Source organism: Ursus arctos, unplaced genomic scaffold, assembly GCF_023065955.2.
Source record: "Ursus arctos isolate Adak ecotype North America unplaced genomic scaffold, UrsArc2.0 scaffold_12, whole genome shotgun sequence".
Lineage (NCBI taxonomy): Eukaryota > Metazoa > Chordata > Mammalia > Carnivora > Ursidae > Ursus > Ursus arctos.
In genome coordinates this window covers 1944661-2016749 of record NW_026622786.1, presented here as the reverse complement: position 1 = coordinate 2016749, position 72089 = coordinate 1944661, and the positions used below count along the sequence as shown (strand labels likewise).

The window sequence follows — 72089 nt, the reverse complement described above, 5'->3', positions numbered from 1 at the left end:
GCCGGGATCACGCCCTGAGCCGAAGGCAAACGCTTTAACGACTGCGCTACCCAGGCGCCCCCAAACGAACATTCTTAAACCTGTTTTCTTGAGCATACGTGTGGGTGTCTCTCGCTCATAGATGCATTGGGTCCTTCAGCATGTATATTTCTCAATTTTATCAGATGCTGTCAAATCATTTTCAAAGTGCCTGTTTCAGTGTATACTCCCATCAGCAGTCTTTATTTTATTTTATTTTTTAAAGATTTTATTTATTTATTCGACAGAGATAGAGACAGCCAGCGAGAGAGGGAACACAAGCAGGGGGAGTGGGAGAGGAAGAAGCAGGCTCATAGCGGAGGAGCCTGATGTGGGGCTCGATCCCATAACGCCGGGATCACACCCTGAGCTGAAGGCAGACGCCCAACCGCTGTGCCACCCAGGCGCCCCTCCCATCAGCAGTCTTTAAAAGTTTCTTTCCCCAAATCTCCAATAATTGATTTTGCCAAATAACTAATTTTTGATCATATTATTGGTGAAAAATGTATCTCAGTGTTTGACTTGCATTTTGTGTTCATTAGCGAAGCATCTTTTCAATTTTATTGATCGTGTGGATTTCTTTCTTATACCTTGTTGTCTATATTATTGGCTCATTTTCTTAGGATTGGTTATGTTTTTCTTATAGATATGTAAAAGTGTTCTGAATTTTAGTCCATTAGAGATAATGTATTTGTTTCTCTGTCAGTTATAACTTTACTTTTTTTTTTTTTTTTGAGAGGGAGAGAGGGGGGAGGAGGGGCAGAGGAAGAGAGAGAATCTTTTTTTTTTTAAAGATTTTATTTATTTATTTGACAGAGAGAGAGACAGCCAGCGAGAGAGGGAACACAAGCAGGGGGAGTGGGAGAGGAAGAAGCAGGCTCATAGCGGAGGAGCCTGATGTGGGGCTCGATCCCATAACGCCGGGATCACACCCTGAGCTGAAGGCAGACGCTTAACCGCTGTGCCACCCAGGCGCCCCAGAAGAGAGAGAATCTTTTTTTTTTTTTTTTAAAGATTTTATTTATTTATTCGACAGAGATAGAGACAGCCAGCGAGAGAGGGAACACAAGCAGGGGGAGTGGGAGAGGAAGAAGCAGGCTCATAGCAGAGGAGCCTGATGTGGGACTCGATCCCATAACGCTGGGACCACGCCCTGAGCCGAAGGCAGACGCTTAACCGCTGTGCCACCCAGGCGCCCCCAGAAGAGAGAGAATCTTAAGCAGGCTCCATCACTCCATCTCGCAATCCTGAGATCATGCATGACCTGAGCTGAAATCACGAATCAGATGCTTAACTGACTGAGCCACCCAGGTGCCCCATAATTTTACTTGGTAATGGTATCTTGGACCATAACATTTTAAAAAATTTTGATGTTATCAAATATATCAATCATTTCCTTTGTGGTTTGAATCATGTTTTAGGAATGTACTTAATATTGTAAAAATAATAATTCTCCCAAATTTTATATATTTTTATGTATTATATATATATATATATATATAATGTAATTTCAATTAGAATCCCAATACAGTTTCATGGGGTTTTTAAAAAAGATTTTATTTATGTATTTACTTTAGAGAGAGAGAGAGCACAAATAGGGAGAGGGAGAGAATCTCATGCTCAATACGGGGCTTGATCCCACAACCCTGAGATCACCTAAGCAGAAACCAAGATGTGGACGCTCAACCGACTGAGCCACTCAGGTGACCCCAATTTGGTGTTTTTTTTTAATTGGATAAAATGATCCTAAAGGAAGAATAAATACCCAGGAAGACAGACAACAGATTAATATCCACATTATATGAAAAGCTCTTATAAATTAAGGAAAAGACATGCAATCTAATAGAAGAATGGTCAGACAATATGAAGAGACAATGCGGAGAACATTCTCTGCCAAGAAATATGAAAAGATGCTCATATTCACAGATAGTCCGGGAAACACAACCTCAAGACGAGATGCCTCCCTCCACCTTGTCAGGTAGGCGAAATATGGGAAAGAGTTACTACAGCTGTTGCTGGCAGGGATATGGGGAAGGGATACTTTCACCTTCAACTTTTTTTTTTTTTTTAAGATTTTTTTTTTTTTTTTAATGTGACAGAGAGACAGCCAGCGAGAGAGGGAACACAGCAGGGGGAGTGGGAGAGGAAGAAGCAGGCTCCCAGCAGAGGAGCCTGATGTGGGGCTCGATCCCACAACCCCAGGATCACGCCCTGAGCCGAAGGCAGACACCCAACGACTGCGCCACCCAGGCGCCCCTCACCTTCAACTTTTAATAAGAAGTAATGAACTGATTTATATACTGAAAAAAGCCTTCTGTCTCTATTCTACACCTCTCATTACATGATTTTGTCTCGATTTATGGTTTACTTTAATTTTAATTCAGACTCAATGTATGAGTTCACATATAATTCTGTTCCTCATAATTTTTATGCTTATCTGAACAGCATTCTATATTTCAATTATGTTTTAATAGTATGTCCATTTAGTCTTTTGGATTTTCTATATGGGCAATCATACTGCCTAGACACGTTTTTTTCTTCTTCTTTCTCAATTCCTGTGTCTCATTTCTTTTTCCTCCCTCCCTCTGTTCCTTCCTCTTACCCCTTCTTTCCTCCCTCCCTCCCTTCTTCCCTCCCTTCCTTCCTTCCTTCCTTCCTTCCTTCCTTCCTTCCTTCCTTCCCTCCATTTGTTTTATTTATGAGGCAAGGATTGCCAGTCCATCAGATGCAGTGATAATGGTCTTCTTCATTTTGTTCTTTACTTTAATGGGATTATGGGACAACAGCTAAAGTTTTACCACTAACTAATGCCTATTGTAGGATTTTTGGTGGCTATCCTTTGTCAGGTTAAAGAAATTCCCCTCTCTGCCTTCTTCATTAAAAGCTTTCTATATTCTTTTCATGGATGGGTATTAAATATTATCAAAATCTCTTCCTGCTTCCATTTAAATAATTATATATTCTCTCTTCTTTAATCTGGTGAGTTACATCAATAAATTTCCTAATGGTGAATTAACCTTGAAGTCTTGAGATAAACCCTACTTAGTCATGTTGTATTATTTAATACACTCTTGGATTCAATCTGCTAATATTTTATTTTTTTGCAAATATGTTTAAAAAGCCTAAACTTTTCTTATACTCTCCTTGCTTCAAGTCCCAGTGACCTTTGCCTAGAGATATAAGATTTGACTCTAATCTACTCTATTCACTCAATGTATTGACAATGACTCTCAAGTGAAATTTTGGCAGGAAGCACGTGACAGTTACCCTTTTCACCTTCAATCTCTTTCTGTTTGATTTAGGAAGGATTAGGTAAAAATCTGAATACTCATAATCAGACAGGGTTTGTTGGCCTGGGAGGAGTGTGGGGCTTGAGCATGAGACGTCCTCTACCCTTTCTAGAAACTGGGAGTACACAGTTTAGCAAATGCTTAAAGGCTGGCTGTAAGCGTAGTGAGAACCCAGCCATTTTGGGTTGCTGCCTCGGCATTTCACAATATGACAACCCTGCTCACACGCAGAGTCTGGGCGCTTAGATAAGGACCCGAGTTTAGGGTTCCACCCCAAGTTCCCCCGGTGCTTTTCCTGGAGCACCTTTATTTATTTATTTATTTATTTATTTATTTACTTATTTATTTATACATATTATGTTGTGGTTTTTTTTCAAAGAAAGGGTGGGGGGAGGGGCAGGGGAAGAGGGAGGGAGAGAATCTTAAGCAGGCTCTGTGCTCAGCGCAGAGCCCACTGCAGGACTGCAGGGCTTGATCTCACGACCCCAAGATTATGACCTGAGCCAGAATCAAGAGTCGGATGCTTAACTGACTGAGCCACCCATATGCCCCCAGGGCACCTTTTAAAATAACCATTTGGGGCGCCTGGGTGGCACAGCGGTTAAGCGTCTGCCTTCGGCTCAGGGCGTGATCCCGGCGTTATGGGATCGAGCCCCACATCAGGCTCCTCCGCTATGAGCCTGCTTCTTCCTCTCCCACTCCCCCTGCTTGTGTTCCCTTTCTCGCTGGCTGTCTCTATCTCTGTCAAATAAATAAATAAAATCTTAAAAAAATAAAATAAAATAAAATAACCATTTAGCGGTGAACCCCCGAAAAGTTAGGGGCCTCTGCTCCAACCACTTTATAAGCAATAGGTGCTTGCTACCTTGCTTCCTACCTCCTGTTCACTGATGACCTGGGACAGAGGACTGCCCTTCCCCTAGCTTATAATAATCCTTGTGACTTTAATTGCTTTGTGTGTATGTACCGATAACGTGTCTTCCATCAAAACGACCCTGGGGTCTTCTCTTCCCCAGGGTGCGAGCTTGAATGTTGAGGAAGCTGCCTGCCCGCCCCATGAGGGTGTTTTGTGCCCTCTCATTCAGCAGGTCATAAGCTGCACTTTCTTAATTTAATACACCAGCTACAGCCCCTCCACACACAGAGGGGCAGAGGGAGTAGGGATGGACGTGTAAACCGTTGGTTTTCTTCCGGGCACTCCTGGCTCTGAGTTTTCACCGCACGAGAGGCACTCAGACTAGGATGGGTCAGGCCATGAGGTTCAGGCGAGAGCACATGTTGTGACCTTTACTTGTTCTCGGAACCTTAGGCCTCCAACCGGTTGCTGCTACTATGAAGAAACACTTATTTACATTTATCTTTTATCGGCCACTCTATTAAATCCTCTAAGAATTCTTACAGTTTTTAGTCTCTTGGGATTTCTAGAAGTACAATCAGATCTGCAAGTATAAATGATTTTCTTCCATCTTTTCAAATATTTATGCCACTTTTTCCACTTTCTTATCTTGTCCCTTCAGCTGCAAGCTCCGTGAAGGCAAGGGTTTCATTCACTGCTTTATATAGACCGCTGTGCATAAAACACTTCATAGTGAATACTCAACATTTATTGAAATAATGGATAAATCAGATGAAATCTTCAAAATAATGTTGAATATTTATGGTAACTGCAATCTTCCCTGTGTAGTTCCTGATCTGAATACTTCAGCAATTAGTATGTTTGTTGTTGGCTTTTGGCAAATAAGAATTACTACGTTTAGGACTTCTCTTTATATTCCTATTTTGCAAACACTCTTACTAGGAATGGCTGCTGATTTGCAGAAAGTGCTTCTGTGGGGGGCATCTACTGATACCATCATATGGGCTCTCTCTCCCTTTACTTATACAATGAATTATGTTGAAAAATTAGTAATAATTTAAAGTCCACAATCTATATGAGGAAAAAGATGAACAATTACTTTAAAGATCAATACATTACTGTATGGAAAGGTAAACCTATTTCTAGATGGGAAAATTTAATATAAAAATGCCGATCTTTCTCAAATTAGTAAGTAATTATTTTCCGTTAAGAATCCCAATGGATGGGGTGCCTGGGTGGCTCAGTCGGTTAAGCGTCTGCCTTCTGCTCAGGTCATGATCCCGGGGTCCTGGGATCAAGCCCCGCATCAGGCTCCCTGCTCAGCAGAGAGCCTGCTTCTCCCTCTCCCTCTGCCTGCCACTCCCCCTGCTTTTGCTCTCTCTCTCTGTGTCAAATAAATAAATAAATAAATAAAATCTTTAAAAAAATAAGCAAAATAAAGTATTAAGTCTATGAAGAAGTAGTTCATAGAATAAGAGATTTGAATATAACATTCTTCATCAGCATAATGGAAATTAAAAGGACAAAGAGAGATTTTTCACTATCAGATTGGCAAAAATTTAAAGACTGGTAATATCCAATGGTTTTAAGGGTGGGGGGATATCAGGCACATTCTAATTACACACTACTTGTGAGGGTAAACGTTTGATACACTCTGTAATTCGTTGGTTTGGGCTGCCCTAACAATGTGCCCTAACACAGACTGGGTGACTTAAACTATAGAAATTTATATTCTCACAGTACTGCAGGCTGGAAGTCTAAGGCCAAGGTGCCACCAGCAAGGCTGGCTTTGGGCAACGCCCCTATTCCTGGCTTACAGATGGCTGTCTTCTTGCTATATCCTTACATGGCCTTTCGCCTGTGCATGTGGGGGGAGAGAGAGAGAGAATGTATAACATCTCTGGTGTCTCTGCCTCTTCCCATAAAGAAAGACACCGGTACTATAGGATTAGGGCCCCACTCACACGACCTCATTTAACCTTCACTGCCTTCTTAAAGGCCTTATCTCTAAATGCTGTCACATTGAGGATTGGAGCTTTGACATGCCAATTTTGGTGGAGGGGCGATCACAATTCAGTCCATAACACTTTTGAAAATAATCCACCGACATCTATTAACATTAAAAATGTGCTTATTCACTATAGCCAACAGGTGGAAACAACTCAAATACCAATCAACAGATGAACGAGTAAACAAAATGTGGTGTGTACATACCATGGAAGATTATTCAGCCTTAACAAGTAATGAAATTCTGACAATTGCTTCGACATGGATGAACATTGAAAATACTGTGCTAAGTGAAATAAGCCAGAAAGAAAAAGACAAATAGTGTATGTTGCCACTTACTATGAGGTATCTAGGGTAGGTACATTCATAGAGGCGGAAAGTAGAATAGAGGTTACCAGGGCCTGAGGGGCATGCGGAGTGGCGATTATTTGTTCGGGGTAATGAAAAAGTTCTGGGCATGGAGAGTGGTGATGGTTGCACGACAGTGTGAACGCACTTAATGCCACTGGACTGTACGTTTAAAATGGTTACTGTGGTAAAATTTTATGCTACTTGTATTTTATTATAATAAAAGATACAAAAACAAATTTAAATATGCACTCCTATTTATATGATGAATACCACACAGGAAAGAAAAATCCCTACTCTTACACAACAGAGAGGCATCTCCAAGACATGGCTGAGCAAAAGCCAGGCACAGAGAGTACTGCCTCATTTGTTCATTTGAAGTTCAAGAACAGACAGACAGGCCTATGTTGACAGACGTCAGGATAGTGGTTTGCTCTCGGGGGAGGATTATTGACTTGGAAGGGGTATAAGGGAGGTTTCTGGGGAGAGATTTATATCTTAATCTGAATAGTGGTTACATGGATATATACATATATACATTTTAATTGAGGATTTATGTACTATCTGTATGCCATCCATAAAGAAGTAATAAAGGTACGGATCTTTTGACTCAGTCTACAGAAACAAACGCATCGCTATGTAACAATAAAAATTTAAAAATTTATTGCAGCAGGGGCACCTGGGTGGCTCAGTCGTTAAGCGTCTGCCTTCGGCTCAGGGCGTGATCCTGGAGTTCCGGGATCGAGCCCCATGTCGGGCTCTTGCGCTAGGAGCCTGCTTCTTTCTCTCCTACTCCACCTGCTTGCGTTCCCTCTCTCACTGGCTGTCTCTGTCAACTAAATAAATAAAATCCTTAAAAAAAAAAAAAGAATTTATTGCAGCAATTTATGGGGTGCCTGGATGGCTCAGTCGGTTAAGCGTCTGACTCTTGATTTCAGCTCAGGTCATGATCTCAGGGTCATGGGATTGAGCCCTGCGTCAGCTCGCAGAGTCTGCTTGGGATTCTCTCTTTCCCTCGCCCTCTGCCCCTCCCTCCTTGACTTTTACAAGAAGGGCATGCATTCAGGCATGTGTGTGTGTTGGGGCAGGGTGGGGGGCGTGCAGGTCCTAGCAAGAACAGAAGCTGGAAAAGGAGCAAAGGGAAAAAAAATGGCTTTTTTCATGGGGTCCCTTTGAGAAAGGAAAACCGAAGAGATCCGATAAAAAAAAAGCCATTTTTTTTCCTTCGCTCCTCACCCGCACCCCACTCTACACGTGCCTTTTAATGCAGATGGCACATGTCTTCCCGGTAAGGGACAAAGAGATAATGTTTTCTTCGGAGTCTTCGGCACAATAGATAACATCTAAGGAGTGACTGGGCGGGGTCGTCACCAACAGTCTCCAAGACCACAGTGACTCTAAACACCTTGACCCCAAGACCCCTGGCTTCGGGGAATGAGGACAGCTAGTCACTGGTCCTGCTCTGACCGGTTCCCAGACGCCTAAGAGGACATGAGCACCAAACCACAATCACCAATAAAAACCTCAGACCCGAAGCAAGACGATAATCCTTCTCTTTCCCTTTCCAAGTCTCCCAGGCACTGTGTCTGTATCTCCTCCTCTCTCCATATACATATATGTTTCAATAAGCTCAGCTTTCACTTCCTGCCGGCTCGCGTTTGATTTCCACCCTGTGTGAAGCCAAGGATCGTCCTGGCTAGTCCCGTGCTACCTCCTCTCTGGGCCCTGGGACGCAGCCTGTCTGCGTCACCTTCAGTCTCCCTGTCTCAAAAGCACCGCTAGCTAAATGACCTGTGAGGTGTTGGTTATCCGTGCGGGAGACGGCAGCACAAAACAAGGCATCAGACACACCTGAGAACAGGAGCTCCCGAAAGAGCCAACAGGCATTCACTGGAAAGCACTGGGTGATCTGAAAACAGCCGTTGAAACAGAGAAGGGCTCTGCCCAATCCAATGGCTGAGAAGGCCAGGGGTCCCGGGTCTGAGGGGGCTGGAGTAGTCTAGATCTCAGGAACTCTCCAACTGACCAGCTAGGCTCCCTTCTAGGACAGTGCTACACATTGTAGAGTAACTGCTGGAAGCAGAGAAAAAAGTAATCAGCACAGGGATAATAGAGCCAAAGGAAGAGACGTCTAGATAAAAGTGGAGAAGAGGAACCAGGCTACGAAATCTTAACATGCCGCCATGTTTTTGAAGCATTCCACAAAAACAACAGCAGAGGGAGCTCTGTGAAGTTAGCAAAGCTGTCCTGAACCACGACTCTAAAACTTGAGGAAAACAAATGTTTCCAAAAGAAATGAGCAGCAGAAAAGGCTCGAAGGCAAATCCCATACAAAGTTGTTTAAAGAGAACAGGGAGAATAATATCCCTACAGACAATGAAAGCATGCCAGACAGACATGCCCACAAGCAGAACAAACTGATTCACTGTTTCAAAACGTGCTGAAAGATACTGAGGCAATGGTACAAGAAATAAAAGAACAACACAAGTCAGAATGTGAAAAAATCCAACTACGAGGTGATTAAATTCAGGAAAGAATTGGAAATAAAAGAAAAAATCTCAGAAATGAAGACTGTAAGCTAGAAGGAATATAAGACTGAATAAATACAACAGATAATGCCTCAAGAGAAATAGAATGTCAAAAAAATTTTTAGGTTGAAAATAAAAGAAAAGATATTAGGGATTCAAGAGACAGTGACAAATGTCAAAGATAGGTAAAGAAGACCAGGGGCTCTACCACACAGATAACAGACTTAAGGAAGAAAATAAATACTAAAAGCTGTAAGTCAAGGGAAGAAATATTTTAAAAACCTTACATATGGAAACAACACACCACATATAAAAGAACAATGACTCAGAATGGCATAGGCACGTTCTAGTAAAATTACCGGACATTTTAGGAAAAAACTCATTTTGTCATCTTAGGCAAAAGGAGCAAGTGTCCTATAAAAGGGGGAAAATCATATTGTGATTAGGTCGTTTAACAAGAATGATCTAAGTCAGAAGAAAACAGAGAAACATTCACTCAAATATACTCAGGAAAAAACTGTGGGCCAAGGATTTTATGCCCAGGAAAACTGACTTGGGAGGTTTGAACAGTACGGACAACTGTTGCCATTGTGTCTTATTTCAACAAGTAAGAGAAAGTAGATTCCATGAGCGCTCCTGGAAGGATCTAGAAAAAAGCTTTAGGCAAACAAAATGACCAGAACAACATCAACATAAGGAGAGCTGGTTTAAGCCATATATATTATATATTAACTATAAATTACTTGTAGAATAAATGGAAGTTAGAAGGAAAAGAGTACGGTATAATGGCTACATGATCTGGCCATGTGGATAGAGCACATCTATTAAAATGAGGGGGGAGAATGGGAAACAAATACAAAAAACGTTTTAATCATTTTTAGAAATGATAGTGCTGGTGGTGCTAGTAATACTTTTATCCTGAGACTGACATACAATGTGGGGTAAAATAAATGAATAACCTTGGGATATTTTAATTCTATAACCCCTAATGTCCTGGAGAAAACAGGGTCTCTTCTCATCGTGGACGAACAGAAATACAGATAACATGTAGACTAGGTTAAGTAAAAGGCCTGTAGCATTTTACCTGAAGTGGAAGGAGAAGCATCAGTGTAAATTCACGAGGCACTTTTGAGGAGGGAGCAGAAGGCAGACTGAGGACAAAGCACGAACTACCACCCTGCAACCCCCCACCCCCCGCCAACTCCCCGGTGGGACCTGTGTGACATTCCTTGGACACTTCTGGCTGCCTTAAAACTAAGGGAAAGGAAAAACAAAAATGGTTAACTGATCGAGATCACAGTCTTGCAGGACATGAGTCTCCATCAGTTTACAAATGTCTTAATGATTCACACAGAAAAAACATTCGTACCAATAATCTAACTTTCCGAGACCCATAACTCAATTTCCTGGAGGCCTGACATTAAATTTCTTTATGACCTGCAGCCCATTGACGAATACTTGAGATAGAAAGTCCTTTTGGAAACCTTCCTCTTTCCTTACCTCCCCCAACTCCCAGGTATACAATCAGTCACCCCTCACACTTGTAATGCAGCCCTTTCTGCCACGGATCCTGTCCCCGTGCTTTAATAAAATAACGTTTTGCACCAAAGACATCTCAAGAATTCTTTCTTGGCTGTTGGCTCTGGAGCCCAATGCTACTCAAAACTACATCATTTTAGGGGTGCCTGGGTGGCTTAGTCGGTTAAGCACTGGCTCTTGATTTCGGCTCAGGTCATAATCTCAGGGTCCCGGGATTAATTCTTGAGTCAGGCTCCTTGCTCAACGGGGAGTCTGCTTGAGGACCATCTCTCTCCCTCTGCTCCTCCCCCCAGCTTTCATGTTCTCACTCTCTAAAATAAATTTAAAAAAATTTTTAAAAAATATTTTATTTCTTTATTTTTCAGAGAGAGGTGAGAGAGAGCACAAGAAGGGGGGGTGGCAAGCAGAGGGAGAAGCAGGCTCCCCACTGAGCAGGGAGCCTGATGCGGGGCTCAACCCCAGGACCCTGAGATCATGACCTGAGCTAAAGGCAGACGCTTAACCAACTGAGCCACCTAGGCGTCCCTAAAAATCTTAAAAACAAACAAACAAACAAACAAACAAACGATATCACACACACCCCCCACTTCCCCATCCCTTCCTCTTGTAAACAGTTTGGTCCAAAAGCCATTAGGTGGGGCCAAGCAAGGTAGGCATCTGCGTGAGGCAGACACCAACGCATGTGGCCCAGAGGGAGATGTGAGGAAGACGTCCAAGCAGGGAGGCGGCAGTGGCAGTGACCTGAGGTGGGCCGTTGGAGCCACAGTAGGCTCAAGGGAATATCTTCAGGAGGGGATGGCACCGTGAAGGATGGAGCCGGGGCACGCTGAGAAGGGCCCTGGCGCAGCAGCGAGACCGTGCGGCAACAGCACACCGAGGAGCACTGGAGTCCGGACAGGCGGAGGAGGGTGCTGTGCATGGATGGAGATGGCGCCAGTGACAGGAGACAGGTCACACATAAGCGAACTGATTTTTAAAAATCATATAGTGAAGCTAATGGGAGCCGCGTTTCTCACTTTCAGAAAAGAAATACGGAAAGAGAGAAAATTAGAATATATCCAGTGGTGTGGACTGGAATTGGAGATACTGGTGTAAACCTGTAGTTTTTAATCCCTATAGATAAGTAGAGGAATAAATGCTGACGTAAGGGCACGTGTGTAGTGCACTCCACTGAGAAGTTTTGTGAACAGCAACATCTCCAAAGTAGTGAGCTCACCGAGGGACCAAACCCTGGCTCCCACATACTAGGTCTCCACTAACAGATATCAAGGCTCCTCAGAGAAAGGACTGATTCCGGGGCTGGTGCAGAGAAACCAGAAGATGAGCCGGAAACATCCTGCTGTGCCAGAAAGAATGTGCTCAAATAAGGACAAGGAAATGTTTGGTTTTTTAAAAATATTTTATTTATTTACTTGACAGAGAGTGAGAACAGCAGAGGGAGAGGGAGAAGCAGATTCCCCACTGAGCAGGGAGCCTGATGTGGGGCTCGATCCCAGGACCCTGGGATCATGACCTGAGCTGAAGGCAGACACTTAACTGACTGAGCCTCCCAGGTGCCCAATGACGGGGAAATGTTAAAAGGACCCAGGAGCTGGTTTGAAAGGATTCTCACTGGCCAAATCTGGAATAATTTGAGCATCAAAATGAATAATGTTTAAATCTTTGAGTTCAGGGGCGCCTGGCTGGCTCAGTCAGTTAAGCATTCACCTCTTGATTTCAGCTCAGATCATAACCTCAGAGTTGTGAAATCAAGCCCCATGTCAGGCTCCACACTCAGCAAGGAGTCTGCTTGAGATCTTCTCCCTCTCTTTGTCCCTCCCCCCCAAATAAATACATCTTTATAAAAAAATCCATGAGTTCATAAAATTTTTTAAAAAGTCACATTTAGATAATGATGGAGCAAAATTATCTTAAAAGTCATTAAAGAGGGACGCCTGGCTGGCTCAGTCAGTTAAGCGTCTGCCTTTGGCTCAGGTCATGCTCCCAGGGTCCTGGGACCGAGTCCCACATCGGGCTCCTTGCTCAGTGGGGAGCCTGCTTCTCCCTCTGCCTGCCACTCTTCCTGCTTGTGCTCTCTCTCTAACAAATAAATAGATACAATCTTCTTAAAAAATCATTAAAGAGAAAGAATCAAGCATTTATCCTGTTTTTTTAAATTCTTTTTTGAGTGGGCTCCACACCCAATGTGGAGCTTGAACTCATGACCCTGAGATTAAAAGTCGCATACTCTACCAACTGAGCCAACCAGGCACCCCTTATTCTACCTTTCTTATATATGCTTAGCACTGGGTAACCAAAAGTAGATGAGGGGAAGTATCTCTTTTTGGAAATATCCAAGCAAGGACTGACAATGAAATCACAGATTTAGAATATCGTTATTTTGCAACACCAAGAGAATTTACTGAACAGAAGCAATTGCTAACATCACAAAAAGAAGAGACAATCAGACTCAAGGGGCCTTCGATGAAAGAACACACCAGTACCTGTAATCTCGCCAAAGGAATCAAGCCTGAGTCTGATCAGACCTCTGGACTGAGCGGCCCAGATGCAGGAAATGCCGAGGAGGGAGGAACATTAGTTCCGAGCTACACCATTAGTATATAATCGGTTAAGCCCGGACTGCAGGCAGAAGGGAGGTACGCACGTCAAACATCTGGGGTTGGAGATTGTTTCATCACCTCCACAAGAGGTGGAATGAAAGCAGTTCCCATCAGCTCAAGATGAGAGGGATTAAGGGAAAGGTTAGACAACATTTTTTTTTTTAATGACATGACCTGACTGGTTATTTATTTATTTATTTATTTATTTTTTAAGTAGGCTCTACGCCCAACATGGGGCTTGAACTCATGACCCTGGGACGAAGAGTTGCATGTTCTAATGACTGAGCCGGCCTCGTGCCCGAGACAACAATTTGAGATGAGCTGGGAAGGGGCAGGGTGTTGGCAGGGTTGGGAGACCAGAGCTGGGTGCTCAGGGAAAATCAGTCACCTGTAACTAACAAAATCTGCAACCTAATTCTAATCACCGTGTGAAGTATGAACGTTCCTCAAACAATCAAATGGTGTACTTGAAGAGCTTTATTCTCTATTGTCAGTTTAGGGAATTATCTTTAAGCCATTTTAATTGTTTGAAACTCAGCAGCTTTTTTTTTTTTTTTAAGTAAGCTCCACCCCCAGCTTGGAGCCCAACATGGGGCTTGAACTCAAGACCCTGAGTTCGAGGCGTGAGCTGAGATCAAGGGTCAGATGCTTAACCAACTGAGCCACCCAGGCGCCGCTGGAACTCAGTAGCTTTTAAATTTGATGTTTTTTTTTTTATTTTTTTAAAAAGATTTTATTTATTTATTTGACAGAGATAGAGACAGCCAGCGAGAGAGGGAACACAAGCAGGGGGAGTGGGAGAGGAAGAAGCAGGCTCATAGTGGAGGAGCCTGATGTGGGGCTCGATCCCATAATGCCGAGATCACGCCCTGAGCCGAAGGCAGACACTTAACCGCTGTGCCACCCAGGCGCCCCAAAATTTGATGTTTTTTGCCTTCTCATTCTAAATTCATTTTTCTCCTTCTAAAAGATTATGACATAATTTAAAATTTTAAGCAATTATAATTAACACACTTTTAGCATATCTTCACTATTTTATCCAACTGGACACATTGCAACCAACAGTCGAAAGGTCATCAAAAAATAACAATTCTACAGATTTTAGAGTAGAAATTATAAAAATAAGTGGTTTATTCTTACTCCTAACTATCCCTAAAAGGCAAGATGAAATGAAAAGACTGTCAGGCGCCTGTGTGGCTCAGTTGGTTAAGCAACTGCCTTCAACTCAGGTCAGGATCCTGGATGAGTCCCACATCAGGCTCCTTGCTTGGCAGGGAGTCTGCTTTTCCCTCTGGCCCTTCCCCCTCTTGTGCTCTCTCTTTCTCTCTCTCTCACATAAAGAAATAATAATAATAAAAAAGACTGTTGATTCATATACAATGATACTGAGAAGAATAACATGTCATTGAAAAGGGCTAATGATTGAAAAAAAGAAAAAACACCTCAAAATACATATCAAATCAAAGAAGTGGGAAAGACTGAAGTAGAGTGTCCAGGGAAGCATACTTGCTTGATAAAACTATAAAGGAATACAAGGGAGTGATTCTCATAAAAGTCAGGATAGTGGCTACTCTTTAGGGGAGGGAGAGAATTGGGACTGGGACTGGGTGGGGTAGCTGGAGAGGTTCCACTTCTTGATCTAGATGGTAGTTTCAAGGGTGGTTGCCTTTTTTATCTTTAAAAGATTTTTAAAATTTATTTGACGGAGAGAGACAGTGAGAGAGGGAACACAAGCAGGGGGAGTGGGAGAGGGAGAAGCAAGCCTCCCGCTAAGCAGGGAGCCTGATGCGGGGCTCGACCCCAGGACCATGGCCCTAGCTGAAGGCAGATGCTTAACAACTGAGCCACCCAGGCGCCCCTCCTTTTTTTTTTTTTTTTTTAAGATTTTATTTATTTATTTGTCAGAGAGAGAAAGCACAATCGGGGGAGCAGCAGGCAGAGGGAGAAGCAATCTCCCTGCTGAGAAAGGAACCCAATGTGGGACTTAATCCCAGGACTCTGGGATCATGACCTGAGCCAAAGACAGACACGTAACCAACTGAAAGCTGAAAACTCAAGTAGGCAAGTTTATTCATGGAATATCTGTTGAACTCTTGGAACGTCCAGGAGGCTGGAGAGCCTGACTAGAAGCTTCTGAAAGGCAGACTAAATCTCCCAGTCTGGCATTATTGGTTAGGAAACAAAGACCCGCTGAGGCAGAGAAAGGACAAGAACCTCAACTGGTCTCCTCCTCAAGATATCTGCCAGATTCTGAGCTGCATGGAGCAGGAGCCCAGAGAGCTAGCTCGAACCTTCTTCAGTATTTCAGGGCTAAGGAGATGAATACCTGCCCAGTTTTCAGTCAGAAGATTGTGAGGAACATGCCTGAAGAATATGAGCAAACAGACTGAAACAGCAACCCAACCCTGACACAGCCTGACAATCCCTGAGTGGATTGAGGTGATCAGGCCCTCACTCTAACTGCCTGAAAGGAAAAAGGGAGAACACTTTCTGGTGGAAAAGAACATGCTATGGAGCCTCCGGAATTATTCATCATTTCTAGAAGACAATAAAAAATTAAGCTATTTGCTTAGAGAAAAGAAACATGACCAAAATGAAAAGAAAAAGATAACAGAAGAAAACCCACAGACGATCCAGATATTAGAGTCAGCATACAAGAATGTAAAATTAAGTATGATTATCATGTTAAGTGAAACAGTGAGAATAATGGATATATAGATGAAAATATGGAGAATTTAAACAGAGAGTTAGAATCTATAAAGAAGTCAGATGGACATTTTAGAACTGAAAAAAAAAAACAAAATCTGAAATGAAGAATCCAATGTAAGGGTTTAACAGCAAACCGGACACAGTAGAACATAAGATTAGTGAATTGGAAGGCAGGTCAATAGAAAATACTCAAGCCGATGTGCAGAGATCAAAAAGAATGGAAAACAAAAATTATGAAGCATGAGGACATACTCACATATATAGCATATTTGGAGTCTAAGGAGAGAAAAGAGATTGTTGGGCAAAAGCAATATTCGAAGAGATAATGGCTGAGAATTTCTGAAAAGCAATGAAAGATAACAACGCACAGATTCAAGAAGCTTGGCAAACCCAGGGAAAATAGATACAAATAAAACCATGCCAAGGTATACATAAAACTAACAAACATCAAAGACATTGCTGAACATCTTAAAATAAGTTGGAATTAAAAAACCACATTATCTTCAAAGAAACAACAGTATGACACTCATGTGACATCTGACAAAAACGACAGAAGTCAGGTGACAATGAAATAACATCTTTAAAGTTCCAAAAGAAAATAACTGTTAACCTAGATTTCTATATGAAGGGAAAAAATGCCACCACAAAAAAATTGCAAAAAGATACTTTTATCAAAACACTTAAAAAAGAATAAAGTTGGGGGTCTTATACTTCCTGATTTCAAATCTTGATACAAATCTACAGTAAACAAAACAGTGTGGTTCTGTCATAAAGACAGACGTATAGACTAATGGGATACAACAGAGAACCCAGTAATAAACCCTCACACATATGATCCATGAATTCCATGAAGTGCCAAGGCCATTCACTGAGGAAAAGACAGTCTTTCCAACAAATGATATTGGGGAAACTGGATATCCACATGCAAAAGAACAAAGCTGGACTCTTACATTATACCATATACAAAATTTAACTCAAAAAGAATAGGAGATCTATGGGGCGCCAGGCTGGCTCAGTTGGTGGAACATGTGACTCTTGATCTTGGGGTTGTGAGTCTGAGCCCCACATGAGGTGTAGAGATTACTTAAAAATAAAAATCTCAAAAAATTGGGTAAGAAATCTCAATATAAGAGTTAAAACTACAGGTACTTGGGTGGCCCCGTCAGTTAAGCATCCAAATCCTGATTTCAGCTCAGGTCATGATCGCAGGGGCATGGGATGGTGCCCTGTGTCCGGTTCCACGCTCAGTGGGGAGTCTGCTTGAAATTCTCTCCCTTCCTCTGCCTCTGCCCCTCCCCCTGCTCTGTCTCTCACTCTCTCTCAAGTTAATAAATAAATCTTTTTTTAAAAAAAGTTAAAAACTATAAAACTCTTAGAAGAAAACCAGGGGAAAGCTTTATGACATTGTATTTGGTAATAATTTCCTGGATATGACATCAAAAGTATGGATAACAAAAGATGAAACTGATAAATAGGGCTAAATCAAAATTAAAAACTTCAGTGCATCAATGGACACTGTTGAAAGACAATCTCAGTTACTGCCTTTGTGAGACTCTTAGTTTGGTGGAGGAGAGTCTCTGGACAAGCGTGACACGTGCTGTAAGAGAGAAACTGTAGAAATGAATTACGGAAGATGAAAAACTGCAAAAATCCTCACGGAAGTCTCATACAGTGTGCAGCCACGGACAAGCTGGATGTGCTTTCTTTCTCATCTTTCTGTTATACACCCAGGGGACAGGCCCTGAATAGGTTAGGAAATGATCCTTAACTCTTTTGAAGGTTCAAATTCCATTTCTCCTAAAAAGTAGAGCAGTGAAAATGTTTCTGAAGTGGATGTAATGATGGTTATTATTTTCCATGGTTATTATTTAGTCTAGTTTTATTTATTTTCTGAGACTTTCAGGACATCCCCTATACCCAACGATATCCTGACAGGTTTCAAAACCAGTCTAGGGATTGCTGACTTAAAAGCTTTAACTTTGGTGGGAGCTAAATGTTAATTAAACTCAAAGTAACAGCCAACCATAGAAAATTAGGCACACTTAAAAAGATTTTCCAGAGGGGAACCTGGGTGGTTCAGTCAGTTGAATGTCTAACTCTTGATTTTGGCTTGGGTCATGTTCTCAGTGTGGTGAGATCAAGTCCCATGTCTGGCTCCATGCTGGGCATGGAAACTGCTTAAGATTCTCTCCCTCTCTTAAAAAAAATTTTCCCCCCAGATAATACCAGAATGCTTTAAAAAGAGAAGAAAGAAACTTCCTAATTTCCCTTGTTTCAGTTTAATTTACATCTTGTTTTCACCTCATAAGAAAAGACATGCTGGTCACTTTCTTTTGAATATTGCATCATCAAATGTTGGTGGTTTGAGAGCTATTCTACTCACAGGCTGGATGATTCTAGATCCTTTCACTTTTCTTTATTTAGACTGGCCCTACAAGAGCCCTATTCTGGGGACCTAAAAAGGAGTGAAACCAAAAACCAGCAAGCCAGGAGGTCACTTCTAAATAGGGACATAGCCAGTTAATTGCTGATTGATTGACTGATTTAAAGTTCATATGATGAGGGCTCTGGCATCTACAAATAAGGTATTCTTGGAGTTTTCGAGGAATCCCAGTAAGCCATCATCACCCTAAGTGCCTGCTATTTGTCCAAGTAAAACTCTGAGCGGCCCGAGGGTCACCTGGAATATAGGGTTTGGGGAGGAGGTGGCTATTTATTAGAGGGGAAAGTGTATTTTTGAAGACCAAAAGGTGATACAAAGGTTGTCAGTCTGTTGCCTCTAACACAAGATCTTAACCCTTCCCTTTCCAGCGTTTCATGACCTAATAAGATATTTTGTTACTTAATTAGGTTAAAATTTCATGCATTGCTTTGGTTCAAATTGACTCGGAATTTTATTTTATTTATAAGGATTTACTTATTTATTTGAGAGAGAGAGAGAGAGAGAAAGAGCACAAGCAGCGGGAGCGGCAGGCAGAGGAAGCAGCAGGCTCCCCGCTGAGCGGCCTCCCAGGAGGCTGGGATTATGACCTGTGCTGAAGGCAGACGCTTAACGCACTGAGCCACCCAGGCGTCCCTGTATTATTCCTCTTTTAAATCTGGGCTTGAAGACTCAGATCTAACTTTACTTGCTGTGTGGCCAGGTAAATTACGCCACAAGCCTTATTTATAGAATGGGTTGAATAATGCCTGCCACATAAGGCTGTTTTGAGAAGTACAGATGTTAAGAGATCCTTGTTGAGTTCGTTTCATGTGGGGCTTTTTGATCAAGATCCAAAAAAGGACACGGGAATTTCTGCCTCAGTGTCTTTAAGTGGCTCCCCGTATCTACCTCCCTGCCAACCTCCCCCTCCTTGAACCTGTGCGTCAGAACACTGTGATCTAGCCCAGACTCTACCGCGATGCGGCGAAGCGCTGCGACGTCAGGCGATTCCAGCTCTCTGGGTCTCTACCGGCAACCACGATGATGCTTACCATCCGCTGTGACCTTATCAACATGGCTACTGAAAGCAGCTGGCAGGAAGAAGGTGTGGCCACCGAAGGGTCACTTCCGCTTCCGTTGGCGCAAGCGTTGTCATTTCTTCTGCCACCGTGAGTAAGATGGAAGCGTTTTTGGAGTCGCGGTCCAGACTTTGGGCCGGGGGTCCGGCCCCGGGGCAGTTTTACCACATTCCGCCCACTCCTGGTTCCTCCGTGGAGCCGGAGGCCGCGACCTACGGGGGTCTGATTACGCGCACGCAGTAAGTTCTCCGCGTCTGAGCCTGCGCAGGGGGCGGGACGGTGAGGCCTGGTGGGGCTGGCGGGTTCTGAGGAAACCGCGGAGGGCGAGGCGGGGACCGCGGAGGGCGAGGCGGGGACCGCGGGGCCGAGAGTCCTGAAGAATGAAAGGAGACATGGAAAATCAGAAGCGGAACCCACTGCGTGGAAGAGAGCTCAGGCTCTTCTCCCGTGCCTCTCCCCTCGCCAGACCTCCCTCCCTCTGTCTAGGAACCCCATGGTGACCGGGACCTCGGTCTTGGGCGTTAAGTTTGAGGGTGGAGTGGTGATTGCAGCAGACATGCTGGGCTCCTACGGCTCCTTGGCTCGTTTCCGCAACATCTCTCGTATTATGCGAGTCAACGACAGCACCATGCTGGGTGCTTCCGGAGACTATGCAGATTTCCAGTATTTGAAGCAAGTTCTCGGCCAGATGGTGTAAGTTATCTGGAGAATAGGGAATATATCCCAGGTGGGGAGAGGAATTCACTGTTTTGTTTTTTTAAAATCCCGTTAGAAGTTCTGGAGTGGAGGAGTTTGAGGCTGCAACAGAGGACAGGAAATTGTTGGGGGTGGAAGATGAGAATGTTTGCAATACATAGTTTTCGGCGTTAGGGGGTGTAAAATGGGGAAGATTGTGGTAACTTCTTTTGGCGGGGTAGGGGGTGGTGGTGGTGGTGGTGGTGGAGGAGGAGGAGGAGGAGGATGAAATTCCTGTCTTCCGTTCTTTCCCTTTTCTCATGACCAATTCCTTTTAAGGATTGATGAGGAGCTTTTGGGAGATGGACACAGCTACAGTCCTAGAGCTATTCATTCATGGCTGACCAGGGCCATGTACAGCCGCCGCTCCAAGATGAACCCCCTGTGGAACACCATGGTCATTGGAGGCTATGCTGATGGAGAGAGGTTGACTTGAAATAACTTAACTTCCCTGACCACCCAACCTCTAGTGTCTGTGTGGTGTTTTATCCCTTCCCTCTGAGTGAATGCCACTTCTCAGACCCCATGGCCCCATCTTTCAGCTACGATACCTAACAAAACCTAAAATGAAATGAATTCTTTGACCGGTTGTGTCCTGTTAGCTTCCTCGGTTATGTGGACATGCTTGGTGTAGCTTACGAAGCCCCTTCGCTGGCCACTGGTTATGGTGCATACTTGGCTCAGGTATGTGAGAGGGGAGGAAGACAAGGCAATGGGGGCTGGTTATTGTTTGCTTGTTCTTCCCTTGAAATTCCAACGTGAGGACTAGGCCAGGATCCCTACTGCTGGGCAGATGGCTTTCTTTGTAGTCTGGAGGCTATATGTGTTGGCACTTACATTCCAGTGACAGAGTGGTATGTCATCAGTAGACATATGGAAAGAGGGATGCCCTAGAATTTACCCTTCAAGTCAGTGTTAGCACAGGTAAGAATTCACTCTGGTGAGGCAATAGGTGGACTGTCACTTTTTTTTTTTTTTTTTTTTTTTTGACATTTATGCTGTGGATTTGGGACCGACGGGTATTCACCCCCTGGTATCTCCCATGCTTTTCCATTTCCCTAGCCTCTCCTGCGAGAAGTTCTGGAGAAGCAGCCAGTCCTGAGCCAGACTGAGGCCCGAGAGCTAGTGGAACGCTGTATGCGAGTGCTGTATTACCGAGATGCCCGTTCTTATAACCGGGTGAGGAGGGATATGAATAATAAAGATGACGGGACTCTAACTGGCAGGCTCTCCGGCTCTGGATAGTTGCAATACCTGGGTCTTTGCTTTTGAAGAATAGATTGCCAAATTTCCTATTTTCAGATTGGGGAAGATTCTCTACTTGACCTTTGAGCAGGCCTCAGGGATTTCATGGGGTGTGGGCGCGGGTGGGCATTTTCATTGGGAGCTCTGCTTTCTTTCAGTTTCAAATCGCCACTGTCACCGAAAAAGGTGTTGAAATAGAGGGACCACTGTCTGCAGAGACCAACTGGGAGATTGCCCACATGATCAGGTGATTGAAATTAAAACTACAGAATTAAAAATAAGTGGTAGAATAGTTGGGATGCCCCTTGACTTGCACTAAGCTGGGTTCTTCTGGAGGTCTGAACCAAAAGAATTCTTTGGGTGAAGAGGGAAATTTTGGTTGGAGGATAGAGTCGCTTTTAGAAATTAATTCCTCCCTTGATGGCTTCATAATTTTATTATGCTCTCTTCCTTTTTAGTGGTTTTGAATGAAATACAGATGCATTATCCAGAGCTGCAGTTGTACCCTTCTTCTAACTTTGAACTTGGCTGGTTCAAAGGTGTACTTTTCTATTGTAAAATAAATAAATCCTTTGAAATGCTTGCTGAGTGGCATTATTGTCTGACTAGGTCACACCAGGAGTGAAAGTGTGAAGTACTGCCACATGCCATCTCCCTCAGAGAACCCTTCTTTGGCTCTTGGTTCTTCCAGCAAATACAGGATTTTCTGCATGACAGTACAGGAGATCCACTCTCTTCATTTGGGCCTGTACTAGAAAACAGCTTTGTACAGAGGCCAGGCCAGGCTTAATCTTTGTGGGATAACGAAGTGCTTAACATTTTTCTTCAACATTTCCACCCATGTACTAGATTCTTAAAAATTTTCTGGTTTAACGTTGCTGCAAATGTGATTTTAGTTAAAGCACCATTTCAAAGACAGAAATGTAGCATCTAGTAAAGCCGCTCTGGGTAAGGTTACTCCCGGGGAGGACCTGCCAGCCTCAGTCCGTCACCTGTGCCGCCTCCTCGCCCTTAGCAGAGGGAATACTAAGTAACTTCAACATTGAATTTACATGTTTATGGCCCAAATCTGGTATTGGAAAACCTCTTAGAAAGTATTATGTGTTCATTTGAAAGTCCTAAGTTTAGCTGTGAGTCAAATCATTTGGGGCATTAGCCAAATTCTCCCAAAATGGTGGTAAACCTGAATTTTAAAAATGAACACCCTAGGTGATTCTGATGCATATCTTCTCTAAACTGCTTTGAGAAACTAGTAGAGGCAGCAAACTCAGAAACTACTTCAGAAGTTCAGTGAGGTGAGAGAGCTGAGGGGGGGGATCACAATATCCCTCCATTTTATCATCCATGTTACAACGAACTAGTACATGAAAGTAAAAGGAAACCGTGAGTTTTCCATTTGTCTTCCACATATTCAGTCTCAACACAGAAAGTAGTCAATAAATACTTGTTTATTGATTAAACTGAATTATAAAAAAACAAAACAAAAAAAACTTCCTTCTACTACTAAGCCATGCGGGCGGAATCCACAAAGATAACTTCCTGGCCAAAACCCAGCTGATCCACTGTTGGTGTTATGGTCTTAAAAAAACTACCCACCAAGAAAGTCATACAGTATGCAGAGGCCAGGAACCCAGCTCTGCTGAGGCTGGGGCTGCTGTGGAGGCTACCAAAGAGAAGGATTAGGTCATTGTAGATAGTTGACCATAGTTCTTGAACTTTCTCAAAGGCAAAGGGTTGACTTCAAAGTCCATATTCTGTCAAAATGGCATCAGGCAAAAAGCTGGGGAAGAGAAGCCCAAGAGAAGATGGATCCTCAGTTCACTTTTCAGATGCCATGGGTTCATGAAGCTGGCCAAGCTGTTTACGGGCGGGATCACTCCAGTTCACTATATTATAGTGTGCTGGGGGTTAAAAAACCAAAAAATGGAGGTGAGGAGAAACAGGTGGTAACAAATGTCACACCCGTACCACCAGGCCCATCACATCTTGAGCATGTCCCAGTCTGTGAAAGCCTACTAAAATAGGGTTACCTAGAAAAAAAACCACATTGTTTATAAATCCATTTCCCCTCATTTTATTAAATGTTCCACTTATATACATTTTAAAGATGAACCATTTACAAGCCTATGCAGGCTGCCTCCTTGGCTCCCAGGAGGGACATGTTGCTGAAAGCCTTGGGATGGACAGAAGGTGTAGCTGTGGGAAAGCTGGACTTGGGTTTTTGTTCCTTTTCTCTGTATGATACAGTACATTTCAGTTTATAACCATGAGTACATACAGTTAAAAAAAAATCTCTCATGCAAACTGTAGAAAAATTTTCTTTCCTTGAAGCTGGCAGTGAAAAATAAAGATTCATGTCTTTCTTTGTGCACACCCCTGTGTGTTTCTTCTTCAGGTCACATTCTTCTCTAAGCATTAAGAGAAATAAGGAAAGCCACAGGGTAAGCAGGATTTCTGTCTTGTTTTTAAAGTTCAACACGTAACTTCTTGCACAATTAGCTCCTGGCTGTAGGACTTGTGATCTCTTGAACAGGCATGCTGTCCACTTAACATGATGAAGACCCACACACTGGGAATGGCTTCCACCCTAACACTGATCACCTCAGTACCTCCTGCTTGCTAATGACACATGTATGATCCTTTGTCCAGAGTGATGGTGTGAGCATGGGAAAGGGGCTAAGGATCCCAAGTGCAAAGGATATTGGTTTTGTCATGTTTTTGTTGGAGGGAAGGTGGTGAGGAAAAACAAATCTAATTCATCATTCTGGATGAGAGGTGGTTTCATGCATTTTTAAAGCCACAGTTTTATATCTCAGAGTTGCTGTAGAAACCAACATCTCTGGAGAGGGAAGGAAAGAAAGGAGAAGGAAGAGAGAGTTCAGTGGGATTTTTTTTCCATTTTCATTTTTATATAAAAGTGTTAAGACCACAATGAAAAAAGTTTTTTTTTATCCATATATATAATAAACCAGTTTGTGAGCTACATATTTTTGTCTTTCCCATCTTCAGAAATGTTCTCACATTGACAATGGTTGGATAGCATCATGCCCAAAGACATTGCCACACAGTAAAACAAACAAAAAAACCCAGATGTACTATGATACAATTGAGGTAAAAGGGGAAACAAAAAATTTAACATTCGCCCACGAAGAATTTTTTTTTCTTTTTCTTGATTTTGTCAGAAAAATACCAAACACAGTGATTTAAATTTAAAAAAAAAAGTCACGAAAACCTGTTTTTAGCAGAAGTGAACGACCAATGGGCCAGCTCCTTGGCTCAGACGGGATCACTACTGGTATTCCTAATAATCCACAAATCCACAGGGAAACGGAAGTCAACATCGGGGGGGTGGTGGCATAAAATTAAAACATATAAACCAAATACCCGACCTGGCATATCCCCCTTTCCCTAAATCCCTCTACCCCCCCTTCACACTTTCCCACCCCCCACTCCACACCCGCTCATGACCCCAACACTCAAATCTCCATCAGATCTAGGTCAGCTTCTTCAAAGCCATAAAAGGACTCGGTCTCGCTTTCGCCCTCAAAGAGCTGGTGAAGGCTTTCAGGCTCAATTGTCTCTTCAGGAGATGACCTGGGTCGGGGAGTGGAAGCTGAGGGCTCCTCGGACTGTTCCCCACTCAGCTTCAGCTGCTCCTCTAGGGAGGCAATGAGCTCCTCCTGCATGTCAGCATTTCTCGTAGGTGAGTTAATGTTGCCATCAGGGCCGGGCAGAACGCTAGCCACAAGGAAGGACCGCTGCACCAGCTCTGGACAGTCCCCAATGACGCCCAGCACCTCAGCCAACCAGACCAGCACCAGCTGAAGCAGGACATCAGAATCGCACGCGCTATCTGCCATTTCCCGAGCCTGCTCCTTCCACTTTTTGTGTAGGAAGTTCTTGACAGTTCGTTTGATGCACACATCTAACGGCTGGATTTTGGAGCTACAGCCCGCTGGGACCACCGCAGGCAAGGTGCTAGAGGCACTGAGCATAGCCAGCACCTCTTCTGACAAGTGAGTGCGATGACAGTCCATCACAAGCATGCCTTTGCTGCGCTGGCAAGCGGTGTGCTTCTGCCACACGCGGGCCGACCACAGCTCCATGATCTCGTCGTCGCTGTAGCCGCTCTCCTTCGCCTCCAGCAATATAGAGTCTGGCACATTAGCAAGTTGATCCATTTGTCCTCGGTAGAAAACCAGGGTGGGAAGGACGGTGCCATCTGCCAGAATGGCCAGCACCACATCACACCAAGGTTCCCCTGTGCCCACAGTCTGCAGGGCATTCTCCTTACGGTCATCGCTGCTCAGCACCTCCGTATCTAGGAACAAGGAGATCTCGTCAATAGCCACAATCATGGACAAGGGTAAGTCCTGGTTGTGAATCTGTCGCTGTACAAATTCAATGAAGAGTCCTGCATTCTCGGCCACATCCTTAGGTAGCGTGTGGGCCACGGCTCGCCGGGCATGGGGAGTCAGGTGGTGCCGGAGCATGAAACGCACAGCCCACTCATAAGAGATCTTAAACCCCCCCTCCAAAGAACGTCCTATTTTGGTGGCCTTCTGGAACAAGGTCTCCTCATTCACAGGTAGCTGTTGCTCTCGCTGGGTTAGCACCCACTCAGCCAGCTTCTCTTCTGCTTCTAAGCTCAGATATTTGCCCTCCAGATTCTCCCCCTGGGAGGCCTGGAAGCGCCGAAGCCAACGCCGGATCCGTCGTTGGGGATTTCGGAAGTGTTCGGCAGCCTGTTCTGTATTGCAGCACAGGGCAAACAGTACCACTCGAAGCTTCTTCACAGACAGCTGCTCCTTCTTGCCAACCCCACTGCCACTACCGCCCCCTGTTGCCTGCTCAGGCTCCTGGATGACTGGGCTCCCTTCATCCTGGTCATCAACATTCAGACATTCGGCCCCCTCTGCAGCCAAGGGTGGAAGGGCTAAAGGCTGGGGGTGGGTTGGGGTTGGTGGTGGGGTTGCAGTTGAGGCTGGTGACGGGAGTGCTTGCGCCATAGGAGTCGGAAGCTCTTCAGGCTCAGCTGGGGTGGCCCCCGCAGATTTCACAGTGGCAGTTTTATTAGAGGGGAAGGCAGGAGGAGGATATATATTCTTCAAGCTCCGGTCATGCACTCGGTCACGAGTGTGGCCATGTCTAAAGGGTTAGCAAAGACAGGAAAAGAAAGCCCAGTTAAACTAGGAAAATGAAATACTAATAGTAGCAATGATAATAATAATAAAAAAAAGATGAAACACACTGAAAATAGAAGTTAAACCATGAAGAGAGTTTCTGTTACCTTGAGTGAGACATCCAAGTGAGTCCTATGGGAAATGAGACAATAAAGAAAAGTTAACTCAGAGAAGAAACAAGCCCTCCGGTCTTATAGGGATGTCAGGTGATGTCTGTCTGAACAGTGGATGAGCTAGCCCAGGTAGAGATGCTCCTGACTCATATGGTAGGACTTGTATCCTTATTTTCTCTTTTTGTTGTCCCACTAACTCCCATCTCCACTACTTACCCCGTGGCAGGATGCTGCTGGATCTGTGAGAGGGGTTGAATACCAAATGCTTGGCCATGGCGTCTCCCACAGAGGTAACAAAGGTACAGGAAGTGCAAGCCAGCTTGATTCCACTAAGAAAAAGAGCCAAGAGTATAAACAAGTGTACCTGTGACCCTAGGGATAAAATCTGAGGCCTAATAAAGAAAAGACAGTATCCTTTCTCCTCTTTCTCAAATTAATTCACATACCCCCCAAGTTAATTAAAAGGATTCAATGTAAGAAGTGAAAAATTAAGAGACCATCACTAAGTTTTCCCTTACCTCACAGAATTTTTAAACAAAGCCAAATACTTGGGGCTCTTGCGTGGAACATGATTGCTGAGAAAGACAAAGAAAAAACAGCATGAGTTAGGGGGTTCTGATCATTAAATGAGAGATCACCAGTCTCGGACAATGCCCCCACAAAAGAGATGCCACTTCAATCCATCCTCACCTTAACCCAAGCCAGTTTTCCTATCATATTAATATTCCCTATTAGTATGCATGTGAATCACCAGGAGAGCTATTAAAACACACATTCCGACTGAGTAGCCTGGGGGTGGGGAGCAGAGGCTGAATTTCTAACAAGCTCCCATCTATTGCACCTGGTCCTTGGGCCACACTCTTGAGTAGCAAGGTCCTACAAAATTCGAGCACAGCCCATCAAAGCCAAATGAACGTGGGTTTGACTCTTACCCTGCTAGGAGACATGGACAAACAGCTCTAAGAGTTGAAGGAGGGAATGGAATGAGTTCTGGAGAATGTGAACTCCCAGGTACGATCCTGGTCTAACCGTGACTTACTTGATCATGTGGTTGGCATAGGCTCGAGAGCAGCAGGTGCTGTAGCGACACAGAGAGCAGTGAACGTAAGTGGGGAAATGATTAGGGAAATCCGGGATCTCAAAGCTGCACTCCAGGCACGTCTGCCGGCCCATAACACTCCTGTCAAGAAACAAGGACAATTCTTGTTATCGCCCCAGGAGTCCTCAAATTGTGGGGGCTTCAGACAACTGATCCTGCTAAAAGGCTACTAGATTACACTGGCTATAGGAATAGTCGTGCCCACCCGGCCCCCAGCCTCCAGAAGAGGGCACTGACATTTTCCTAACAGCTCTCTTCTGGATGTTGCGCCGGACAGGGGGATAAAGGAAGACAGGCAGGGGGTCCGTTGAGGAGGTCAGTGGTGCTGCCTCCTGCAGGGTACTGGGAGGAGCATCACTGGAGGAGACAGGGACAGTTCGCGGCTGCCCTCGGGAAGCCCGGATTGTCACCTGCAAAGCCAAGAGAAGGAACAATCAGAGACGACCCATGCTAAACCTCAGAACACTGATAATCTTTATTCCCCACCCCCTTGGATCTATAAAAGAAACGGTGACAAGCCCTTTACCTTCGTGCCTGGTTTCAAACCTTCCAGCTGTTTGGGTTTACGGAAGGTTTTATGGTGCTGAAGCTTGTGTTCAATTTTGTCCTTGGCAAAGAGAAATTGCAGCCGGCATTTGTTGCAGTGATAAACATTCCTCTTCTGAAGGGGGAAAAAGAAAGAGAATCCCTTAAAGGTTCCCAATAAATTTTCTCCCCTGATGAAAAAGTATATTAATGCTAACAACCATTCTTTCCCCCTTTCTGTGGATAACTGAAAGAGGAAGAAAGAAATACACAACACTAAAACCTATCATTGAGAATTATCTCCTCCCATGGTCCCAAAGAAAGGCAGACTCACACCCAGGACGACTAGGTCCTCCAACCATCTCTTCCTGACTCGGTTTAACAATGTGCATTAGTGGCTTAAGCTTTACTTGCCCCTACTTTGTCTTTACAATGCAGACAGTGCTACCTGGACACTCTTCTCATTTTTTAAAACACAGTAAAATGTACATGATGAAAAAAATCATTACTTTTTATTCCATACTCCTTCATGTTTTAAGTTTGCCTTCAATTCCAACCCTCCATCCTTTTGCACAGAAACAACTTGTTACCGGTTTCTCGGGTATTCTTTCACGGACAGTCTATGCGCACAACCACGTAACATACACATATCTCCAATCACCACCTCCCTGTTTCTTTCTTAACATGAATGACAGTATTTTTCTACACCTTGTCTATACCTTTCTATCCCTTACTCTCTCTCCTCTTAACACATCAATATACATAGATATGCAGTTGTCCCTGTGAGACAAGTCTGAGGATTCAGACTGCCTACTATTGAAATCCTTCAGAAACAGGACCCAGGTGTATGGTTTCCTTCCCAGGATTAACAAGGGTCCATTACCTGAGTATAAGGGACAATTTCCATGCTGCTCTTTGGAAATACACACGGGGGGATTACAGTCACCCCTATGCAAATGGGTGTGTGAGCCCAAGAGGGAGCTCACAGGTGAGAGTGCAGGCACGTGTGTGCAGACCCGGCAAGTGTTAAGCAAAGGTGCACCCATCTGGTTCTCCATTTTGTGCCTTCTCCATCTACCTTCACTCTCCTCCTCTAGTGGCCCCTTTTTTGCAGCATTTTAGAACAAGGCCCTATTTACTCCATCTTAAAAACAAAACACGAAAGCAACAACAAATTCTCTCCTGCTACCTCTTCCCCTGGATGTGCCAACCCTCAGTCTTCCCCCTTCTGAAACTTTTAAAAAATAAGTTGTCTCCATTTCCTCACCTCTTCTTCATTCATCCCGCTGAAATGTGACTTCCACTCTGCTGACCAACCACATGGCTCCCATCACCGTTGCTAAGTTAAAGGCTGGCCTCTCGGTTTCTATGGTGCTTGACATCTTCCTGCAACACCTTGATCACACCCCTTTCTTCAAAACACCTCCCTCCCTCAGCTCCCTGACATCAAGTCTCTTCTGGTTCTCCTCCTAGGTCTACGGTACTGGCTTTGTACACAGAATCTTCAGAGGTTCTAAGCCTTCATCTTATTCTCAATTGGGCGTGAGGCAACATGGCAACTTCTATGTTTAAAATCACTTGATTTATATAATTATGATTCCTAAGTATGTTTTCCATAACCCAGGTTTTTCTTCCAGGCTTCAGACCTATATTTCCAACTACCTGTTTAATAAACACCTATAGCCACTGTCCACAGACACTGCTAACTCAGAATACCCACACATGTAATCCCCACTTCCGCCGCCAACCTTTCTTTCTTTCTACAGTGTTTCTATCTCAATACATAGTCTCACCATTCATTCACTTTTCCTGAGACAGAATTTTAGGCACTATTGCTAACTCCTTCCTCACTACCTTTACCAAATCCATCTCTAAATCATAAATATCACTTACCTTCTCAGTATCTCTCAACTCTATCTTCTTCTTCATTTCAAAGCCAAAAGCCACTACTGCCTCTCACCTAAACTGAAAGAGCCTTTGGCGTGTCCCCCTAACTCTGGTCTTAATCTCTTTCAATTCATTCTCCTAGTGTAGCCAGTGTAATCATAACTTAAAACAAATTTGAACCTATCACTCAAGGACTTAAAAAATCCCTTCAATGCCTCCCCAATGACTTATAAAGTTGAAACTCCCTTCCATGGCTTACAGCGTTCTCCACCATCTGTTTCCTAACTTCCAACCTCCCCCTGGTACTCCACACTCCAACCACACTGAACTTCCTTTAATTCTCTGAACCTCCATACTCTCCCTCTCTGCTTGGAGGACACTGTTCTTCCATCCCACGTCATGTGGCTCACCCTTCCTCATACTTCAGGTCTTATTCTTCTTCCAAGGAAGCCTTATAGCAGGCTCCCCAAATAGGTATATGCTTTTCTGTATCTTATACTTTCCCTAACACGATACTCTCCATGCTCTACTATACTATTTGTCTTATATGCCACCAAATCCCTGGCACCTAGCCCAGTATGGCATGTAACTGAAATTTGGCAAATTTTTGCAAACACACATATAGTATCTTCTCTACCAAAATTATCTGCCTAGCTCAGCCCTGGCCCCAGCATCCATAAAATTAAAAAAATGAGAATATGGGAACTGCTTGGTGCCTGGTACCTGGTGCCTCATGTAATGCTGTTGGAATGCATTGCCATTTTTGAAGACCTTCAGGCAATAAGGGCAGAGCAGATGCCGAGTATCCTCATGGATCATCCGAAAATGGACATCTACCTCAGAGTAGAGTGAGGAGCGATATTGACACACCTGAGTCACATAAGAGGAAAAATAAGCTAAGAGTGAACAACTGAGCCCTTAAAAAAGAGGTAGCAACAAAAATGTCAAAATAAGAGAAAAAAAATAAGTTTTCCTAAATGTATAGAAATCAAATTATTATTCTGACTGTAATGCAGGGCTGTTTGTGACAGATTCAGCTGTGGATTAAGATAAAAACAGGGGAGGGACAGGGAAGTCTGAAAACAATCCACTTTGCGACTTAGAGGAGTAAAGTTTTCTTTGTCCATCTCTAGAGGGCTGTGCAGGAGACACACTCGTGCAGGACGTACGTATGTCTCTGACCGGGCTCCCTGGCTGGGTTCCTGCACATGCTCCTTTGATGTTTTTCTCCGGCATGGAAAATCCTGAGAACAGACCCTAGGTTTATCATCTCTTCTGATCTCCCCGAGTTCCTGAACCTGAGTGCACGCAGTCGGTGTAGAGCACTGCTCGCTAGCGGGTCCTCTGTGCCCGGCCTGAGAGCCGGACGGCTAAAGCTCCCTAGAGGACAAGGCGGTACCTGGCAGACGTAGGGCATCTCCCCAGGCTTGTGAGTGTCCTTCATGTGCTGCAGAAACAGCGGCTCGCTCTCGAACGCCCACTCACAGATCTTGCACTTGGCTGTAAGAAGAAAAATAATCAATAAATCCACCTGAAAATAAGACCAAAGTCCTGCTGACTCATCATCTTTATTCTCTCTGACTTCTCTATCTTCACTTTCAATAGTCGGTAAATCATTCAATCTCTTCTTTCTTTAAAATGGTTCTGTCTTAACATCTGTGTTGCTGATAACAACAAACCTTAGGCCTCTACCTCAGACTTCCTACTAAAGCCTCACTCTAGGTTCTGAACTGTCTACAAGACATTTTAATTGGCTATTCTACCACCAACTCTAATTCAGCCTCCTTCTGATTCCTGGTTGTTTCCCTTCTCACTTCCCCACCTCCTCCTACACTCAGGCACTATCTCTGAGTCTGCACCTCTGTGTTCTGTCACCACTATTTCAGAATGTACCTAGGAACGGTCATCTTGCCATTCTCACAGACAAAAACTCCGTAGAAGCCCACGATTTCCTACTTCTAATCAGCTGGCTTCTAATACCGTGTATCTTTCCAGTGAATACAGTGTCTATGCTTTACATACCACTGCCAAGTGAATTATGTTAAATTACTACACTCTTGCATCCCTCTGCTCAAAGACAGACAATGACTGTCTCCTATGACTAATTCCAAACATTTACCAAACATCTACTAAATGAGTATAAGAATTTGTCCTCAAGAGACTGACAAATCATGAACAGAAGTTCTTGCCTTGTTATGAGTTTCTGAGATGATTCAACTTTGAAATTGGTCATTTTGTCAAGCTTATAAGGCTGCAACTCTGAATTTTTGATAATAATTTAAATTGTTACACATTTTGAATTAGACAAAATAATTATTTTTCTTACAGTCACTGGAATTATTTTCAAGTTTTTGCAAACTGTAAATTTGAAGCTTTAAGCATTTACTGGAAAATGTCCAACCGCTGTTCCCCCAAAAAGAGTGAAGTTGAAACAATTCTTTAAAGTAAACAAAAACCAGGGATTCTTAATCTGGGGTCCATGGACAATGCCTCAGGGAACCTCGGTATCCCCTGAAATTATTTGCAAAAGGGTAAAATGTTTATCTTCTGGGAAGAGGCTTCACAACTTTTTGTTACTGTCAAAGGGGTACGGCAGCCCCCGTAGAAGCACTGCCTAGAGTCGTTAGGTGCTACGAAGACACAAATGAATAAAAAATTCTGTCTAAAAGAATGAAGCGAAGCTGTTAGATACATAAACTGAATGTTGAAAGAACAGGAGTCTGTCACACAGAGGGACCAAGAGAAGAACAGGAACAAAGGCACAGAGATATGGAGTGCACGACATGTTGGGGAAATATTGTCAACTAAAAATGACAGTATTTTTGGGGCGCCTGGGTGGCTCAGTCTGTTAAGCGTCTGCCTTTGGTTCAGGTCATGATCCTGGGGTCCTGGGATTGAGCCCCACGTTGGGCTCCCTGCTCAGCAGAGTCTGCTTCTCCCTGCCCCTCTGCCTGCCGCTCTGCCTGCTTGTGTGCGTGCGCTCTCTGTCAAATAAATACATAAAATCCTTTAAGAAAGTAAAAATGACAATATTTTCTCCTTTTCCCCCTTTGCCTCTTAATTTGTCATTAATTGCTTTTCTTTTTTTTCTAGAACACCTTTAAATATTGGTGCTTTCCAACCTTCTGTGTTCTCCCTGGGCAAGCTCCTTCAACCTTGAAGCTCCTCCAACAACCTACGTATCAGCTCTCTTGGTACAGCCGTCACACCACATCAGTACTAACGACACTAACTAAAGCAATTTCTAACACATAAACACCATGCTACGATTTAGATATATAATCTCAGTGAGACAGAAACCTAAGGCATCAGTGGATTTAAGACATCTCTAGTAACCATCCACATCTGTTCTAGTCCCACACTGGAGCTGGTATGGGAAGATTCAAGAGACAGAATTAACTGATTTTGCAAAACGGTCATCCTAACACGGTCCCTCCCAGCACCATTACCCTCATGTCCTTGACACCTAACACACTTTTACTTTGAGAAAATAGGAGTAAATTACTACAGCTTCTGCTTCCTGTTCTCCAAATTATGAAAGAAAGGCGAGGGGCGCCTGACTGCCTCAGTCAGTTAAGCACCCAACTCCTGATTTCGGCTCAGGTCCTGGAATCGAGCCCTGCATCAGGCACCCTGCTTAGTGGGGGTCTGCTTGTCTCCCTCTCCCTCTGGCCCTTTCCCTGCTGTGTGCGTGCATGCTCTCTAAAATAAATAAATCTAAAAAAAAAAAAAAAAAAAGGCAAGAAAGAAAGAAAGAAAGGAAGGAAGAAAGGAAGGAAGAAAGGATAGACATCTTATACCTTTCTAAGGTTCAGCCAACCTCATCATTCCATATATTCCAAGACTTTATCAAACAATTAGTTCCCCCTTGGTTGAGTCATTTTCCACACAGGATCCTCCCCTGACATCTGACCATGGTTAAGCCTGAAGCATCCTTCCCTCAACTCTACCTCTTCTTCAGTCTACTGCCCTTAAACAAGTGTGAAGAAAAACATAATGTGATTAAGATTATACTATTACCATAATTAGGTGAAATGATCCATTGATGTTCTGGGGACAATTCAGGAAATTTGAAAATGGACTAAGTATTAGATGATATTAAGGATTTATGATTGCTTCTGTTAGATCTTGACAAAGGTACTATGGCTGTATATAAGAAAAAGGTCTTTATTTTTTTAGAGATACATACTTAAGTATTTGGGGGTGAAATGTCATTACAACTATAATTTCATTTAAAAACACTTCAGAGGGGTGCCCTGGTGGCTCAGTCGGTTAAGCGCCTGCCTTCAGCTCAGGTTATGATCCCAGGGTCCTGAGACTGAGTCCCGTGTCCGGTTCCCTCCTCGGCAGGAGCCTGCTTCTCCCTTTCTCCCTGATTGTGCTCTCTCTCACTCTCTCAAATAATAAATAAAATCTTTAAAAAAATAACACTTCAGAAAATAAAAGGAAACATTTTTTTTTCAAAATTAAAAAGAAAGCAATGGGTCCCAAAAACATTAAAAAATAAGCTACTTTATACCGTATGGTGACTAATGTAACATTAAAAAAAAAAAAGCTACTTTTATGCAGGATCTGCTATGGGTACAGGAAGGAGGACTTACACAAGAATCCAAGAATAAAACTGATACATACTGAAGTATAGAAAAGGTGTTTACCTCTTTGGGTGAACAATTTCTCAGGTTTTTGATCAATATAAATTTTAAGTCACAAGATACTCAAAAATTAAAAGTCAGACATAACAAGAGTGGAAAGTGAAGAGAAAAGGATTGATGAGGTTCTGACTGTATGGAATTTTTTCTTCCCCATAAGGAAAAACTTATCTTTCTTATGTATAGTCCATACATAAATGGAATTAACAAAAGCCCACCCAGCAGATTCTGTATAAACATGAGGTGTATTCACTAGGAGGTGTAGAGGAGTTATTCAGATTTTCCAACACTGACAGTGAAGACTTTGGGGCCCTAACCAAGACCAAGTTGGCTACTCTACCCCTAACTGCATAGTGGTTGATTCCAATATCTATTCTATTCCCAAATTATTAGTCCAAAGTTCTACCATCTCATTAATTTTTAAATCCTGATTACATGTTAAAATGGTATTTTGGATATACTGACTTAAATAAAAATATACTATTAAAATTAATCTCAGAGGTGCCTGGCTGGCTCAGTCGGTAAAGCATGCAGCTCTCGATCTTGGACTTGTAAGATGAAGCCCCACGTTGGGTATAGAGCTTACTTAAAAACAAAACAACAAAACAAAACAAAAACAATAACGTTAAAAAAAAAAAAAGAGGTTATAAAAAAACTTTTAAATCTTTTTTTTACTTTTTAAAAATGGCTACTAAAAAATTTAAAATTGCATATGTACCTCACATTATATTTCTATGGACCAACACTAGCCTAAGCCACAACGGCAATCCCATTACCCTTGCCAAAATGACCAAGGCCAAGGAAATATGAAGGGAAAGCAATTCTGCTTTCGTGAGACAGATTCTGGAAAGACATGGGAAGATAAGCTCTATTCCTCGTCTGCACTGTTTTGTGCCTGAATGTAATGCCCGAGATTAACACAGCCACCCCGCTACAAGCCAGAGACAAGAGAACTACAGCAGAACACTCAAGTGCTGGGCCTGAAGTTTACTCCACCTCAAGTCCTTTCGGTTAAACGATACAACGGGTGTCCTTATTGTTTAATTCACTTTGTCAAGGTTTTTAATCTGCAGCCAAAGCATCCAGATGACATGCATATTTCTGTCTTCACGAATTTGCTCACGCAGTTTCCCAAAACCTAAAAGCTTTTCTTATTACTTTTATCTGTCCAAATCCTTCTTGTATTTAAAGACCCTAAAAGTTTAAGTATGACTTTCTGGGAAATCTAGCCTCAAAGATTTTTCTCTTCTCTAAACTATTTCACCATCACTGGTATTATACAATGCACAGGTTTATAATAAATAAACTGTCTTGTTCTCATTCTCCTTTATTTATGTAATTTTTGTCTCTACAACAAAACCAGAAATCCCCTGAAGGATACAGGAGATATTCTAGGAAGACTTGGCTTCAAATCCTCACAAAGGCACCTTACTAGAGATGTATGCTCTGAAGAAAATGACTTGATTTTTGTGAGCCTGTGTTCAGCCCACATTTCCTCATCTGTTAGATGTACAGTGGAGGTGACACTCCACACCTCATCTTACGTTTCACTGAAAGCACTGTCTTAATGGTACTTTATAATGTTTATAATGTTATCTTTTGTCTCATGTAAAACCTATCAGGGTACTAACTGAAGTGGAAGTCCAAATATAGATAATCTTGGTAAGGTATCCATTACATTATATTATATACATTACAGTGGTCCTGAACCAAAGCCCCTAACAATTCTAGCACTGAATTCAATTCAGGCTTGAAGAGAAGTCTAAGTTGTAAGAATAAAGGGTGAGTGAAATAAGGAATTGATTAGAAATGTGCAAAGAGCTTCCTCTGCACTGATACTCATATAGAAATGAAGGGCTCCTCACAGTGCCATTCAATGAATGAAGAGCAAGTATACCCCTAGAGTTTAAGAGTTTCCAAACTTACTAGTCGATTCATAAGGACTATGAACATTTTCCAAGTGGCACTGGAGCTGGAAGGGCGTGGAAAACTGGCGATAACAGTGTTGGCAGATAGTATGACCATCTACCTCACCGTTCTGCTGATCGAGTTCTACATGGTGTTTCATATGGTTCATGAATCTGTAGCACAGCACAAGAAGTACAGAAAACAAAAAAATCAGCAGCCTTAGAATCCCGGAACACACATTATATGCCCCCCATCCTTCCCTTGTTTGGGACAGTCCTTTTCTGAGCCCAGAAAGGGTTCTTGAAACTAAGAGCTCTGTGGAAAGATGTACTGGTTTTCCTTACTCCACCCAAAGTTATCTCTCATTATTACCACAATACCTCCTCCTTCTCTAGTACCACTTACGATTTAATGACAGTTCTTAGCCAAACCAGGACACCTGGGCGGCTCAGTCGGTTAAACATCTGCCTTTAGCTCAGGTCATGATCCCAGGGTCCTGGGATTGAGTCCCCCATCAGGCTCCTTGCTCAGCACAGAACCTGCTTCTCTCCCTCTGTCTGCCTCTTCCCCTTTCATTCTCTCTCTGACAAATAAATAAATAAAATCTTAAAAAAAAAAAAAAATTCCTCAGCCAGACTGGATAACAGGACTACCGCCCAAAGAGAAAGACTTAAACATATAAGAACATTTCAGTCTTCTCTTGTCCAGGGTAACCTCTGAGACTCTTCAACACTCACCGAATGTTGTTTTTTAGCCTTTTGGTACAATGTGGGCATCGGAAAGATGTGGCAACCTTAGGGAAGTTTGTGAGTTGGGCCACTTTGCCACCATCCCGTCCATAGTAGAAGTCATCTACTAGCATGATGAGTTTGGTCTGGACAGCATCACCCACATTCTCATTTGGCTCTGGTACTTTGGTAGGTGGTGACAGAGCAGGAATAGGTGTAGAAGAGGGTGTGGAAGCAACAGGAGCTGTTTTCTCCGGGGATGGGGGCTTTGCAGCTGATGGGACACTGGGTTCTGAATCCAGAGACTTTCCTTTCTTCTGGTATTCCACCATTTCTGGGCAACAGTACTATAAAGGAAGATCATTGTGGTTATTCTGGGGGCTGGGATGTGCCAACTCCCCAACCTCATGAACATCTCTTGGGGATGTTTGGTTCTAGGTATTCTCATCCAGGTTTCACCCTTCGATTTTTTATAGTGTTTCTAGGATTACGGCTCTTTCGAATGGATATTTATTTATAGCCATATGCCTCTCCAAACCCAGTACCTTGTATTTCTCCCTCCTGCCTTAGATCCTTCAACCACTTACTAGCGTAACTTGCTTCTGAACTCTCCAGCAGGAAGAAATTCCAACCTTTGTGTCTGGACTAAGACCAAAAAATGAAAAGGCTAGAAATGGGAACTGGTTAATGGTTCCTGGTTCATCCAATGACCCAAAAATAGTAAATAAACTGAGGGCTATCTAGGTGGCTAGGTCGGTTAAGCATCTGACTTTGGCTCAGGTCATGATCTCGGGGTCCTGAGATGAAGCCCCACACAGGGCTCCCTGCTCAGCTCCCTGCCTCTCCTTCTCCCTCTGCCATTGCCCCTACGTATGCTCTCTGGCTCTCTCTCTCTCTCTGTCAAATAAATAAATATATAAATCTAAAAACAAAACAAAACAAAACAAACAAACCAAGGCCAACTTGGTTTGAGTTGATTATCTAACAAACTTGTCCTCGTGTGCTCCTGTGTAGTTTCAAAATCAACCACAACCAAGGAATTAAGGTTGCATATGTTCCAATCTACTCGAGAGTCTTTAAATGTATCCGACATTCCAAAGTCTGAAACTCTTCTGAACAGGCCAAAAGGGAGCATAACCCTTTAAGAAACTTCTAGGTCATTTGAGAGTCCCTGCTTCACAAGCTCCTAATCGTAGAAGAGGTATGCAGTGGTAGCCACTGAAGCTGGATCCCCATCACAGCTGGTATCACTTACACACATGTGACCTCTCAAAGCTTCAGTAACACGGAATTGAGCATTACACCGTGGACATATTTTCCTTCCACCATCCTGGAGGTCGAACACTGGGATGGAAGAAGAGGTCACTGGAAGAAGTGAGAAGCATTGATAAGATTAATGAGATGATACTGGAAACAGATTACTGGCCCTTTGAAGAAAGGTTAAACGCTCCCTAAAGGGCATATTAAGGTTGATACGTAAGCATGACTGATCACTATGAGGACCGTTCCTTTAAGTCTAGGCCAAGGGCCAGCAAATCACAGCTCATAGACAAAATCCAGCCAGATGCTAACTTCTGTTTGGCCCATGAGCTAGGAATGGATTTTACTCTTTTTTATCGTTATACAACTTTTTCTTTAATTGAGGTCATAAAATGTACCTCTTAACCATTTTCAAATGTACAGTTAAGTACATTCACATTGTCGTACAAGCAATCTCCAGAACTCTTTTCATCTTGTAAATCTGAAACTCTGTACCTGTTTAATAATTTCCCATTCCTCCCTCCTCTTAGTCCCTGGCAACCCCCAACCTATTTTCCGTCTCTGTGAATTTGACTCCTCTAGGTACCTCATATTAAGTGTAATCATATAGTGTTTGTCTTCTCGTGACTGACTTAGCTCAGTGCTTAGCAGAATGTCCTCAGAGTTCATGAATGTTGCAGCATGTGTCAGAATTCCTTCCTTGAACAATATGCTACTATATGTATATACCATATTTTGTTTATTTATTCATCGGCTGATGCTCACTTGGACTGCTTCCACCTTTTGGCTATGATGAATAATGCTGCTATGAACATGGGTATATAAATACCTGCCTGAGTACCTTCTTCGGGGTCACACCCCAGAAGGAGAATTGCTGAGTCAGATGGTAAATTTATATTTCACTTTCTGAGAGACCATCATACCAATTTATATTTCCACGAGCAATGAACAAGGGCTCCAATATCTACACATCCTCACCAGCACTCGTCGTTTTGATTCTGATGGGTGTGAAGTGGTATCTCAACATGGTTTTGATTTGCATTTCTCTAATCATTAGTAATGGTGAGCATCTTTTCATGTGCTTAACAGCCATTCGTATATCTTGTTTGGAGAAAGGTCTCTTCAACATCTTTGCCCAGTTTTTAATTGGGTTGTTTGTTTTTTTATCGTTGAGTTGTGCTTTATATATTCTAGATGTTAACCCTTTATCAGATTATGATTTGCAAATATTTTTTCCCATTCACTGGGTTGCTTTTTCACTCTGTTCATAGTGTCCTTTGACACCATAAAAGTTTAAAATTTGACGTAGTCTCATTTATTTATTATTATTATACCTGCTATTGTATTTTTCCTTTGCTCCCCATGCTTTTGGTGTCATATGCAAGAAATCATTGCCAAATACAATGTCATGAAGTTTTCCCCATTTTCTTCTTTTATAGTTTTAGCTCTTATGTTTAGGTCTTTGGGTCCAACTTTATTGGATGTGGATGTCTTGATTTTTCCAATACCATTTGTTAAATGTTTTTACATTTTTAAATGGTTGGAATGAAAGCAAAAGAAGATATTCTGATACATGAAAATTACATATAATTCAGAGTCCATGAACAGTTTTAGTGGAGCACGGTCATGGTCATTTGTTTCTATACTGTCTGTGGCTGCTTTTGGACCACAATGGCACAGCTGAGTAGTTGTGGCAGAGACCATATTTAGTGCGTAAAGCCTAAAATACTATCTGATCCTTTAGAGACAAAGTTTGCTGACCTCTGCTCTAGACCATTGAAAACCCTTATGCTCATATCCTGTCTACACCTGAAAACCTCTCTACCAAATCCCAACTTTAAAACCTTGTGCAGAAATTCACCCTCTGTGAAGCTTTTTTTAAAAATTATTATTATTATTATTATCCCACCCATCTCTGATCAACTGGTCCATCTCACTCATCTCCACAGCATAAGAAACACAGAATTATTCCCTTATAGCTGATTTAGTTATACTTCTCACAGTAGCTATCCCCCCTTTCCTACACTAACGTTTCTTCTAAGAACAGACTATGGCAACTATATTCTATGTCTCTATTTTCAAAGCATAACAAATACTTTATTAATGTTTCTGAATGACTGGATACTCCATCTTTTAGGTTACTGTACCTTTCATTGAAGACTCAGGTCCGCTGGTTCTCTGGGAGCCATGGGCAGAGCTGTTGTTGGACACCACCACTGGCCCAGGACTCTGGCCCAGGGAAGGGATGGTGTTAAGGGTATTCACCAGTTTGGCTACTTCATTGCTATTTTCACCTGTAACCCCAGGTCGCTTCACAGTGACAAAGCTGGCAATACTCACTGCAGGTGGAGAGGGGAAGGAGGGAGCTATGTTGGCCAAGTGATAATCATCTGTTCTCCACCCACTGCCCCGCCCAGCACTGCCATCTCCACTTCCCAGGGCTCACCTAGCTTGGGATTGGGGGTCTGGCTGGACTGGCCTGGAGGCTGAGCAGCTAGCTGCCCCAGTGAGGTCGGCTGTGTGGCAGTGGGAGTGGTGGAGGTGCTGGGTGTGGACTTGGTCTGCTGGGACTGGGACTGCGGGACGGTGCTTCGAATGGTCAGAGTAGCTGGGATGACAGTGGTGAAGGTGTTGGTGGTGGGCCGCACAGGCATTGTGGAGCCTGGCCTCACTGGGGTCATCTGAGAGAACACTTGTGGGACTCCAACTGTCGGCTTAACAAACTGGGTACCTGGGGCTTCAAAAGAGAGACAAAGAAAAGTACCAAAGCTCAGTCAATGAACTCACCTCTAATACATTCCACCTGTCTTTACTGAAAATACTGGAATAAAAAAAGATTATTTCCCCAAAGTGTTTGGTGGCTATCAGAGGTTAACAAGAGTAGCACAGACTCTAATGTCTAAGACAATACAATCCAAGGTGATAAAAGATCTTATCCTAAGGAATCAGTCCTATTAAATTGAAGAAAGAAGATTCCTATCAACTCTTCCCCAAACACCTTACCACACTGCCTTTTCAATCCCAAGAATATAATCAGGAGTAGCTTGACCTCAATACTGGAAGAGCAAGGATGAGTACAGAGCAGGAAGCAGTGTGCGTATATATAGGCCAAAGGGCAGATGTATCCTAAAAAAACCAATCCTACTTTCTCAGGATACTAAGGAGTCTTCCATTCTTTTATATGAACTTAGACGGACTATGCCATTCTACTAAGATGTCCCAGAGGTGAATCTCCTGGCTCAGCTGTAAACAATTCCACTGACAAATATATAAGAAGTATTAGAAACTAGGTAAGTTAAATTCATGAGACTTAAGGCCAAAAACACTGTGTGGGCTCTGAGAACAACAACAACAATTAGGAAGAGAAGCTTATGGAGACATCCTTACAACAACTAAATTAAGATATTTTTTGGCCTGAATTGTAGTAAACTTACAGACACTAAGTAAAGAACTGTGGGGAAAATTACAAGATTTTAAAAAATTATTTTCAATCTAGTTTCTTAAAAAAAAAATACTAACTGGGCATTGGCAAATTAATCATCAAAGGGTAGGTCATTTGTTTAACATATATCCAAAATCTATGCTATAAAATTAAAGCAAAATAAAGTTTATAATCCCACCATGTAAGTGAGTAGACTTGTAAGAAATATGGAATTTGGGAGTTTGCATTAATAATACTCTGTCAGGATAACAAACTTAATAGCTGACTAAAACACCAGAAGCAGAAAAATGACTATGTAAACCCTGTTTGAAGGGTGGTAAAAAGTCAAAAACAAAAATAAATAAAACCACCACCCTGGCCAAAGGTTAGAAACAGTTTTTTAAAAATTGGGCTTAAATCAGTATGATCTTTGTATTTTTAGATTTTCCTTAAACACATTTTTTAAATGACCAAGAACATTTTGAGACAAGAAAAACAAATCTGGATGCCAGTTTATTTCGAATGGGTAGACATTTTTCCTTACCTGGGACTAGTGTTATTGGTCTAACCGTTTGGCCTTGCTGTACGTTCAGCACAATCCCAACCTGATTCATTGCATTTTGTACAGGCCGGACATTTCTTACAGGAAATCCCTGCATTAGAAAGCAAAATGATCTTTAACATGGAGATCAACTAACACTAGCAGAGACTGCAATAAGACTACATCCTAAAAATTCACACACTGAGATGGAGAAATCTAGGAATTTTGGCAAACTTTTGAGTGACAAATATCAAAACTGAAGAATAAGCTTTTGTACATATGAGCAAAAATGAAAACCTACTTCCTGTCTTAAGAGACCCTCAGCTTAAAAAATACCTCATCCACAAACTGGCCCCTAAACTGATAAAGGCACAGAAGGGGAAAAAAAAAAAAAAAAAAAAAAGACACTAAGAGTATTCACCGGAGTGATTCAACACAAAACAATTAAGAAATTGTTCCCAAAGTCCACTTCAAAGGCCATAAACCTCTGGCAAATTTTTAAGAGAAGAGTTTATAACTCAGGAAGCCACAGGCAGAGAAGCACTTGCCTTTATGTTCCACATTCAGCATTAGGCTTTCAACTTCGACTCACATTTTATGTTAAATAAGTCATCTTCCTCCTTTTCTCCCAAGGTTTTCCCTGCACTTTACCAATTTCACACACAGATTTCAAGAGTCAACTAACTCTTGAAAAACTCTGAAAAACAGCCCAACAAAGGGCAGGAAGTGTTGAGGGCCAAATGTTAAGGCTTCCTAATTTAAGCTTTCCCACTAATTTCTGCCCAGATCTCAATCAAATTACTTAACAGCCCTCTAAAGGATAGGAAGAGGAAATTACCCAGCTGGGTTATGTTCGGCTTTCTATAAAAACCAGTATCAAATTAAAAAACAGCAAATGAGAAAGTCAGGTCAAAAGACAGTACTCAGAGTTCTAAGTTAGAGCCTCCGAAGTTTCAGTCTTTCTCTCCTTCCCTACCCAGCCCCAGAATTCAGAGTCCTACTCACCTGCGTAGTGATGAATATTGGTTGTGAGGCCACAGGAGAACTAGTCACATGATTGGCATTCTGCATGACCTGGACAGGCCTCAACACTGGTTGAGTAACCATTGTGCCCAGACCTGGGGTTGGATTCTGGGTTAGGATGAGTGGCTGTCCACCTTGTTGAACCAAAGAATTGCCAGCTGAAGGGTAAAAGGAAGAAAGAAAAAAAAAATGTAAGAAAAAACAAACCCACATTTTATAAGAAACATTATGATCTCAGATAAGAAATGGTATCCCCGATATCAAAATATCCAAGACTGTCACACTCACCTCAGGTTTAACGTCACCAAACTCCCCCAAAATTTAAGCTTCACCCAAATCTACAACTAACAGAAACACTGTAGATAGGGAAGGCTCACTAACATCTCCCCCATATACATCTTAACCAGGGATGTCTTAATGTAGTAAGACATCTACACGGCTATCATTTTGACTCTGACAATATTAATATATGATTTAACATAATCTCTCCACACCAAATTAGCAAAACAAAGTAACATAATTTCTTTTTCCATATTTTAATTAGGTAAAACTTATTCTGTCAATATAATTTGTTGTTAGCTAATCCACTTTTAATCTTTTTAAAAGCAGCATATACATCAAGAAACAATTCAGCAAGCACACAGAATCTAAAGAATCGCACCTCTTCCTAGTGAGTCAAACTCAGAAATGCAACAGACTCTCTAAAGAACCACTGTCTCCTACAGTATGGGAACAGAGGCTAACAGACTAATTCTTCTTTCTCTTTTTTGACATCAGATCTGATAAAGAAAAGACTTGGTCAAAAACTAACCAACATCCAGTAAAAATGGTATGACTTCAGAAGATAATATTATCTTCATAAAATATAGTCATAAAATTATTAATAAATTGACTATTATTGAACCACTTTAGGTTCCTTCCATCTCCGAGAACAGTAATTTTATAAATGTTTTAGTCTATTTACATTTGGCAAAAAAGTCATTAATACTAAATTTGCTGATTTACAGAGACTGCTCCAAAACCAGACAGAAAATTTGAGTGTCAATATACCTCAATCAGAGATTCAAGTAAGATATTGCCTTAAATTTTTACCTCACATAGCCAGAATGGGATGGGTTCCTATGAACTGTATGTCCTACTTTGACAGATGGAGTCACTGCAGTTAGCTACAAAGCCAGACCACTGGAGTGGGTATATAGGTGGCTATTAATGGGCCAAGAATGGTTTGGCCCACTCTCTTCCAGAAAATGAATGTCCATCAGGGGACTAGACCTCATAGTTACTAGGCCAGCTGACTAGTGATTATGAGGCTGACACAGATAAAAAATTACAAGTTCTATCTCTGCTAATTATACTGGCAATTTACTATTTTAATTTAAATGTTTTATTATGGAGAAGTTCAAATACATATAAAAATAGCATACCATAATGAACCCCCATGTACCCACCACTCAGCTTCAATTATTAACTATGGCCAACTTTGTTTTTTCTATACCTCCCCCATCCACATTCTACAAATCTTTCTAATAACTCCAATGAATTCTAATGAATTATTTTAAATGCTCTCTACATTTTTTTTTTTTAAAGATTTCATCCATTTACTTGACAGAGAGAGAGACAGCACAAGTGAGCACAAGCAGGGGGAGCAGCAGAGGGAGAGGGAGAAGCAGACAACCTGCCGAGCAGTGAACCCAACACAGGGCTCAATCCCAGGACCCTGGGATCGTGACCCAAGCCAAAGGCAGATGCCCAACCGACTGAGCCACCCAGGTGCCCCTGCTTTCTACATTCTTATTAAATCTGTCCTTAGAGAAATTCTTTTTTTTTAAGATTTTATTTATTTATTTGACAGAGAGACAGCCAGTGAGAGACGGAACACAAGCAGGGGGAGTGGGAGAGGAAGAAGCAGGCTCCCAGCGGAGGAGCCTGATGTGGGGCTTGATCCCAGGACTCTGGGATCACACCCTGAGCCGAAGGCAGACGCTAAACGACTAAGCCACCCAGGCGCCCCCTGTCCTTAGAGAAATTCTGACAATCCATGGGTTTTACGAAGTTCTACTTCCAGGGGATGAAAGAGGCAACCAGAATCCTTAGGCTTAAAAAGCCTATAAGAGAATTAACCAATCAGTAGCCTGCCTCGAAGTCTGAACTAGGTACCACAGCCATAAACTGATTAAATAAGGGGAAGAGATTCAGCAGCCTCTCTTACAATATGTCCTGCTTTACAAATCTGAAGGTCTTGATGTGTTCCTTTATTCTTTGTTTCCTTATGTAGCCCTAAGATCCAAAGAGGGCTAAATGGAGTCAAAATGAGCCAAACAGGAGTTGAAAAACATATCTCTAGAGTAAGAAACCTGTAACATTAAATTCACATCATTCACAGCACAGAATTAGGCAGTGGTTTATTCTACTACATAATATTTCTTTCCAAAGCAAGTGTATGATCAGTCAGAACTATGTAAGTAATTTCTAAATGCTGAGTGATATGTTCTAAAGAACAAAAAGAATTGTAAAAACTTTCCAAAATTTTATTCCCGACGCCTTCTTAAAAAGAGCTTCACTGAGGTACGTGGATATCATCCACATACCATACACATTATTCATGTGAATATACAATTCAGAGGTTTTTAGTATAGTCACAGGATTTGTGCAACTCTCACTTCTATTTAATTCCAGAACATGCTCATCATCCCAAGAAGAAATCTTAAAGCCATTGGCAGTTACTCCCCATTCTCTTCTCCCCCAGCCCTGGCAATCGCAGATCTATTTTCTGTCGCTAGAGGATTGCCTATTTTGGACATTTCATATAAATGGACTCCTAAAATATGTTGCCTTTTGCATCTGACTTCTTTCATTTAGCACTACGTTTTCAAGGTTATTCATATTACAGTATTTCATTCCTTTTAATGGCCTAATAATGTTCCATTGTGCAAATATATCACCTTTTGCTTATCCATTCAACAACTCAGGTTATTTCCATTTGGGGGCTATAATGAATAATGCTGCTATGAACATTTGAACAGGGCGTTTGTGTGATGTTTTGGGTATATAGCTAGGAGAACTGCTAAACCATATAACTATGTTTAACTTTTTGAGAAACTGCGAAACTATTTTCCAAACTGGCCACACCAGTTTTACATTCTCACCAGCAATATAGGAGAGTCCCAATTTCTCTACATTCTCATCAAGACTTGCTATTTGTCCATCTTTTTGACTACAGGATCCTGGCAGGTGTGAAGTGGTATCTCACTGTGGTTTTGATGTGCATTTCCTTAATGACTAATCATGCTGAACATCTTTACATGTGCTTACAGGTATCTATACACTCTTTTTGGAGAATGTCTACTCAGATCCTTTGCCCATTTAAGAAATGGTCTTTTTGTTATTATTTTTTTTAAAGATTTATTTAGGGGTGCCTGGGTGCCTCAGTCAGTTAAGCGTCTGCCTTCAGATTGGGTCATGCTCCAGGGTCCTGGGATCGAGCCCTGTGTCAGGCTCCCTGCTTGATGGGGAGTCTGCTTCGTCCTCTCCCTCTACCCCTTCCCCTCCTTGTGCTCAAGCATGCGCCCTCTCTCTCTCTGTCAAATAAATTAACAATTTTTTAAAATGTATTTATTTATTTAGGGGGGGTGGGGAGAGACTCCTGCAGCAGACTCCCTGCTGAGAACAGAGCCCAATGTGTGGCTTAATCCCAGGACCAAGATCATGGCTGTCAAGAGTCAGCCGCTTAACCAACTGAGCTACCCAGGTGCCCCAGACTGTCTTTTTATTACTGAATTGTAATGGTTCTTTATATATTCTAAATGCCATGTCCATTACCAGATATATTATGTGCAAAATTTTTCTCCCATTCTATGGGTTATGGTGAATTTCTTGATTATGCCCTTTGAAGCATAAAAGGTTTTAATTTTTATGAAGTCCAATTTATCTATTTTTTTCTATGGTTACATATGCTTTTGCTATCCTAAGAAACCACTACCTAGGAGCACAGAGTCTGCTTGAGATGCTTCCTCCCCTACTCAAATAAATTTTTAAAAAAGGAGAAAAAAAAAAAGAAAAAAGAAACCACTACCTAAATCAAGGTCATAAAGACTTACACCTATGTTTCTTCTAAAAGTTTTCCAGTCTTAGCTCTTACATTGATTAGATCTTTGACCATTTAGTTAATGTTTATAAATGGTATGAAGTAGAAGTGCCAATTCATCCTCTTCTGTGTGGAAAAAGTATCCAGTTGTCCCAGTATCATCTGCTGAAAAACTATTCTATCCCCATCATATAGAGAGGATTACATTTTTTAAAAAATCAACTATCATTATCCGTGAAACAGTTATTTTGGAAAATAGAACAAAACTGTGCCCATATCCCCACCCTTTTCTTTCTCCTCCCCTATTTATTCTTTTATTTATTTATTTATTTTAGATTTATTTGAGAGAGAGAGAGAGGAAAAAAAATTTGAGTGTGTGTGACCAGGGAGAGGAGCAGAGGGAGACAGAGAGAGAGTCTTTTTAATTTTTTAAAAAGATTTTAATTAATTAATTAACTTACTTACTTACTTAAGATAGAGCAAGAGCAAGAGAGAGCACAAGCCAGGAGGAGCTGGAGAGGGAGAGGGAGAAGGAGAAGCAGGCTCCCCAACAGGGGGCTCCATCCTAGGACCCCCGGATCATGACCTAAGCCGAAGGCAACCACTTAACCATCTGAGAGCCACCCAGGCACCCCAAGAGACAGAGAGAGAGAGAGAATGCGCACACGCGTGAGAGAACGAGAGAGCGTGAGAAAGCGAGACAGTCTTGAGCAGAATCCCTGCTGAGCACAGAGCTCGAAGCAGGGCTCAATCTCAGGACCCTGAGATCATGACCTGAGCTGAAACCAAGCGTTGCATGCTCAACCAACTGAGCCACCCAGGTGCCCCCCATTCACTCTTGCAAAATAATATTCACCTTAATTATATTTTAACAGTGGCTTTTATAAAATATTACATATATTTAAAAGTTATAAAGTGTAATGATAAACACTCTTGAATCCACTGCCCAGTGTAGGACTAAACCATTATAAAAACTATCACTGTGCTCCTCCTCTGTCTCAACCCATGGCCTCCCTCTCACATATAAATAAAAAGTTCCTTAAAAATCAAGAGTCGGGGCGCCTGGGTGGCACAGCGGTTAAGCGTCTGCCTTCGGCTCAGGGCGTGATCCCGGCGATCTGGGATCAAGCTCCACATCAGGCTCTTCTGCTATGAGCCTGCTTCTTCCTCTCCCACTCCCCCTGCTTGTGTTCCCTCTCTCGCTGGCTGTCTCTATCTCTGTTGGATAAATAAATAAAATCTTTAAAAAAAAAAATCAAGAGTCAAGGAAATGCTTGTTAGGTAGACAGGGCAAGGAAAACAAGAGAAACAGGTAAATTATAAAAGCCAAATCAATACCCCCCAAAAACCAGTTTTTTACAATATAATTATCGGAGGAGGTGGCTATTGGTAACCAGGAGCCAGACAAGTTTTAAAACTGGTTTAAAAGGAGGGAGCAGGAAAAGACAACTTTCTAACTTTCTCAAGCACATTGTACACTAAGTGAAACAATACGGAATTGCTTAAAACTTATTCTCTCTTGCTATGTTATTAATGTAATAAGTACACAATATACCAATACAACTAAACCAAAGGCTTACAGAAAAACTGGGTTTGAAGACAGAACTTTTTTTTAAAAGATTTATTTATTTATTTGAGAAAGAGAGAGAAAGCATGCATGCAGGGGGAGGTGCAGAGAGTCTCCAGCAGACTCTGTGCTGAGTGCAGAGCTCAACATGGGGCTCAATCCCAGAACGCTGAGATCACTACCTGAGCTGAAACCAAGAGTCAGACACTTAACTGACAGCTCCACCCATGCACCCCGAAGATGGAACATTTTTAATTCACTCTATTCTGAAGTCTCATCCCTAAACTTAGATTAGCATTTCAAGAATGTAAGATAAAAAAAGTTACAGAGTTGTCTGTATTGTGCAAAAAGGAGGTGGCTAGGCAAATTGGATCTATTAATGCATGCTTATCTATCCATGAAAATTTTTTGGAAGAATACACATGACACATGTAACTGAGGTTACCAGTCTATACCCAATTTTTTCCTCCATTAGCACGGGTTAATATTTTAATTTGAATACTAAAAGTATCTTTTTCTTTTTTTAAAGATTTTATTTATTTATTTGACAGAGAGAGAGAGACAGCCAGCGAGAGAGGGAACACAAGCAGGGGGAGTGGAAGAGGAAGATGCAGGCTTTCCACGGAGGAGCCTGATGCGGGGCTCGATCCCAGAACTCCGGGATCACGCCCTGAGCTGAAGGCAGACGCTTAACGACTGAGCCACCCAGGCACCCCTGAATACTAAAAGCATCTGAAGTAAATAAATATCTGAAGTAAATATCTAAAGTAAATAAAATCAATATATGTTAAATATAAACATATATTAAATGTGTTAAATGTATATTAAATAGTATTTATAATTTAATAATTAAAATATAAATATTATTATTAAACAAGTATATATGATAAAATATTAAATATTATATATATAAACTTTGTACACAGCCCTGGGTGGGCTCAGAAATCAAGGGTCCATTTAAGGAGTCAAGAAGACTAGGTCATGGGGCACCTGGGTGGCACAGCGGTTAGGCGTCTGCCTTCGGCTCAGGGCGTGATCCCGGCGTTGTGGGATCGAGCCCCACATCAGGCTCCTCCGCTATGAGCCTGCTTCTTCCTCTCCCACTCCCCCTGCTTGTGTTCCCTCTCTCGCTGGCTGTCTCTATCTCTGTCGAATAAATAAATAAAATCTTTAAAAAAAAAAAAAAAAAAAAAAGAAGAAGACTAGGTCATGTCAGTGTGTCGTGACATGCTCCTCAGAAACCTTGGAACACCCTAGGATCAAAGAAAAATTTAGCCACATGGTTGCTAACTTGATGGATTATTTTTTAAAAAATACACAGGGCTGGTTTGGTGGCTCAGCTGGTTAAGCACCTGACTTTGGCTCAGGTTATGATCTCAGGGTCCTTGGATCAAGTCCCACATCAGGCTCCCCCCTCAGCAGGGAGTCTGCTTGTCCTGCTCCCTCTCCCTTTGCCCCTCCCCCTGCTCGTGCTCTCTCTAATAAAAAAAAAAAAAAAGAAAGAAATATAAGGAAAGCCACAGAACACGGTAGGAAGGACACAAACTTTGAAACCTAGACAATTCAAATCCAGTTTAGTCACTTATCAACTATTCGACCTTAAGCACATTATTTAGACTCTCTAGGACTTGGGTTTCCACATCTGTAAAAATCAAAGAATCCTCTGGACAGTGGTGTGTATGTGTACATACACGTGTGTGTGTGTGTGTGTGTGTGTGTGTGTGTGTGTGTATATATAGGTCCCTATTTATAAGTTTAAAAAAAATTCTAAGGCTATATCAAGTGATAAAAATCATTATTTTCAGTAACTAACAACTGAAAAAATGCCTATAAAAATTAGATTTAAGTTCAACAGTACCTAAAGTTGGCAAGAATATGGGGAAAGAACTATTGGTGGGCACTTACTCAGAGCAATCTATTAGGTGACACGGTCTATTCAATTTTAAATACCTGATCCAAACAATCTCACTTTCTACTGAAGATATGCTTACACAGTGGGTACAGACACAATGCCTGAGAACGTTCACCAAGCACTGTTTGTAATCACAAAAAAATAGAGACCATAATAAATATCTAACAATAGAGGAGTAAACGGTTATAACCAAAAATAAGACCACTGTATGCACTTCTAATGGAAATATAAACTTATACAACATTTCTTGATGGCTAATCCAAGAAAAATATCAAAATCCTAAAAACTATGATGAACTTTGATTCAACAATTTGAAATTTATAAATACATTCTCAGAACTAAGGATGTGAGAAAAGATACAGAGACACTCACAACAACTCTTTAAAATAGCAATACAGGCCTTTACTACTATTAATAAGTTAACCAAATGACAGGAAATACAGTTGACCCTTGAACAACTCAGGTTTGAACTGCACAGGTCCACTTGTACATGGATTTTTTTCAATAAATATAGTACAGTATTGTGTGTTATTTCTCTTTTTCATAATTTTCTGAATAATGTTTTCTTTTCTCTAGGTTGCTTAATCCTAAGAATACAGTGTAATAGATATTACATCTAAAGTATGTGTTGACTATTATCAACAGAAGGCTATCTGTAGGTAAGTTTTTGGGGAGTCAAAAGTTATATGCAGATTTTCAACTGTGCAGCCAGCTGGCACACCTGACCCCCACACATTGTTCAAGGGTCAACTGTACAGTTATTCATCAACAATGTTACAGACATACATTTGTTAAAATGAGAACATATTCATTACATATTAAGGGGAAAAATGAGGCAAAGAGTAGAGTCTGTATGATCCATTTTTGTAAAAAAGTAAATCATTACATATAGCATAAAGTATATAAAAGTACATATATGTATAAAATAAGTTACAAATAGTTATCTCCAGGTAGTGAGATTACAATTAAAAATTTTTTCCTTCCTTTTATTTTTTCACTGTTTACTTTTCCTACAATACATGTTATTGTTGTTTTAATAAAGCCACCGTATTTTAAGGATTTTATTTTTACTTATTTATTTGAGAGACAGAGACAGATAGTGACAGAGATAATGAGAGAGTACAAGTTGGAAGGACAGGGAGAAACAGGCTCCTGCTGAGCAAGGAGCTCGATGCGGGACTCGATCCCAGGACCCTGGAATCATGACCTGAGCCGAAGGCAGACGCCCAACCGACTGAGCCACCCAGGCGCCCCAAAAGCTATTTTATTTAAAAAAAATAATTAAAAGTCTTTTGCAGCAACGCAATGATTCTCCAAAGTGCTTATTCTAGCTCTGAATCTTAAGACATAACTTGCCAATAACTCATCTCCAGAGTGTAAAAATAGTCATCAGAAATGAAATAGAAACCAATACTACGTAGCTTCTCTGGCCAATAAATACACTAAAAACACTACTCTTTCACCATTTCCTTCAAGTAGACAACAACCCTATCCTATTTTTCATTCCTAGGAACCAATAACCAAATGAATCTGCCAGAAAAAATCCAGAGCAAAGCTGCCGTGGGAGAATTCTTGGGCTCTTCTGCTTAAAAAAAATAAATAACAAAAACAATCAAACAAACGAAAAACCCCAGATCTCTTTAACAGGAATTTTGGGTTTACAGTTTCTATCCTAGAAATTATCAGCAGCAAGAATCAGGTGCCCTTGGACTTGAAGCACTAGCATCAATTCAGCACTAACTCAGAAGGAACAGCACCACTCCTGAATCACTTCCGTATCACAGAATCATCACTAAATTCACGCCAACTAGTAGAACCACATCAGTACCTACAACTAAATGGGTATATCTGTTCCTAAGACCTCTTTAATTCTCTCACCGTCTGGCCCAGGAAGAATTTCCCAATAATCCCACTTACCATTGTTGTTGGCAATTAGTGTGACAAGAGTCTTCTTTGTACTGTCGCTGTTCTGTGCCCCGCTGCTACTAACGGTGGTGGATGTAGAGAGGTGCCCAGCAACAGAAGCATGGGCAGCGATGGGCACTGGAGCCGAGACTGGCTGCTGGCTCACAGAAACTGTGGGGAAGCGGAGGCACAGTCACTTGGAGACAGGGACAGATGACACTAAAGGATACTGTTCTAACCCCTTTTCATCTTGTTGTGGGTCTCTATAACCAAAAAGTTCCCTGCTTTCTTTGCAAATCCAACTGTGCACCTGGTTTCTCCTCCTGGTCGTCCCTCACTCCACCAATTAAGACACAAAGCCTTCTTCATCTCACATTGCCTGGTTAATTTAGATCACAAGCTCACTGAACCAGTATTTTAAGGTTTTGCTTATATAGCACAAGCAAACCTCTAGGACTCCAAGGTTTATTATCACCACTATTGGTATTCATAACCATGCATACATAAGTAAGACGTCCAGAAGATTCTGATCCGTGTCCTGTTTCAGCCTAAACCAATGCCGTCTTCAGGTCTCAAGGCGGGAAGATAAACAATGAAGAGAGCAACGGATACAATTTAGGGGGGAAAAGAACTATCACCCGCTTTTTGAATTCAGGGCAATCGAGAATTTGACCCTGCAGCATCACCTTTTTGAAAGAGCAGCTAGCAAGCCTAAGTTTGTAAACTTTCCATGAAGGCAGACACAAAGCAATTTCTGCTCAGCTCACAAAGGAAACCAAGATCAAGCAAAACAAAGAAGAAAAAAATGACTATGGGACCCTGTTTTTGACTGGGTACATACATGAGCACTGACACACACCACTACTTTGCATTCTCGTTCATTTGTTATGTGGTAAGAGGACTGCTAAATATTTGAGAAGCATTGGCTAATTTAACTCTCGATGTTTTAGTGTTTCTAGCTTTATATATGAAGATACTGAGGCATTTTTACAAACAAGAGCAGGGGAAAAAAAGCACCAGTGCCACAATGAGGCATCCTTGGATTCTTAAAGTCCTTCTCCGCCTCACACTTTTGTAACAAAAATGCCATCCAATTGAATTAATTTAAATAATCTAAGATCAAGAGTTTTTGTTACCTGTAGTAGTTTTATCCACTGAATTATAATCTTCAACAACAGAATCCTCAATGACATCACTGATTTTCTGCCATGGCTCCAGCTCCTCCTCCTCACATTCCATAAAGAGGTCGGTGTCCGCCATGCTACAAGAAAAAAAGACAAAATAAGATACTGACCTCAGAATGAGAGAAATAATTTTTTTTAAAGAGTAATATAAAGTCATTTTCTAGAGAGAAATAATTTTATACAAAATATGGAATCAGATTCTTGAATCTATCGGTAACCCACCCCCCCTTGTGCTCCCTCTACTGTTTCCCCAACCTCCCCCTCCCACATTTCAAAGGATCCAAAATTATACTTTTTATTCTTGAAAAAAATTTATTATGAAAAAGCCCACAACAAATTATTCAATAATCAGGACTATGAAAGTTTAATTTATAATACCTAGGGCCGTGATCAGAGTGAGGCAAATCATGCAAGTGCAGGGTCTTCAATTTAAATGTATATTTTGGGGGCTCCTGACTGGCCCAGTCAGTGGAGCATGTGACTCTTGATCTTGGAGTTTTGCGTTTGAGCCCCACATTGGGTGTAGAAATGACTTAAAAAGAAAATGTTTAGGAACGCCTGGGTGATCAGTTGGTTAAGTGTCTGTCTTTTGGCTTAGGTCATGATCTCAGGGAGTCCTGCATCAGGGCTCCTTCCTCATCTCCCTCTGCCTGCCACTCCCCCTGCTTGGGCTTGTGCTAGCACGCTCTCTCCCCCTCTGACAAATACATAAAATCTTGAAAAGAAAAGAGAAAAGAAGAGAAAAGAAAAGAAAAACATAATCTGTAAAATAAGGTAAAATAAATAAATAAAATGAAATGAAATAAAATTAAGAAAAGAACCTCACAGTCTAGTCCCAGTTTACAATCTTAGGCTTGTTAGCTGTTCTTTCAACAAGGTGATCCTGCAGGGTCAAATTCTCGATTGCCCTGAATTCAGAAAGTGGGTGATACGTATTGCATGGTGCACTGGGTGTTTTACGCAACTAATGAAGCATCGAGCTGTACATCAGAAACCAGGGATGTACTGTACGGTGACTAACATAATATAATAAAAAAAAATTTAAAAAAAAAGTGGGTGATAGTTCTTTCCCCCCTAAATTGTATCCTCGTACTTTCCCATGATTTTGGAGTCAGCCTTTACTTTGAAAACACTTGCCTAAGTTAACACAGAGCCTACATCTTCGCAACGCAGACAGAGATACTCCTTGCTATTCTGCCCGCCCAATATTAGCTGGCTAAAGGTCAATTTCTTTGTCTTGGAATTGTAGAAGCATTACTGCTCAATGTTCAAACAAACCTTTAATGCAAAGGTTCTCACAGTGCCCTTAGTATTTCAGAAATTTTTTTTTACCAAACCCCTAAGCCAGAAACAAAACCACCAGCTGGATCCAACTTCACGGATTCGTTTGAAGATGCCCAACAGATGGCGTTGTTCCCTTGAAAATTTAAAGTATCAAGGCAATGCCCCAGGTAAGTTAGCTAGAGCCAACTGCCCAGTTTCAATGGGTAAAGTGCCTAACTTGATTCTAACTAGTCTCTAATATTCTAATTATTTGTCTTCCCAGGCCAAAATCACAAAGGGGAGAAGATATGTACAAGGAAAAAAAACACTAAGGTACCAACTTAAATTTTCTTAGTTTCACATTTAACTTATATGTATAAAAGACAATGCTAGCCAAAGGATGAATTAAAAAGAAGCCAAATCCATATCACAGACATTCCTTGAGCAAAAACTGCACAACACAAACTTCTGTATTGCCCAGTCTAGTTTCACTGAAAAAGATAACATTCTAAATGACCTTCTTTTTTATTTTTATTTTTTAAAGCTTTTGTTTGAGAGAGCAAGCAAGCGAGTGAGAGAGGGCGAGTGCGCAAGGTGCGGGCGAGTACGAGGCGGAGCGAGAGGGAGAAGCAGGCTTCCCGCTGAGCAGGGAGCCCCCAACAGGGCTCGATCCCAGATCATGCCCTGTGCTGAAGGCAGACACTTAACCAACTGAGCCACCCAGGGGCCCCAACAACTTTCTTTTTTAACTATTTAATTTTACACCAGTTCTTTACTGTATAACTTTTTCAGGCCCATAGCCAACAGATAATTAATGCATAAATATCAAACACCCAGCAGAAGGAATATAAACTGTGGATGATAACCTCTACAGATGGTTCTCAAGCACCTTCTTTCAACCCTGACAAGGTGTGAGCGAACTCCCCATACATATGCTGAGCAATCTGCAGAAAACGTTCCTTCAGAGTAAGGAGAGCTATCTGAATGTAAATTTTGGTTTTCATTGTCATGCCTATGGCTATTTTATGGCTATTTTAATAGCACATCCAAAAGGCTGGTCTTTTACCTCAACTATATAGTATTTTAAGAAACTCAGTGCATGTTTTATTTTGTGAAGCAATGAATTGTAATAAGAATAACCAAAGTTTCTTCCACTTGATCACCAAGTCAGACTATGCTAAGTCCTCCCATGAAAAAGATATTCTAAGAAACAGAGTGGGAAGAGTAAATCTGAAAAAATGGCTTAGAAGATGTTTGTGGCCTACTTTTTATCAAGTGAGTGAGAAAAAGAACTCCGCAGGTATATGCTCTGTCAAGACAACCAATATAAATTAAAAGATTCAAAACGGGTAGAAAATTCAACTCAGAAAATAGTTCCCAAGTTCTTCACAGCAAGCAAGATGGAATTAACCAATAAGGCTTGTCAACCCAGAAAAAAAATAACAAATCGAACTGAGCGTATTTCACACACTACATCCAACGTCTCTGAAAGACAATGAACCCAAGTTTTTCAAACAGTCCTCAATTATGACCTAGACTCTTATCTCTGAGCAAGATCGTTCATTTTAGCATCTCTAGTTCAGGGTCAAAAAACAACTCTGTTGAAAAGACGGGCCATACCACAATAGAGGTACCAACCTAAATTAAATACAAACTTGAAAAATGCAAAATGTAAATTTAGCACCCCTCCTGTAGTTTTCCAGTTATCAAAAAGAAATCTTCATTCGTATGATGAAATGCTGTATTTAATAACTCTGCCAAGATGTTCACGAAAGAAACACCATCATTCTCTTTGGTCTTTAAAGTGATCCACGGCATACAGTCACCTTTCAACTATTTTTGATTGAAGAGGACAGGAATTACTAAATATGCAGTACTGCAATATATGGATCTTCCCAAACTATCACTCTATTGATATTTAACCTCTTTCCACACCAAACCTTTAACGTAATTTCTCACAAAGAAAACAAAACAAAAAACAAAAACAAAAAACACCCTGGACTTTTAACCTTCTCTTACCTATTATTTTGCTATAAATGTATTCAGACTTTGTATTTCTCACATTAACAAACAAAGAAGTTGAAATTCAATTCTTACTCAATTTAGGGGAATTTTCATTTCTTCTGCCAGGTAAAAATGTGAATTTCAGAAAATAAAGGGTAGCACATAGGGAACACAGTGCCACATCAAGACGAAAACTTGCGATGGGCAGCAAATTTGAGACTCATACTATACCCAAGTGAAGTGGCAAACTTTCATCATATTACAATTATGAGTCTCTGAATCAAGACTGTTAATGAATCTTTTATACTCTTTTAAAAATGAGATATGGGGCACCTGGGTGCCTCAGTTGGTTAAGTGGCTGCCTTCAGCTCAGGTCATGATCTTGGGGTCCTGGGATGAGCCCTGCATCAGGCTCCTTGCTCAGCGGGGAATCTGCTTCTCCCTTTCTCTCCCCTTCTGACTCTCCCCCTGTGCGTGCGCTCTCTCTCTCAAATAAATAAAATCTTTATTAAAAAAAAAATAATACAAATTCTAATTAAACATAAAAGTAGAGGTGTATCCATCACCCAGCTTCAAAAATTATCAACCCAAAATTGTTCTTGTTTTATCTATGTCCCCTCTCCTTCGTATTATTTTGAAGCTAATCCCTATTATATTCATAAATATTTTGGTATGTAGCTCTAAAAGATAAAGACCTAAAAGATCATATAACAAAAGAAAGAAAGTACCATTAAATGCCTAAAAACTGATAGTCCCTTAATATCAACATTCAATTCAAATTCTCTCAAATACCATACTTTTTAAAGTTTGAATTAGGACCCAAATAAGGTCCATATATACCATGATTATTTGATAAGTTTCTTAAATCTTTTAATTTATAGGTCTTCATCTTTTCTTTTTCCTCCCCTGTAATTTATTTGTTGAAGAACCAGCTCACCTCTTCTAATTTCTACAACTTGGATATTGTTGATCCCATACCCATAGCATTTACATGCCTCTGTCCCCTTGGATATCCTGAAATTGACAGCTGGATCTAGTGGCATGTTTAGATACAGGTTGAACTTTTTTTCCAAGACTACTCATAAGGATGGGGTTTTCTTCCATCAGGAGGCATGCTCAACGCCTAATCTAATCATCCTAAATCATTCCTTCTTCATTTATTAAATGGAACAAAAAGCAGGGGGGAGCCTGGGTGGCTCAGTGGGTTAAGTGTCTAACTCTCGATTTCAGCTCAGGTCATGATCACAGGGTTCTGAGATCCAGCCCCATGTTGGCTCTGCACTCAGCAGGGAGTCTGCTTTAGATTTTCTATCCATCTCCCTCTGTCACCCTCCACCGCTGCACTCTTCCTCCAAAAATAAAATAAATAAATCTTAAAACTAAAACCAAACAACAAAAAAACCCAAGAAGCAGGGGCACCCGGCTGGCTCAAGTCAGTGGAGCATGTTCCACGATGGACACAGAGAGAAACTTTTATAAAAATTTAAAAAACAAAAAGGCAAAACATATCTATTACTTGGTTACCCAGTGATGGGTATTCCTTCTGTCTTGATTACTGCTATCTTGCTTGCTTCTTTCTCTTTACCAGTTTTCAAGATAATTCAATAGCATTTCACCAAAGTGACCAATAAGCTTATTGTTAAGCTATCATTATGATATATTTTATTCTATTTTAAGAAAGGGAGTGGAAGGGGCAGAGAGAGGAGGGGAGAGAGAATTTTAAGCAGGTTTCAATCTCAAAACCCTAAGATCATGACCTGAGCCAAAATCAAGAGTCTGACACTTAACCAACTGAGCCACCCAGGCGCCATTATGATATATTTTAAACATAATTTATGTGTTTTGATCCATTGCAGTTATTTTTACTGATACTCAGAAGTGTTCTATTTTGGCCAGTGGAACTTCAGTTGGCTCCTGAGTCCTTTCGACACAACTCTCAGTAGTGTCTGATAAAACCCTTGCCGTGACAAGACAAATGTTCTAGGTTCATCTCATACATTTCCTGCCCCAGACCAGAATGAGCCATTTCTCTAAAGAGTTCTGATTCCTTTTGGTGAAGAATGATATTCCAAGACCAGTCTAGATGCTAGGGACCTTTCTGCTCACTTTAAATATAAAATTATCTCCATATCAATCACCGATTATTAGTCAGCTATCTTCAATTTCACTCCTATGGCATATGGCAGAAAAATTCCACATCTGCAAAGAATATTTGTCTTAGAAACTTAAAACAAAATTCTATTTTTTCCTGAAATTCTTTCTTCAGATTTCTCAGTCTTGTAAATTTATTGAACAAAAAAATTCTCATTACTTCTTCCCATATTCCAAACTCCTTTTCCTTCCCCTAAGAAGAAGCCTGGATCATTTTCCCGGTTGGGAGAATTTACATAAACACTGTTTTTTTCAATAAATATATTGAAAATGTTTGGAGATTTGTGACAATTTGAAAAAAAACCTGAAAAACCGTGTGGCCAAGAAATATAGAAAAAAATTAAGAAAAAGTTAGCTATGTCATGAATACACAAAATACATGTAGATACTAGTTTATTTTAGCATTTACTACCATAAAATATACACAAATCTATTATAAAAAGTCAAATTTATCAAAGCTTACACATTTACAGACTGTACACGGTGCCATTTGCAGTTGCAGGACTGTAAACAAAGATGCAGTATGAAATAACTGCATAAAATTAACTGTAGTACATACCGTATTACTGCAATAATTTTGTAGCTATACCTCCTATTCCTACTGCAGTTAGCTCAAGTGTTGTGAGTATCCCAGTGTTCCCTTAAAACACCACTTGAGGGGCGCCTGGGTGGCTCAATGGTTAAACGTCTGCCTTCGGCTCAGGGCGTGATCCCAGAGTCCTGGGATCGAGCCCCACATCAGGCTCCTCTGCTGGGAGCCTGCTTCTTCCTCTCCCACTCCCCCTGCTTGTGTTCCCTCTCTCGCTGGCTGTCTCTGTCAAATAAATAAATAAAATCTTAAAAAAAAAACACAAAAAAACCACTTGAGCAGTTCGTCTCTCCAGTAAGTTGTGTATCACAGTAAAAAGTGATCTCTTCTGGTTCTCACTATTAGCATTAAGTTTTTGGGAAGTCAAAAGTTATACGGAGATTTTTGACTTGGAGGATGTCACGCTGTTGATATCCCTAACATCCCCCCATACGATGTTCAAAGGTAAACTGTAGTTAAAAAAATTTTAAGGATGGGGCGCCTGGGTGGAGCAGTTGATTAAGCATCACACTGTTGGTTTCAACTCAGGTTGTGATCTCAGGGTTGTGGGACCGGGCCCCATGTAGGGCTCTGCGCTCAGTATGGAGTCTCATTGGGGTTCTCTCTCCCTCTCCTTTGGCCCCTCCTGCTCATCTCTCTCTCTCAAATAAAACCTTTAATAAAAAAAATTTAAGGACAAAAGTTAACAAAGAGGACGCATTTAGTTTAATCAAGCCCTTTAGCAAGTCACTATGTTTTGAAGACAGTCTTTTCTCGAATGCCAAGATAAAGACAAGACAGATCACCTTACAGATATCAAACAAATATCAATCTCAACTATTCCTAACAAAAACTATCCATAGCATAAAAGCTTATATAGCTAATAAGATTCCTTTCCAAGGAAACTGGGGGGGGGAGGGATGTTAGATAAAGCAAAAAGCCTACACCTTTGACTTATAAATGAAGAGCTCATTTCTCCCTTCAATAAAATTTCCAGTAGAGCTAAAAAATGTCATCATATCCCACTGTTCTCCAACACATACCAGGCACAGCTGTGCAGCCTATCTGCAGAAGAAAGTTGAACAGCTGTATATGGGTTACATAAAGGGAAAGTAAATCATAGAGGACATTACTAAGGAATCTTCACACATGCCAGTGGATTTTATCCAACTCAGTGATACTCAAAAATGGGAATTTGCCCCTGAGAAGACACCTGGCTTCTCCATGTTTGGAGAAATTTTTGGTAGTCATAACTATGGGTGGGGTTGGGGAGGGGTGCTACTGGCATTAATCTAAGTAGGTAGTCGCCAAGGGTGCTATTAAACATCTTATAATGTACATGTCATCTAGGGACTTATCCGCTCTAAAACATCAACAGTGCCAAGATTGAGTAACCTTGATCAAACTGAATCCACACTCTGAAGGGCAAAAATTTCAAAACAATCATCCCACATCCTATGCATAAAGAACTATCATTTCTTTTTACAATATCTGTCTTCTCAAAAACAGAGAAAATAAGCAGAACAAGTTTCCAATGAATTGTTCAATGGTTACATCTTACAAACTAAAACCATTTCTATAAAACTCATATGCATCTGGTTTGTTTCACCTTATAATCATCTACCTGTGAAACTTGATTTTCTCCTCATAGTCATCTGACAACTTCTGTGCCATTCTTCTTCTTGCCCAAGTACCTAATTTCTCATTATAAAACAGGAGCATCATGATGTCGATCCTCTAATATTATGGTTATTATCGTATCAGTATTGCTTGTAACTGTCAGTAAGTTATTAGTATTGACTAGTGAATAATTTTTGTGAAAATAATTTTCCAAAGTCCTTTAATCTAATCTCCATTTCTAAAATTTCTGGGTTTTTAAAAAAGATTTATTTATTTGAGAGGGGGAGAGTGGGGCGGGGTGGGGAAGCATCTCAAGCACACTTCTGAGCATAAAGGCCCATGCAGGGCTCGATCCCAGGACCCTGAGATCATGGCCTGAGCCAAAACCAAGAATCAGATGCTCAACTGACTGAGCCACCCAGATGCCCTAAAATTTCTGGTTTTGACCCCTTTACAATTCCTCTAGGGGTTGCTTCTGCTAATATATCAACCCTTCTTGCCTGTCCAACTTTCAAATCATTTTCTCAGAGGGCAGTGAACCAAAATGACATGAAGCCAACCTATTTCTGCGTTTTCTCAAAGTCGTATTGTTATGTCTGAACTTAAAGTTACAGAGGTAACTCTATATCTCAAAAACCAAAGGTTATGACGGTATTTTAAGTTTAAATAAAAATGTCAGCCAATAATCCAAACTCCGCCTGTCATGAACCGGTGTGTAGCTTGTTCTTTTGTAAACAATAAACAAGCCATTGACAATAATGTTTAACTTTAACCAAATCAAGCATTTAAATTTAACTTGCAGTTTGTAGGAAACACAGCGAAATAGGAATAAGTAGCACCATAACGAAATAATGAGGTAAATCCAGAAGGTGGGACATTCTATAAAGAAATAATCAGACAAATGCAGAATATAGAACATTCTATAAAGCTAATAACATGTTCTCTCTAGAAATGTGACACATGGGGCACCTGGGTGGCTCAGTCGTTGGGTGTCTGCCTTCGGCGCGGGTCGTGATCCCACATATCCTGGGATCAAGCCCAGCATCGGGCTCCCTGCTCAGCGGGAGGCCTGCTTCTCCTTCTCCCACTCCCCCTGCTTGTGGTTCCCTCTCTTGCTGTCTCTGTCAAATAAATAAATAAAATCTTAAAAAAAAAAAAAAAAGTGACACACAGAGTAAGACCAAACTAAATTAAAAGAAACTAAAGAGCCGTAACAAATGCTACATGTGAACCTACACTGCATTTTGGTTCATATAAAAGCTATAAATGACATTCTGGGAACAACTGGAACATCTGAATATATAGATTAGATACTAGATGATTCTTGGGAATTACTTTTTACTATTTTAATTTTTAAATTTTTTTATTTTTTAAATCGCAATTCCAGTATAGTTAACATACCCTGTTAACAGTTTCAGGTGTACAACATAGTGATTCAACAATCCTATATATTACCCAGTGCTCATCAAGGTAAGTGTACTCTTAATCTCTTGCAACTTATTTCAACCATTCCACCCCACCACCTAGGAACAACTTTTTAAATTTTCTTAGAACAGTTACATTAGAGTTATGCAGGAGAATGTATTTATTCTTAGCAAATGCATAAAATATTTAGTGGAAGTGTCATGACTGACTTTCAAGTGGTTCAGCAAACATGCATATTTTGGTACTTTCTTTACAGACATTAGTACGTTTAAAAAATGTCACGTCTAGATAACGGGATCATTGCCTGTACTCCTTGTATTGTACTCTTTCACTTCTACATGCATGAAATTTTCTTTTTTTTTGGAGATTTATTTGAGAGAGAGAGAGAGCGAACACAAGCAGGGGGAGCAGCAGAGGGAGAGGGAGACCGAAAGCAGACTCCACTGAGCAGGAAGCCCGACAAGCCTTGATCCCAGGACCCTGGGATCATGACCTGAGCTGAAGGTAGATGCTTAGCTGACTGAGCCACCCAGCTGCCCCCTATACATGAAATTTCTTAATAAAAAGTCGGGGAGATCAGATGAATAAGGTGTGAGGATCTAATGTAAAACACAGTGACTAACTGATAACACTATCATATAATGGAAATTTGCTGAAAGTAGAACTTAAATGTTCCCACACAAAAAATAAATGTGAGGTGATGAATATGTTCATTAACTGGATGGGGGGAATCTTTTCACAATGTATGTAAAATCACCATAACATATGCTTTAAATACCTTCCATTTTATTTGTCAATTATACCTCAATAAAGCTGAAATTTTAAAAAAAAGTTGGGGGTAAAAACTACCTATTCATATATTGGTTGTGATATTTTTGTGCTACCATATTCTGCCATTATCTTTTTGCCATTTACTAAAACTGGTAGCCCTGCTGACTGAATTTTCTGTTAACATGTTCTTATTTCTATGAGTAATTTTCATATAGATTGTATATACACGCTTAAAATGTACACGATAATTAACTAATGTTAGAAAGAAAACATGAACCTAAAGTGGATTATGTAGGCTACCAAAGAGGTACTCTAAGAGAAGAGGAACTTTGCCATCTTCCATTAATCCAACCCATTATTTGACATCTTGGTAACCTATCTGGTTTCTGTATTTATAACAGTAATTATACTAACAACATAATTTTTGTGTAGTCAGTAGGCTTTACTCAACACGGCAGCTCACACAGGACTATTAGCAATTCCCATAGCCTTTTAAGTCTTTGGCATTCATCCTTCCATCCACAATATGTGTATACCAGATACATCTTTCTAGAGAAAAGTGAATTAATTATATCTTCAGTGCTGGCAAATATGGTAGTCTATACTCAGGTCCTAGCTAATCAGTAAAAGTCTACATAACTGAAAATCAAGATACAAAGAATCTTTACAACCAACCTATTATTTAAAAGCAAAAAAAAAAAAAAAAAAAAAAAAAATCCAGCAGCTATACCTGCCAGTCTACTTTTGAGGTACTTACTGGGCAGCAAATGTTTACCTACCCTCATCTCAAATAATATTAGGAAAACATGTTTTCTACCAAAACTCTCCAGACAGATTTGGCTCTTGAGGTTTTGAATTCCTTTAATTTGTCCGGTTCTTTCACAGATGTAAAGTAAATACCAGGAATGAAGAATTCAGAACTTAACATTTTCAATTCACTGCTAGTACATACCCGCCAATGATTCAAGATAAAAAGAACATTTGGAACAGGGAAAATGTTTTAAAAAAAAAACAAACAAAACATTTAAGAATACACTCTCTCTTATTCCAAGGTGAGAAATAAACAATCCTCAAAACAACTGGCATTTGTTTTCAAGTTAACTCAATTTCTAGCTTTAAAAAAGATTAATTTTAGAAAACCTACAGACTATTTAACATGGCTATAAAACTAATTATTAAACCTGTAAGAAGCTTTTATTTATCCAGTCTTTTGCATAACCTATTTTGTCCCTTACAGAATCTAACAGTTGTAGAATCTCAGATAATATTCACAATGTATTCTTTAATAATGTTAATAATCTAATACTCTCAAACACAAAATATTTTCCATTTACCAGACAGGACATCAATCAAGAAGTACCAGGATATAGGTTATGTGCTCCTTACTATAACAACAAATAAAGTAAGCAGTAAATTCCCTACTTTTAAAGGGTTATATATTCAGGAGTCCCTTTCCCAAAAAAAGCTCTTCTTCACTGACAGTGGTTATGATACCTAAATCCCATTTCTACTCCCTTTGATTTCATTTAACTCTGATAAACACCTGTAATGTTAGCCTATTTCCCTTTTCTCCTCCCAAGTTACATGTAAAAGTATGTTTCTGTGGATATGGCTTTAATATCACAAACCAGAAGGCCAAAGAATCTATCAAAATCTTATCATATTGATATGACAAAGGCACCAACCAGCTTTAGGGTTTGTAATTTAAATCAGAAATCTCCACCCTCAACAAAAAGACATTTATGTGGAATAAAGACTGAAACATTACCCGGAATGTATTTTATTTTGCCAGACATTATTATGTAACTTACACTCATCATCTCAATGAATTCTCACAATTGTATGTACTAAGTACTACATTTTACAGATGAGGCTTAAAAGGAGGTTTAGAGAGATGAAGTAACCTGCCCAAGGTTACAGTTAGTAGATAACTGTAATCCAGGCCAGGATTCAAATCAACCTTTTTCTCTAGAATTCTTCCCCCAAGCCACTGCCTCCTTATTAACTCCAGCTAACATTTGTAAATTCTCCAGAAGTTCCTAAATGGAGGCTGATTGGAATGATCTCAAAAGCAGAAGCATAGGACACAGTGAATCATTCCCAAATTTTTTGGTCTTGAGACCCCTTTACAGTCTTAAAATTATTGAGGGACTCAGAGAGTTTTTACTTATGTGGATTACATCTTTTGATATTTACCATATGAGACATTAAAACAAAAAGTTAAATACTTATCAATACAATTAACAACCATGTAAACAAATCACATTAACAAATCATGTTAACATAAATAACATTTTCAATTAAAATTACTATTTTCCCCAAAATAATTGGAGAGAATATCATTTTACATATTTGCCAATCTGTAAAGGTCTAGCTTAATAGAAGGCAGTTGGATTCTCATAGCTGCTTAATGCATTCCGTCTGTTGCTTTAAGTTGCTTTGGTTAAGTTTATAGATTATCTGGCCTCACAGCAGGAAAGGGGAAAAGTATTCTAAAAACCTTTTCAGATAGTTGCCTATACTGACACAATACCAAAACTCAACAAATGGTAGTTTCTTAAAGAACAGTTGCATCTTGGGGGTGCCTGGGTGGCGCAGTCGTTAAGCGTCTGCCTTCGGCTCAGGGCGTGATCCCGGCGTTATGGGATGGAGCCCCACATCAGGCTTCTCCGCTAGGAGCCTGCTTCTTCCTCTCCCACTCCCCCTGCTTGTGTTCCCTCTCTCACTGGCTGTCTCTGTCAAAATAAATAAATAAAATCTTTAAAAAGAAAAAAAGAATAGTTGCATCTTGGACCCTGAATCCCTATCAATGAACTTTTCGTACTTTGTTACATTAAAATCCACTCGTGTAGGATACCCTGGGTGGCTCGGTTGGTGGAGCATCTGCCTTCCGCTCAGGTCGTGATCCCAGAGTCCTGGGATCGAGTCTGCATCAGGCTCCTTGCTCAGCAGGGAGCCTGCTTCTCCCTCTCCCTGCAGCTCCCCTGCTTCTGCTAGTGCTCTTTCCCCCTCTCTGACAAATAAAATCTTTAAAAAATAAAATAAAATAAAATCCACTGGTGTACCTTGTATTCTGAAGGGATCATTTACCCATGATGATTCTGAAACATCATGTATTGGTTACTTGGAAAATACAGATTTACTGAGATGCCCATCCTTCAAATAGTGACATTATTTCACTATAAATATAAATACAATATAAAAAAGATTTAAAAATCACAGTCATTAACACTGATGTTTTAAGAAAAGGCTTAAAAGGACTGGGAATCTGGGATATCAAATTTTAACAAGTTCTAATTTTCACTCAATTTTTTTTTTTTAAGATTTTATTGATTTGACAGAGAGAAAGACAGCCAGCAAAAGAGGGAACGCAAGCAAGGGGAGTGGGAGAGGAAGACGCCGGCTCCCAGCAGAGCAGGGAGCCCGAAGCAGGGTTGGATCCCCGCGCAATCCCAGGACCCTGGGATCACGCCCTGAGCTGAAGGCAGACGCTTAATGACTGAGCCACCCAGGCGCCACCTTCACTCTCAAATTTTTATCATTAGTAACAAATACTGTCAATTGCTTTCCTCCAAATGACAGGCTCACCTCATTGCCAAGAAAATATGTGCCAAACATTAAAGTTTGAAAAACTGTAGTTTTGTCAGTCCTTCCTTCCAAGTAAAAACGCTGTTCCATGAAACAACAGCTCAGAACTCAATCTCACAAGTGCTTTTCATTTTGAGAAGGATCATACCTTCTTAGGCAGCCTAAGTGCTTTATGCATCCTTCCCATTCGGTCAGATTCTTAAAAATTAAAAAAAAAAAAAATCTACTCGTGTTGAGATTTAGTAAAAATCATTTTTACTGCTTCATCAAGGACATTCCACACATGGTGTTCCGTGCAACTGCCTTGCTTTGTGCTAAGGTACCACCAGTACTTTTACCCAGCTTCGCTTTTGGACCATCAGTCCAAATGTCATTGGAAAAAAGATAAATAGCATCTTAGCATTTTCTATTTTGAAAACAGTTATGACCTCTCAGCTCCCCTGAAAGGGTATAGAAGGATCCCCCAGGGGTCAGTGGGCCACACTTGTAAGAACTGCTTTCCCAGATTACACCACTGGTTGAAGGTGGGGGTGGAAACGAACAAAATCCTGTTCATCCCAAGTCTCCATTCAGTTAGTTCCTTGACTTTGAGATATACCACCATCATGACCGGTATGTTATAATCGTTAACATAAGAAAGGAGAAGGAAATCAAGGACGTAAATTGCCATTGTTTTAAGATTATATACTGAGCACTTTCACACTACACCAATAATTCTCAATATGGTGGTTACCCCAGCAGGAGGACTGCGGGTTAAAAATGAAGAGAAGATGGCACTCCCTATCCCACCCAAAGAGACTTGGGGATGAGGGCCCCAAAACAGCTCTTTCAGCAAACCTCAAGGTACTTTTTATGCATCCCGAAGTCTGTGCGAACTAGTTCGAATTCAGAGTCCAACTCCTAGTCCCAAGAGCAACTCAGGATCTTGAAATTCAACGTCGTTCATTAGGAAAAAGGCCTCCCTGCCCCCGCCATTTCCCCTCCCTCTAGATGGGAAAATCCTTTGAAAATAAAACTCCGTTTCTCTGCGGTTTTGAGCTGCGGTAGGAGGCGTGTAAAAGAGTGTGGAAGACTAGGCTACAATCTGCAACAAGAAGGCGGTTGTTCCGAGATGGTACAAGTGTCTCCCCATTTTCATCTCGAAAACGAGATTGGGCTAATTGACTTCCAAGACTCTTCTCAGCTCTTTTTCTGAGCTTACAACGTTCAAGCCAAGTGAGCAGAGATATGCCCCGTTATTAACAGTTTGGGGGAATCCCGCGTCTGACGGGAGAGGAAATCAGAGCAACTCGCAGAAAGGAGGAAGAGCAGGTGGATCAACGACATCACTCCTTTCCAGTAGGTGCTGAGAATCTAAAAAAAATAGTCCCTGGGATAAACATGGCGCCCACCGCGGCAGGATATAATCATCAGAAAATAAAGATTTTCCGCCCCATCCCAGCTTCTAAATCACGGCGCCAACCCAAAGAAATTTTAGGGCCAAGGGAGGAGACTTTGTAAACTAACTGCAGTGCACTGAGGCTTAGGATGTACTACTGGACCGAGCAGAGATTACATAACACAAGGGAGCGGCACAGCGATCACTCATCTTCCTCCTCGCACTCAAAAAGAGCGCCCCACTCCTTCGCCGGCGGGGGCGCGGCGGGAGAACCGAGCGCTACCCACCCCCCTCCGGGACGTCACCTCGGCGCGGCCTCGCCCCCTCGCCCGCCCCTCCCGCCGCGCCCGGCCGTCTCACAGCCGCCCGCGCCCCCGCCCCCTTCCCCGCGGGCCGCCGCCCGCGCCCGCCCACTCCTCCGAGACGCCTCGCGCCGGGCGTGCGTGTGGACGTCGGGTGTGTGCGGGGCCGTGGGGCGCGAGTGCGCGCGCGCGCGCCGCGGCGGACGCCGGGGGGCGGGGGCGGCCGGCAGGCAAGCTGGGGCCGCCCGGCCCGGCCCGCCGCGCGGCTCCCGGGTCGCACGCACTCACACTCGCGCTCGCGCACCGCACCCCACGCCCGCCGCCGCCACCGCGAGCCGCGCAGCCACTCGCGGGGGGCGGGGGCGCGCGCTACCGGGCCCCCGCCCCCACCCCTCGCGCACCCGCCCCATCCCCCTCTCATTGTCTCGTCTCGGAGCGCCTCGCCGAGCGAAAAGATAACGGAACCCCCGGGAGAAGGGGGTGGGGAGAGAGAAGGCTCGCCCGCTCGCTCACTCACCTCCCGTGGTCGTCGCCGCCGGTAGTCTGACCCGAGGAAGGCGCCGTCGCCTTAAAGGGACCTTGCACCCGGCGCCGGGAGAAGGGGGTGGGAGCAGGGGAGGGGACGGGGGCTTGGGGGAGACGGCTGAGAGGGAACCGTTGAGAGCTCGTCTCCCCGAGGGTGAAAGGAAACCTCCCTCGGGTTCGAGCGATTTGGGGTGGATTTTTTTCCCGAGGGGGGCGGGGGGGCCCCGAGGGAGGGGGGGTGGGGGGGCCAAGGAATGCGGCTCCGTGTACGGGAGCTGGCGCGGGGGAGAGAGACGCCGACTCCCCCCACCGACCCTCTCGCCCCGCGGAGGGATACGTCTCGTCACTTCCGCCCTCCCCCTCTCATGGCCTTTCAATTGGTTAGAGTGTGTAGAACGTCATGGGCTCATCCTAACCCCTGCCCGGGCTTCTTTTCTAGTCAAGTTTGTCTGGGCCTGCAAATAAATAAATAAATAAAAACATTTTTTTTTTTTTTTAAATGAAATAAAGAATAATTAGCTTCAGAAGCAACATCCAAAATTTGGTGAGAAAAATGGGATTTCCAAAGAAAATATTGCCCAATTCACTTGCCTGGACTTTCCAAGAAAATTTTGGGAGCCTCCCCACTTTCCACTCAAGGCTTGTACCTAACCAAGAGGGGAACCTCATGCCACAGGCCAGATGGGGAGGCCCAATGGCACCAACAACTGTCATTGGAACAAGGGCAGCAAAATGGCACACACTCTTCCTCAGGAGACATTCAGCCAAGTAGCCTTAAGGCAGTAGCCTTAAGTGAAGAACTTTTAAAAGCCATTTTTACTCTGAACCTTTCTGGATTCTGGAAAGAAATCACATATATTGCTTATCGAAGTGATTCATGTATGGGAACTGCTTTGAAGCCATTGTCAATAGACTCAGCAGAGATCCTCAATTCTAAAAAACTGTAGATTCTACATCTGTGTGTTTTGTTCCAATCAAGGCTGAGATGGATTGGCCCAAAGAAGTCGATGAGTCCATTCAAGACCATCCACCTGTAATTTTTCCCTGAACAAAAAGTAACCTCTTTTCCAGGTAGCTAAGAAATTTTGTCCTTTTTTAGTTTTAGAGTTGATGATATTAATATTGTAATATTTTCCTTGGATATGTGAGTATATTGTTGCTCTCTAAGCAATACACAAATATTTGTTCCACACCAAATGTAAATCAAAGTACTAAGTGCAAGACTGGGGAGATTCAGAACCATATTCATTCATTCATTCAAACCACCAGACTGAAAATAGGCCATGGAAGTAGGCATTACAAATTGTGCACCCATGCACATGTGTGTACACGATGTCATCCATTTTCATTCCACTTCGTCTCATTTTATAACAAGAACATGTGAATGATTTCAACTTGTCATTTTTAGCAAGAACTTTATTACTTGGATTGAAAAAAAATCCCTAATCCTTCTGAAAGTACTTCTGAAGCCTTTCCAGACCTGATCTGGAAAAGCCCATGATGGGATTATGGAATCAACCACCAGAAGACAAATTCTACACGAAGCTCAAATCCTATTTTATGCTTTCCTGCAATAATTATAATTCATTATAATGTTATTTGCCTCTGAAATACTCTTGTTGAAATGCATTTTGCCATACTGAAAGTGCCAGCTTATCCTCTCTGCCAGTGAGGTCTAGTGCAGCGGACTGTACCGTGCACTTTGACCAATAACCATTAGCATACTATACTGAAAATGGGTCATGCCTCCATTCACTGATTCAACACATTTTTATCGAGTACTTTGCTATATGCAAGCACTGGTCTAGGTGCTGGGAGTACGGCAACAAAGAAAGCAAACAAAATTCCTGAATTCATGGAACTTGCACTCTAGTGGGAAAAGACATACAGTGTATACATAAACAAATTGTTCCAATATCTATTGTTGAATAACAAATAGCCCCAAGACTTAGTGGCTTAAAACAACAACAATTTTATTATTATCTTTCATGGTTCTGGGAGGTGATTAAGCTAAGCTAAGCAGTTTTCACTTGAAGTCTCATGCAGTGGTTGGGGCTGAAATCATCTCAAAAGCTTCCTCAAATATCTGGAAGTTGATGATGGCTGTTGGCCAGAACAGCTGACTGTTG

General features: G+C 41.6%; 2 protein-coding genes across 5 annotated transcripts; one reads left to right on the top strand and one right to left on the bottom strand.

Annotated features, from left to right (window-relative positions):
* The first annotated feature begins 19446 nt into the window (after positions 1 to 19446).
* On the top strand, positions 19447 to 21958 carry PSMB4 (proteasome 20S subunit beta 4). Its single transcript, XM_026486598.4, has 7 exons — positions 19447 to 19635; positions 19883 to 20089; positions 20411 to 20557; positions 20734 to 20815; positions 21194 to 21310; positions 21535 to 21623; positions 21835 to 21958. The coding sequence occupies exons 1-7, from the start codon at positions 19496 to 19498 to the stop codon at positions 21845 to 21847; spliced, it is 795 nt and encodes a 264-aa protein (XP_026342383.1). The 5' UTR covers positions 19447 to 19495; the 3' UTR covers positions 21848 to 21958.
* Positions 21959 to 22808: 850 nt separating this feature from the next.
* Positions 22809 to 70302, bottom strand: POGZ (pogo transposable element derived with ZNF domain). Of its 4 annotated transcripts, none has more exons than XM_026486592.4 (19): positions 69953 to 70302; positions 54318 to 54442; positions 53194 to 53352; positions 43696 to 43871; positions 42694 to 42802; positions 41175 to 41465; positions 40876 to 41094; positions 38724 to 38833; positions 37478 to 37815; positions 36759 to 36913; positions 31583 to 31683; positions 30907 to 31053; positions 28298 to 28432; positions 28009 to 28181; positions 27712 to 27852; positions 27191 to 27247; positions 26889 to 27001; positions 26667 to 26691; positions 22809 to 26524 (listed from the first exon to the last, which is right to left on the bottom strand). In XM_026486592.4, the coding sequence occupies exons 2-19, from the start codon at positions 54439 to 54441 to the stop codon at positions 24853 to 24855; spliced, it is 4245 nt and encodes a 1414-aa protein (XP_026342377.1). In that variant the 5' UTR covers position 54442; positions 69953 to 70302; the 3' UTR covers positions 22809 to 24852. The 4 variants fall into 4 exon arrangements, with proteins under 4 accessions (XP_026342377.1, XP_026342378.1, XP_026342379.1 ...); XM_026486593.4 differs by having other exon boundaries at positions 40876 to 41067; XM_026486594.4 differs by lacking the exon at positions 53194 to 53352.
* Positions 70303 to 72089: the final 1787 nt, after the last annotated feature.

What these genes read in the sequence shown, in the direction of transcription:
- PSMB4 (XM_026486598.4), top strand. Translation starts at nt 19,496, where the DNA reads ATGGAAGCGTTTTTGGAGTCGCGGTCCAGACTTTGGGCCGGGGGTCCG. An exon ending in ATGGTGCATACTTGGCTCAG is followed by an intron (nt 20,816 to 21,193) that starts GTATGTGAGAGG and finishes CCATTTCCCTAG; the next exon opens with CCTCTCCTGCGAGAAGTTCT. An exon ending in ATGCCCGTTCTTATAACCGG is followed by an intron (nt 21,311 to 21,534) that starts GTGAGGAGGGAT and finishes GCTTTCTTTCAG; the next exon opens with TTTCAAATCGCCACTGTCAC.
- POGZ (XM_026486592.4), bottom strand. Translation starts at nt 54,441, where the DNA reads ATGGCGGACACCGACCTCTTTATGGAATGTGAGGAGGAGGAGCTGGAG. An exon ending in AGTGGATAAAACTACTACAG is followed by an intron (nt 53,353 to 54,317) that starts GTAACAAAAACT and finishes GCTTCCCCACAG; the next exon opens with TTTCTGTGAGCCAGCAGCCA. An exon ending in CAATATTCATCACTACGCAG is followed by an intron (nt 42,803 to 43,695) that starts GTGAGTAGGACT and finishes TTTCTAATGCAG; the next exon opens with GGATTTCCTGTAAGAAATGT.